Below are 66528 nucleotides of genomic sequence, written 5' to 3'. Positions count from 1 at the left end.
CTGGGATCCTGGGAGCCTGGGAGGCTGGGGGCCTGGGGTCCGCAGCACCCTAGCCCGCGCCTGGGAGCCTGGGATCCTGGGGTCCGCAGCACCCTAGCAACGCCTGGCAGAATTGGAGCCTGGGAGCCTGGGAGGCTGGGGGCCTGGGGCCCTCAGCGCCAGAGCCCGCGCTCGGGAGCCTGGGGTCCGCAGCACACGAGCCCGCGCCTGGGAGCCTGGGAGCCTGGGAGTCTGGGGGCCTGGGGTCCGCAGCACCCTAGCAGCGCCTGGGAGCCTGGGAGTCTGGGGTACGCAGCACCATAGAACGCGCCTGGGAGCCTGGGAGCCTGGGAGGCTGGGGGCCTGGGGTCCGCAGCACCCTAGCAGCGCCTGGGAGCCTGGGAGCCTGGGAGCCTGGGAGTCTGGGGTCCGCAGCACCATAGACCGCGCCTGGGAGCCTGGGAGCCTGGGAGGCTGGGGGCTTGGGGTCCGCAGCACCCTAGCCCGCGCCTGGGAGCCTGGGAACCTGGGGTCCGCAGCACCCAACAGCGCCTGGGAGCCTGGGAGCCTGGGAGCTTGGGAGCCTCGGGTCCGCAGGACCTGAGCCCGCGCCTAGGAGCCTGGGATCCTGGGGGCCTGGGGCCCTCATTTCCCGAGCCCGCGCTTGGGAGCCTGGGGTCCGCAGCACCCGAGCCCGCGCCTGGGAGCCTGGGAGCCTGGGAGCCTGGGAGTCTGGGGTCCGCAGCACCATAGACCGCGCCTGGGAGCCTGGGAGCCTGGGAGGCTGGGGGCCTGGGGTCCGCAGCACCCTAGCCCGCGCCTGGGAGCCTGGGAGCCTGGGGTCCACAGCACCCTAGCAGCGCCTGGGAGACTGGGAGCCTGGGAGCTTGGGAGCCTGGGGTCCGCAGGACCTGAGCCCGCGCATGGGAGCCTGGGAGCCTTGGAGCCTGGGAGCCTGGGGCACTCAGCTCCCGAGCCCGCGCTTGGGAGCCTGGGGTCCGCAGCACACGAGCCCGAGCCTGGGAGCCTCGGAGCCTGGGGACATGGGGTCCGCAGCACCCTATCCCGCGCCTGGGAGCCTGGGAGCCTGGGAAGCTGCGGGCCTGGGGCCCTCAGCTCCCGAGCCCGCGCTTGGGAGCCTGGGGTCCGCAGCACACGAGCCCGCGCCTGGGAGCCTGGGAGCCTGGGAGTCTGGGGTCCGCAGCACCATAGACCGCGCCTGGGATCCTGGGAGCCTGGGAGGCTGGGGGCCTGGGGTCCGCAGCACCCTAGCCCGCGCCTGGGAGCCTGGGAGCCTGGGGTCCGCAGCACCCTAGCAGCGCCTGGGAGAATGGGAGCCTGGGAGCCTGGGAGGCTGGGGGCCTGGGGCCCTCAGCGCCCGAGCCCGCGCTTGGGAGCCTGGGGTCCGCACCACACGAGCCCGCGCCTGGGAGCCTGGGAGCCTGGGAGACTGGGGGCCTGGGGTCCGCAGCACCCTAGCAGCGCCTGGGAGCCTGTGAGCCTGGGAGCCTGGGAGCATGGGGTCCGCAGCACCATAGACCGCGCCTGGGAGCCTGGGAGCCTGGGAGGCTGGGGGCCTGGGGTCCGCAGCACCCTAGCCCGCGCCTGGGAGCCTGGGAGCCTGGGGTCCGCAGCACCCTAACAGCGCCTGGGAGCCTGGGAGCCTGAGAGTCTGGGGGCCTGGGGCCATCAGTTCCCGAGCCCGCGCTTGGGAGCCTGGGGTCCGCTGCACACGAGCCCGCGCCTGGGAGCCTGGGAGCCTGGGAGGCTGGGGGCCTGGGGTCCGCAGCACCCTAGCCCGCGCCTGGGAGCCTGGCAGCCTGGGATCCTGGGGCCGCAGCTCCGGAACCCGCGCCTGGTTGCCTTTGAACCTGGGGGAGGCAGCTCCCGGGCCTCACTCGAAGCCAGAGAGATGCAGCTCACAAGCCAGCGCCTGGGAGCCTCGGGTCCGCAGCACTCAAGCCCGCGCCTAGGAGCCAGGGAGCCTGGGTTCTGGGGTCCGCAGCACCCTAGCCCGCGCCTGGGAGCCTGGGAGCCTGGGGTCCGCAGCACCCTAGCAGCGCCTGGGAGCCTGGGAGCCTGGGAGCTTGGGAGCCTGGGGTCCGCAGGACCTGAGCCCGCGCCTGGGAGCCTGGGAGCCTGGGAGCCTGGGGCCCTCAGCTCCCGAGCCCGCGCTTGGGAGCCTGGGGTCCGCAGTACACGAGCCCGCGCCTGGGAGCCTGGGAGCCTGGGAGTCTGGGGTCCGCAGCACCCGAGCCCGCGCCTGGGAGCCTGGGGTCCGCAGCACACGAGCCCGCGCCTGGGAGCCTGGGAGCCTGGGAGCCTGGGGGCCTGGGGTCCGCAGCACCCTATCCCGCGCCTGGGAGCCTGGGAGCCTGGGAGTCTGGGGTCCGCAGCACAATAGACCGTGCCTGGGAGCCTGGGAGCTTGGGAGGCTGGGAGCCTGGGGTCCGCAGCACCCTAGCCCGCGCCTGGGAGCCTGGGAGCCTGGGGTCCGCAGCACCCTAGCAGCGCCTGGGAGCCTGGGAGCATGGGAGCTTGGGAGCCTGGGGTCCGCAGGACCTGAGCCCGCGCCTAGGAGCCTGGGAGCCTGGAAGCCTGGGGCTCTCAGCTCCCGAGCCCGCGCTTGGGAGCCTGGGGTCCGCAGCACACGAGCCCGCGCCTGGGAGCCTGGTAGCCTGGGAGCCTGGGAGCCTGGGAGCCTGGGAGCCTGGGGTCCGCAGCACTCTAGCAGCGCCTGGGAGCCTGGGAGCCTGGGAGCCTGGGAGTCTGGGGCCCGCAGCACAATAGACCGCGCCTGGGAGCCTGGGAGGCTGGGGGCCTGGGGTCCGCAGCACCCTAGCCCGCGCCTGGGAGTCTGGGAGCCTGGGGTCCGCAGCACCCTAGCAGCGCCTGCGAGCCTGGGAGCCTGGGAGCTTGGGAGCCTGGGGTCCGCAGGACCTGAGCCCGCGCCTAGGAGCCTGGGAGCCTGGGAGCCTGGGGCCCTCAGCTCCCGAGCCTGCGCTTGGGAGCCTGGGGTCCGCAGCACACGAGCCCGCGCCTGGGAGCCTGGGAGCCTGGGAGCCTGGGAGGCTGGGAGCCTGGGGTCCGCAGCACACAAGCCCGCGCCTGGGAGCCTGGGAGCCTGGGGCCCTCAGCTCCCGAGCCCGCGCCTGGGAGCCTGGGAGCCTGGGAGCCTGGGAGCCTGGGGTCCGCAGCACCCGAGCCCGCGCCTGGGAGCCTGGGAGCCTGGGAGCCTGGGAGTCTGGGGTCCGCAGCACCATAGACCGCGCCTGGGAGCCTGGGAGCCTGGGAGGCTGGGGGCCTGGGGTCCGCAGCACCCTAGCCCGCGCCTGGGAGCCTGGGAGCCTGGGAGCTTGGGAGCCTGGGGTCCGCAGGACCTGAGCTCGCGCATGGGAGCCTGGGAGCCTTGGAGCCTGGGAGCCTGGGGCACTCAGCTCCCGAGCCCGCGCTTGGGAGCCTGGGGTCCGCAGCACACTAGCCCGCGCCTGGGAGCCTGGGAGCCTGGGGCCCTCAGCTCCCGAGCCCGCGCCTGGGAGCCTGGGAGCCTGGGAGCCTGGGAGCCTGGGGTCCGCAGCACCCGAGCCCGCGCCTGGGAGCCTGGGAGCCTGGGAGCCTGGGAGTCTGGGGTCCGCAGCACCATAGACCGCGGCTGGGAGCCTGGGAGCCTGGGAGGCTGGGGGCATGGGGTCCGCAGCACCCTAGCCCGCGCCTGGGAGCCTGGGAGCCTGGGGTACGCAGCACCCTAGCAGCGCCTGGGAGCCTGGGAGACTGGGAGTCTGGGGTCCGCAGCACAATAGACCGCGCCTGGGAGCCTGGGAGCCTGGGAGGCTGGGGGCCTTGGGTCCGCAGCACCCTAGTCCGCGCCTGGGAGCCTGGGAGCCTGGGGTCCGCAGCACTCTAGCAGCGCCTGGGAGCCTGGGAGCCAGGGAGCTTGGGAGCCTGGGGTCCGCAGGACCTGAGCCCGCGCCTGGGAGCCTGGGAGCCTGGGTGCTTGGGAGCCTGGGGCCCTCAGCTCCCGATCCCGCGCTTGGGAGCCTGGGGTCCACAGCACACGAGCCCGCGCCTGGGAGCCTGGGAGCCTGGGAGCCTGGGTTCTGGGGTCCGCAGCACCCTAGACCACGCCTGGGAGCCTGGGAGTTTGGGAGGCTGGGGCCCTGGGGTACGCAGCACCCTAGCACGCGCCTGGGAGCCTGGGAGCCTGGGGTACGCAGCACCCTAGCCCGCGCCTGGAGCCTGGGAGCCTGGGAGCCTGGGGTCCGCAGCACCTGAGCCGGCGCCTGGGAGCCTGGGAGCCTGGGAGCCTGGGGTCTGCACCACCTTACACCGCGCCTAGGAGCCTGGGAGCCTGGGAGCCTGGGGCCCTCAGCTCCCGAGCCCGCGCCTGGGAGCCTGGGAGCCTGGGAGCCTGGGGGCCTGGGGTCCGCAGCACCGTATCCCGCGCCTGGGAGCCTGGGAGGCTGGGGGCCTGGGGCCCTCAGATCACGAGCCAGCGCCTGGGAGCCTGGGAGACTGGGAGCCTGGGAGCCTGGGAGCTTGGGAGCCTGCGGTCCGCAGGACCTGAGCCCGCGCCTGGGAGCCTGGGAGCCTGGGAGCTTGGGAGCCTGGGGCCCTCAGCTCACGAGCCCGCGCTTGGGAGCCTGGGGTCCGCAGCACACGAGCCCGCGCCTGGGAGCCTGGGAGCCTGGGAGCCTGGGAGGCTGGGGGCCTGGGATCCGCAGCACCCTAGCCCGCGCCTGGGAGCCTGGGAGCCTGGGGTACGCAGCACCCTAGTCCGCGCCTGGGAGCCTGGGAGACTGGGAGCCTGGGGTCCGCAGCACCTGAGCCGGCGCCTGGGAGCCTGGGAGCCTGGGAGCCTGGGGTCCGCACCACCCTACCCCGCGCCTAGGAGCCAGGGAGCCTGGGAGCCTGGGGCCCTCAGCTCCCGAGCCCGCGCCTGGGAGCCTGGGAGCCTGGGGTCCGCAGCACCCTAGCAGCGCCTGGGAGCCTGGAAGCCTGGGAGCTTGGGAGCCTGCGGTCCGCAGGACCTGAGCCCGCGCCTGGGAGCCTGGGAGCCTGGGAGCCTGGGGCCCTCAGCTCCCGAGCCCGCGCTTGGGAGCCTGGGGTCCGCAGCACACGATCCCGCGCCTTGGAGCCTGGGAGCCTGGGAGCCTGGGAGGCTGGGGGCCTCGGATCCGCAGCACCCTAGCAGGCGCCTGCGAGCCTGGGAGCCTGTGGCCCTCAGCTCCCGAGCCCGCGCCTTGGAGCCTGGGAGCCTGGGAGCCTGGGAGCCTGGGGTCCGCAGTACCCGAGCCCGCGCCTGGGAGCCTGGGAGCCTGGGAGCCTGGGAGTCTGGGGTCCGCAGCACCATAGACCGCGCCTGGGAGCCTGGGAGCCTGGGAGCCTGGGGCCCTCAGCTCCCGAGCCCGCGCTTGGGAGCCTGGGGTCCGCAGCACCCTATCCCGCGCCTGGGAGCCTGGGAGCCTGGGAGGCTGTGGGCCTGGGGCCCTCAGCTCCCGAGCCCGCGCTTGGGAGCCTGGGGTCCGCAGCACACGAGCCCGCGCCTGGGAGCCTGGGAGCCTGGGAGCCTGGGGCCCTCAGCTCCCGAGCCCGCGCTTGGGAGCCTGGGGTCCGCAGCACCGTATCCCGCGCCTGGGAGCCTGGGAGCCTGGGAGGCTGTGGGCCTGGGGCCCTCAGCTCCCGAGCCCGCGCTTGGGAGCCTGGGGTCCGCAGCACCATAGACCGCGCCTGGGATCCTGGGAGCCTGGGAGGCTGGGGGCCTGGGGTCCGCAGCACCCTAGCCCGCGCCTGGGAGCCTGGGATCCTGGGGTCCGCAGCACCCTAGCAACGCCTGGCAGAATTGGAGCCTGGGAGCCTGGGAGGCTGGGGGCCTGGGGCCCTCAGCGCCAGAGCCCGCGCTCGGGAGCCTGGGGTCCGCAGCACACGAGCCCGCGCCTGGGAGCCTGGGAGCCTGGGAGTCTGGGGGCCTGGGGTCCGCAGCACCCTAGCAGCGCCTGGGAGCCTGGGAGTCTGGGGTACGCAGCACCATAGAACGCGCCTGGGAGCCTGGGAGCCTGGGAGGCTGGGGGCCTGGGGTCCGCAGCACCCTAGCAGCGCCTGGGAGCCTGGGAGCCTGGGAGCCTGGGAGTCTGGGGTCCGCAGCACCATAGACCGCGCCTGGGAGCCTGGGAGCCTGGGAGGCTGGGGGCTTGGGGTCCGCAGCACCCTAGCCCGCGCCTGGGAGCCTGGGAACCTGGGGTCCGCAGCACCCAACAGCGCCTGGGAGCCTGGGAGCCTGGGAGCTTGGGAGCCTCGGGTCCGCAGGACCTGAGCCCGCGCCTAGGAGCCTGGGATCCTGGGGGCCTGGGGCCCTCATTTCCCGAGCCCGCGCTTGGGAGCCTGGGGTCCGCAGCACACGACCCCGCACCTGGGAGCCTGGGAACCTGGGGACCTGGGGTCCGCAGCACCCTATCCCGCGGCTGGGAGCCTGGAAGCCTGGGAGGCTGGGGGCCTGGGCCCCTCAGCTCCCGAGCCCGCGCTTGGGAGCCTGGGGTCCGCTGCACACGAGCCCGCGCCTGGGAGCCTGGGAGCCTGTGAGGCTGGGGGCCTGGGGTCCGCAGCACCCTAGCCCGCGCCTGGGAGCCTGGGAGCCTGGGGCCCTCAGCTCCCGAGCCCGCGCCTGGGAGCCTGGGTGCCTGGTAGCCTGGGAGCCTGGGGTCCGCATCACCCGAGCCCGCGCCTGGGAGCCTGGGAGCCTGGGATCCGCAGGACCTGAGCCCGCGCCTGGTTGCCTTTGAACCTGGGGGAAGCAGCTCCCGGGCCTGCACTCGAAGCCAGGGAGATGCAGCTTACGAGCCCGTGCCTGGGATCCTGGGGTCCCCAGCACCCAAGCCCGCGCCTAAGAACCTGGGAGCTTGGGAGCCTGGGGTCTGGGGTCCGCAGCACCCTAGACCACGCCTGTGAGCCTGGGAGCCTGGGAGCCTGGGAGCCTAGGGTCCGCAGCACCTGAGCCGGCGCCTGGGAGCCTGGGAGCCTGGGAGCCTGGGGTCCGCACCACCCTACCCCGCGCCTAGGAGCCTGGGAGCCTGGGAGCCTGGGGCCCTCAGCTCCCGAGCTTGCGCCTGGGAGCCTGGGAGCCTGGGAGCCTGGGAGCCTGGTGGCCTGGGGTCCGCAGCACCCTATCCCGCGCCTGGGAGCCTGGGAGCCTGGGAGGCTGGGGGCCTGGGATGCTGGGGGCCTGGGAGGCTGGGGGCCTGGGGTCCGCAGCACCCTAGCAGCGCCTGGGAGCCTGGGAGCCTGGGAGTCTGGGGTCCGCAGCACCATAGACCGCGCCTCGGAGCCTGGGAGCCTGGGAGGCTGGGGGCCTGGGAGGCTGGGGGCCTGGGAGGCTGGGGGCCTGGGGTCCGCAGCACCCTAGCAGCGCCTGGGAGCCTGGGAGCCTGGGAGTCTGGGGTCCGCAGCACCCTAGCCCGCGCCTGGGAGCCTGGGAGCCTGGGAGGCTGGGGGCATGGGGTCCGCAGCACCCTAGCCCGCGCCTGGGAGCCTGGGAGCATGGGGAACGCAGCACCCTAGCAGCGCCTGGGAGCCTGGGAGCCTGGGAGTCTGGGGTCCGCAGCACAATAGACCGCGCCTGGGAGCCTGGGAGCCTGGGAGGCTGGGGGCCTTGGGTCCGCAGCACCCTAGCCCGCGCCTGGGAGCCTGGGAGCCTGGGGTCCGCAGCACCCTAGCAGCGCCTGGGAACCTGGGAGCCTGGGAGCTTGGGAGCCTGGGGTCCGTAGGACCTGAGCCCGCGCCTGGGAGTCTGGGAGCCTGGGTGCTTGGGAGCCTGGGGCCCTCAGCTCCCGAGCCCGCGCTTGGGAGCCTGGGGTCCGCAGAACACGAGCCCGCGCCTGGGAGCCTGGGAGCCTGGGGACCTGGGGTCCGCAGCACCCTATCCCGCGCCTGGGAGCCTGGGAGCCTGGGAGGCTGGGGGCCTGGGGCCCTCAGCTCCCGAGCCCGCGCTTGGGAGCCTGGGGTCCGCAGCACACGAGCACGCGCCTGGGAGCCTGGGAGCCTGGGAGTCTGGGGTCCGCAGCACCATAGACCGCGCCTGGGAGCCTGGGAGCCTGGGAGGCTTGGGGCCTGGGGTCCGCAGCACCATAGCCTGCGCCTGGGAGCCTGGGAGCCTGGGGTCCGCAGCACCCTAGCAGCGCCTGGGAGCTTGGGAGCCTGGGAGCCTGGGAGGCTGGGGGCCTGGGGCCCTCAGCTCCCGAGCCCGCGCTTGGGAGCCTGGGGTCCGCAGCACACGAGCCCCCGCCTGGGATCCTGGGAGCCTGGGAGTCTGGGGTCCGCAGCACCATAGACGGCGCCTGGGAGCCTGGGAGCCTGGGAGGCTGGGGGCCTGGGGCCCTCATCTCCCGAGCCCGCGCTTGGGAGCCTGGGGTCCGCAGCACACGAGCCCGCACCTGGGAGCCTGGGAGCCTGGGTACCTGGGGTCCGCAGCACCCTATCCCGCGGCTGGGAGCCTGGGAGCCTGGGAGGCTGGGGGCCTGGGCCCCTCAGCTCCCGAGCCCGCGCTTGGGAGCCTGGGGTCCGCAGCACACGAGCCCGCGCCTGGGAGCCTTGGAGCCTGGGAGTCTGGGGTCCGCATCACCATAGACCGCGCCTGGGAGCCTGGGAGCCTGGGAGGCTTGGGGCCTGGGGTCCGCAGCACCCTAGCCCGCGCCTGGGAGCCTGGGAGCCTGGGGTCCACAGCACCCTAGCAGCGCCTGGGAGCTTGGGAGCCTGGGAGCCTGGGAGGCTGGGGGCCTGGGTCCCTCAGCTCCTGAGCCCGCGCTTGGGAGCCTGGGGTCCGCAGCACACGAGCCCGCGCCTGGGAGCCTGGGAGCCTGGGAGCCTGGGAGGCTGGGGGCCTGGGATCCGCAGCACCCTAGCCCGCGCCTGGGAGCCTGGGAGCCTGGGGTACGCAGCAGCCTAGCCCGCGCCTGGGAGCCTGGGAGACTGGGAGCCTGGGGTCCGCAGCACCTGAGCCGGCGCCTGGGAGCCTGGGAGCCTGGGAGCTTGTGGTCCGCACCACCCTACCACGCGCCTAGGAGCCTGGGAGCCTGGGAGCCTGGGGCCCTCAGCTCCCGAGCCCGCGCCTGGGAGCCTGGGAGCCTGGGGTCCGCAGCACCCTAGCAGCGCCTGGGAGCCTGGAAGCCTGGGAGCTTGGGAGCCTGCGGTCCGCAGGACCTGAGCCCGCGCCTGGGAGCCTGGGAGCCTGGGAGCCTGGGGCCCTCAGCTCCCGAGCACGCGCTTGGGAGCCTGGGGTCCGCAGCACACGATCCCGCGCCTTGGAGCCTGGGAGCCTGGGAGCCTGGGAGGCTGGGGGCCTGGGATCCGCAGCACCCTAGCCAGCGCCTGCGAGCCTGGGAGCCTGGGGCCCTCAGCTCCCGAGCCCGCGCCTTGGAGCCTGGGACCTGGGAGCCTGGGAGCCTGGCGTCCGCAGTACCCTAGCCCGCGCCTGGGAGCCTGGGAGCCTGGGAGCCTGGGAGTCTGGGGTCCGCAGCACCATAGACCGCGCCTGGGAGCCTGGGAGCCTGGGAGGATGGGGACCTGGGGTCCGCAGCACACTAGCCCGCGCCTGGGAGCCTGGGAGCCTGGGGTCCGCAGCACCCTAGCAGCGCCTGGGAGCCTGGGAGCCTGGGAGCTTGGGAGCCTGGGGTCCGCAGGACCTGAGCCCGCGCATGGGAGCCTGGGAGCCTGGGAGCCTGGGAGCCTGGGGCCCTCAGCTCCCGAGCCCGCGCTTGGGAGCCTGGGGTCCGCAGCACACGAGCCCGAGCCTGGGAGCCTCGGAGCCTGGGGACCTGGGGTCCGCAGCACCCTATCCCGCGCCTGGGAGCCTGGGAGCCTGGGAGGCTGTGGGCCTGGGGCCCTCAGCTCCCGAGCCCGCGCTTGGGAGCCTGGGGTCCGCAGCACACGAGCCCGCGCCTGGGAGCCTGGGAGCCTGGGAGTCTGGGGTCCGCAGCACCATAGACCGCGCCTGGGATCCTGGGAGCCTGGGAGGCTGGGGGCCTGGGGTCCGCAGCACCCTAGCCCGCGCCTGGGAGCCTGGGATCCTGGGGTCCGCAGAACCCTAGCAACGCCTGGGAGAATTGGAGCCTGGGAGCCTGGGAGGCAGGGGGCCTGGGGCCCTCAGCGCCCGAGCCCGCGCTCGGGAGCCTGGGGTCCGCAGCACACGAGCCCGCGCCTGGGAGCCTGGGAGCCTGGGAGTCTGGGGGCCTGGGGTCCGCAGCACCCTAGCAGCGCCTGGGAGCCTGGGAGTCTGGGGTACGCAGCACCATAGAACGCGCCTGGGAGCCTGGGAGCCTGGGACGCTGGGGGCCTGGGGTCCGCAGCACCCTAGCAGCGCCTGGGAGCCTGGGAGCCTGGGAGCCTGGGAGTCTGGGGTCCGCAGCACCATAGACCGCGCCTGGGAGCCTGGGAGCCTGGGAGGCTGGGGGCCTGGGGTCCGCAGCACCCTAGCCCGCGCCTGGGAGCCTGGGAGCCTGGGGTCCGAAGCACCCTAGCAGCGCCTGGGAGCTTGGGAGCCTGGGAGCTTGGGAGCCTGGGGTCCGCAGGACCTGAGCCCGCGCCTAGGAGCCTGGGATCCTGGGGGCCTGGGGCCCTCATTTCCCGAGCCCGCGCTTGGGAGCCTGGGGTCCGCAGCACACGACCCCGCACCTGGGAGCCTGGGAACCTGGGGACCTGGGGTCCGCAGCACCCTATCCCGCGGCTGGGAGCCTGGAAGCCTGGGAGGCTGGGGGCCTGGGCCCCTCAGCTACCGAGCCCGCGCTTGGTAGCCTGGGGTCCGCTGCACACGAGCCCGCGCCTGGGAGCCTGGGAGCCTGTGAGGCTGGGGCCTGGGGTCCGCAGCACCCTAGCCCGCGCCTGGGAGCCTGGGAGCCTGGGGCCCTCAGCTCCCGAGCCCGCGCCTGGGAGCCTGGGTGCCTGGTAGCCTGGGAGCCTGGGGTCCGCATCACCCGAGCCCGCGCCTGGGAGCCTGGGAGCCTGGGGTCCGCAGGACCTGAGCCCGCGCCAGGTTGCCTTTGAACCTGGGGGAAGCAGCTCCCGGGCCTGCACTCGAAGCCAGGGAGATGCAGCTTACGAGCCCGCGCCTGGGATCCTGGGGTCCCCAGCACCCAAGCCCGCGCCTAAGACCTGGGAGCTTGGGAGCCTGGGGTCTGGGGTCCGCAGCACCCTAGACCACGCCTGTGAGCCTGGGAGCTTGGGAGCCTGGGAGCCTAGGGTCCGCAGCACCTGAGCCGGCGCCTGGGAGCCTGGGAGCCTGGGAGCCTGGGGTCCGCACCACTCTACCCCGCGCCTAGGAGCCTGGGAGCCTGGGAGCCTGGGGCCCTCAGCTCCCGAGCTCGCGCCTGGGAGCCTGGGAGCCTGGGAGCCTGGGAGCCTGGTGGCCTGGGGTCCGCAGCACCCTATCCCGCGCCTGGGAGCCTGGGAGCCTGGGAGGCTGGGGGCCTGGGATGCTCGGGGCCTGGGAGGCTGGGGGCCTGGGGTCCGCAGCACCCTAGCAGCGCCTGGGAGCCTGGGAGCCTGGGAGTCTGGGGTCCGCAGCACCATAGTCCGCGCCTGGGAGCCTGGGAGCCTGGGAGGCTGGGGGCCTGGGAGGCTGGGGGCCTGGGAGGCTGGGGGCCTGGGGTCCGCAGCACCCTAGCAGCGCCTGGGAGCCTGGGAGCCTGGGAATCTGGGGTCCGCAGCACCCTAGCCCGCGCCTGGGAGCCTGGGAGCCTGGGAGGCTGGGGGCATGGGGTCCGCAGCACCCTAGCCCGCGCCTGGCAGCCTGGGAGCATGGGGAACGCAGCACCCTAGCAGCGCCTGGGAGCCTGGGAGCCTGGGAGTCTGGGGTCCGCAGCACAATAGACCGCGCCTGGGAGCCTGGGAGCCTGGGAGGCTGGGGGCCTTGGGTCCGCAGCACCCTAGCCCGCGCCTGGGAGCCTGGGAGCCTGGGGTCCGCAGCACCCTAGCAGCGCCTGGGAAACTGGGAGCCTGGGAGCTTGGGAGCCTGGGGTCCGCAGGACCTGAACCCGCGCCTGGGAGCCTGGGAGCCTGGGTGCTTGGGAGCCTGGGGCCCTCAGCTCCCGAGCCCGCGCTTGGGAGCCTGGGGTCCGCAGCACACGAGCACGCGCCTGGGAGCCTGGGAGCCTGGGGACCTGGGGTCCGCAGCACCCTATCCCGCGCCTGGGAGCCTGGGAGCCTGGGAGGCTGGGGGCCTGGGGCCCTCAGCTCCCGAGCCCGCGCTTGGGAGCCTGGGGTCCGCAGCACACGAGCCCGCGCCTGGGAGCCTGGGAGCCTGGGAGTCTGGGGTCCGCAGCACCATAGACCGCGCCTGGGAGCCTGGGAGCCTGGGAGGCTTGGGGCCTGGGGTCCGCAGCACCCTAGCCCGCGCCTGGGAGCCTGGGAGCCTGGGGTCCGCAGCACCCTAGCAGCGCCTGGGAGCTTGGGAGCCTGGGAGCCTGGGAGGCTGGGGGCCTGGGGCCCTCAGCTCCCGAGCCCGCGCTTGGGAGCCTGGGGTCCGCAGCACACGAGCCCCCGCCTGGGATCCTGGGAGCCTGGGAGTCTGGGGTCCGCAGCACCATAGACCGCGCCTGGGAGCCTGGGAGGCTGGGGGCCTGGGGCCCTCATCTCCCGAGCCCGCGCTTGGGAGCCTGGGGTCCGCAGCACACGAGCCCGCACCTGGGAGCCTGGGAGCCTGGGGACCTGGGGTCCGCAGCACCCTATCCCGCGGCTGGGAGCCTGGGAGCCTGGGAGGCTGGGGGCCTGGGCCCCTCAGCTCCCGAGCCCGCGCTTGGGAGCCTGGGGTCCGCAGCACACGAGCCTGCGCCTGGGAGCCTTGGAGACTGGGAGTCTGGGGTCCGCATCACCATAGACCGCGCCTGGGAGCCTGGGAGCCTGGGAGGCTTGGGGCCTGGGGTCCACAGCACCCTAACCCGCGCCTGGGAACCTGGGAGCCTGGGGTCCGCAGCACCCTAGCAGCGCCTGGGAGCCTGCGGTCCGCAGGACCTGAGCCCGCGCCTGGGAGCCTGGGAGCCTGGGAGCCTGGGGCCCTCAGCTCCCGAGCCCGCGCTTGGGAGCCTGGGGTCCGCAGTACACGAGCCCGCGCCTGGGAGCCTGGGAGCCTGGGAGTCTGGGGTCCGCAGCACCCGAGCCCGCGCCTGGGAGCCTGGGGTCCGCAGCACACGAGCCCGCGCCTGGGAGCCTGGGAGCCTAGGAGCCTGGGAGGCTGGGGGCCTGGGGTCCGCAGCACCCGAGCCCGCGCGTGGGAGCCTGAGAGCCTGGGAGCCTGGGGCCCTCAGCTCCCGAGCCCGCGCCTGGGAGCCTGGGAGCCTGGGAGCCTGGGGGCCTGGGGTCCGCAGCACCCTATCCCGCGCCTGGGAGCCTGGGAGCCTGGGAGTCTGGGGTCCGCAGCACAATAGACCGTGCCTGGGAGCCTGGGAGCTTGGGAGGCTGGGAGCCTGGGGTCCGCAGCACCCTAGCCCGCGCCTGGGAGCCTGGGAGCCTGGGGTCCGCAGCACCCTAGCAGCGCCTGGGAGCCTGGGAGCATGGGAGCTTGGGAGCCTGGGGTCCGCAGGACCTGAGCCCGCGCCTAGGAGCCTGGGAGCCTGGAAGCCTGGGGCTCTCAGCTCCCGAGCCCGCGCTTGGGAGCCTGGGGTCCGCAGCACACGAGCCCGCGCCTGGGAGCCTGGTAGCCTGGGAGCCTGGGAGCCTGGGAGCCTGGGAGCCTGGGGTCCGCAGCACTCTAGCAGCGCCTGGGAGCCTGGGAGCCTGGGAGCCTGGGAGTCTGGGGCCCGCAGCACAATAGACCGCGCCTGGGAGCCTGGGAGGCTGGGGGCCTGGGGTCCGCAGCACCCTAGCCCGCGCCTGGGAGTCTGGGAGCCTGGGGTCCGCAGCACCCTAGCAGCGCCTGCGAGCCTGGGAGCCTGGGAGCTTGGGAGCCTGGGGTCCGCAGGACCTGAGCCCGCGCCTAGGAGCCTGGGAGCCTGGGAGCCTGGGGCCCTCAGCTCCCGAGCCTGCGCTTGGGAGCCTGGGGTCCGCAGCACACGAGCCCGCGCCTGGGAGCCTGGGAGCCTGGGAGCCTGGGAGGCTGGGAGCCTGGGGTCCGCAGCACACAAGCCCGCGCCTGGGAGCCTGGGAGCCTGGGGCCCTCAGCTCCCGAGCCCGCGCCTGGGAGCCTGGGAGCCTGGGAGCCTGGGAGCCTGGGGTCCGCAGCACCCGAGCCCGCGCCTGGGAGCCTGGGAGCCTGGGAGCCTGGGAGTCTGGGGTCCGCAGCACCATAGACCGCGCCTGGGAGCCTGGGAGCCTGGGAGGCTGGGGGCCTGGGGTCCGCAGCACCCTAGCCCGCGCCTGGGAGCCTGGGAGCCTGGGAGCTTGGGAGCCTGGGGTCCGCAGGACCTGAGCTCGCGCATGGGAGCCTGGGAGCCTTGGAGCCTGGGAGCCTGGGGCACTCAGCTCCCGAGCCCGCGCTTGGGAGCCTGGGGTCCGCAGCACACTAGCCCGCGCCTGGGAGCCTGGGAGCCTGGGGCCCTCAGCTCCCGAGCCCGCGCCTGGGAGCCTGGGAGCCTGGGAGCCTGGGAGCCTGGGGTCCGCAGCACCCGAGCCCGCGCCTGGGAGCCTGGGAGCCTGGGAGCCTGGGAGTCTGGGGTCCGCAGCACCATAGACCGCGGCTGGGAGCCTGGGAGCCTGGGAGGCTGGGGGCATGGGGTCCGCAGCACCCTAGCCCGCGCCTGGGAGCCTGGGAGCCTGGGGTACGCAGCACCCTAGCAGCGCCTGGGAGCCTGGGAGACTGGGAGTCTGGGGTCCGCAGCACAATAGACCGCGCCTGGGAGCCTGGGAGCCTGGGAGGCTGGGGGCCTTGGGTCCGCAGCACCCTAGTCCGCGCCTGGGAGCCTGGGAGCCTGGGGTCCGCAGCACTCTAGCAGCGCCTGGGAGCCTGGGAGCCAGGGAGCTTGGGAGCCTGGGGTCCGCAGGACCTGAGCCCGCGCCTGGGAGCCTGGGAGCCTGGGTGCTTGGGAGCCTGGGGCCCTCAGCTCCCGATCCCGCGCTTGGGAGCCTGGGGTCCACAGCACACGAGCCCGCGCCTGGGAGCCTGGGAGCCTGGGAGCCTGGGTTCTGGGGTCCGCAGCACCCTAGACCACGCCTGGGAGCCTGGGAGTTTGGGAGGCTGGGGCCCTGGGGTACGCAGCACCCTAGCACGCGCCTGGGAGCCTGGGAGCCTGGGGTACGCAGCACCCTAGCCCGCGCCTGGAGCCTGGGAGCCTGGGAGCCTGGGGTCCGCAGCACCTGAGCCGGCGCCTGGGAGCCTGGGAGCCTGGGAGCCTGGGGTCTGCACCACCTTACACCGCGCCTAGGAGCCTGGGAGCCTGGGAGCCTGGGGCCCTCAGCTCCCGAGCCCGCGCCTGGGAGCCTGGGAGCCTGGGAGCCTGGGGGCCTGGGGTCCGCAGCACCGTATCCCGCGCCTGGGAGCCTGGGAGGCTGGGGGCCTGGGGCCCTCAGATCACGAGCCAGCGCCTGGGAGCCTGGGAGACTGGGAGCCTGGGAGCCTGGGAGCTTGGGAGCCTGCGGTCCGCAGGACCTGAGCCCGCGCCTGGGAGCCTGGGAGCCTGGGAGCTTGGGAGCCTGGGGCCCTCAGCTCACGAGCCCGCGCTTGGGAGCCTGGGGTCCGCAGCACACGAGCCCGCGCCTGGGAGCCTGGGAGCCTGGGAGCCTGGGAGGCTGGGGGCCTGGGATCCGCAGCACCCTAGCCCGCGCCTGGGAGCCTGGGAGCCTGGGGTACGCAGCACCCTAGTCCGCGCCTGGGAGCCTGGGAGACTGGGAGCCTGGGGTCCGCAGCACCTGAGCCGGCGCCTGGGAGCCTGGGAGCCTGGGAGCCTGGGGTCCGCACCACCCTACCCCGCGCCTAGGAGCCAGGGAGCCTGGGAGCCTGGGGCCCTCAGCTCCCGAGCCCGCGCCTGGGAGCCTGGGAGCCTGGGGTCCGCAGCACCCTAGCAGCGCCTGGGAGCCTGGAAGCCTGGGAGCTTGGGAGCCTGCGGTCCGCAGGACCTGAGCCCGCGCCTGGGAGCCTGGGAGCCTGGGAGCCTGGGGCCCTCAGCTCCCGAGCCCGCGCTTGGGAGCCTGGGGTCCGCAGCACACGATCCCGCGCCTTGGAGCCTGGGAGCCTGGGAGCCTGGGAGGCTGGGGGCCTCGGATCCGCAGCACCCTAGCAGGCGCCTGCGAGCCTGGGAGCCTGTGGCCCTCAGCTCCCGAGCCCGCGCCTTGGAGCCTGGGAGCCTGGGAGCCTGGGAGCCTGGGGTCCGCAGTACCCGAGCCCGCGCCTGGGAGCCTGGGAGCCTGGGAGCCTGGGAGTCTGGGGTCCGCAGCACCATAGACCGCGCCTGGGAGCCTGGGAGCCTGGGAGCCTGGGGCCCTCAGCTCCCGAGCCCGCGCTTGGGAGCCTGGGGTCCGCAGCACCCTATCCCGCGCCTGGGAGCCTGGGAGCCTGGGAGGCTGTGGGCCTGGGGCCCTCAGCTCCCGAGCCCGCGCTTGGGAGCCTGGGGTCCGCAGCACACGAGCCCGCGCCTGGGAGCCTGGGAGCCTGGGAGCCTGGGGCCCTCAGCTCCCGAGCCCGCGCTTGGGAGCCTGGGGTCCGCAGCACCGTATCCCGCGCCTGGGAGCCTGGGAGCCTGGGAGGCTGTGGGCCTGGGGCCCTCAGCTCCCGAGCCCGCGCTTGGGAGCCTGGGGTCCGCAGCACCATAGACCGCGCCTGGGATCCTGGGAGCCTGGGAGGCTGGGGGCCTGGGGTCCGCAGCACCCTAGCCCGCGCCTGGGAGCCTGGGATCCTGGGGTCCGCAGCACCCTAGCAACGCCTGGCAGAATTGGAGCCTGGGAGCCTGGGAGGCTGGGGGCCTGGGGCCCTCAGCGCCAGAGCCCGCGCTCGGGAGCCTGGGGTCCGCAGCACACGAGCCCGCGCCTGGGAGCCTGGGAGCCTGGGAGTCTGGGGGCCTGGGGTCCGCAGCACCCTAGCAGCGCCTGGGAGCCTGGGAGTCTGGGGTACGCAGCACCATAGAACGCGCCTGGGAGCCTGGGAGCCTGGGAGGCTGGGGGCCTGGGGTCCGCAGCACCCTAGCAGCGCCTGGGAGCCTGGGAGCCTGGGAGCCTGGGAGTCTGGGGTCCGCAGCACCATAGACCGCGCCTGGGAGCCTGGGAGCCTGGGAGGCTGGGGGCTTGGGGTCCGCAGCACCCTAGCCCGCGCCTGGGAGCCTGGGAACCTGGGGTCCGCAGCACCCAACAGCGCCTGGGAGCCTGGGAGCCTGGGAGCTTGGGAGCCTCGGGTCCGCAGGACCTGAGCCCGCGCCTAGGAGCCTGGGATCCTGGGGGCCTGGGGCCCTCATTTCCCGAGCCCGCGCTTGGGAGCCTGGGGTCCGCAGCACACGACCCCGCACCTGGGAGCCTGGGAACCTGGGGACCTGGGGTCCGCAGCACCCTATCCCGCGGCTGGGAGCCTGGAAGCCTGGGAGGCTGGGGGCCTGGGCCCCTCAGCTCCCGAGCCCGCGCTTGGGAGCCTGGGGTCCGCTGCACACGAGCCCGCGCCTGGGAGCCTGGGAGCCTGTGAGGCTGGGGGCCTGGGGTCCGCAGCACCCTAGCCCGCGCCTGGGAGCCTGGGAGCCTGGGGCCCTCAGCTCCCGAGCCCGCGCCTGGGAGCCTGGGTGCCTGGTAGCCTGGGAGCCTGGGGTCCGCATCACCCGAGCCCGCGCCTGGGAGCCTGGGAGCCTGGGATCCGCAGGACCTGAGCCCGCGCCTGGTTGCCTTTGAACCTGGGGGAAGCAGCTCCCGGGCCTGCACTCGAAGCCAGGGAGATGCAGCTTACGAGCCCGTGCCTGGGATCCTGGGGTCCCCAGCACCCAAGCCCGCGCCTAAGAACCTGGGAGCTTGGGAGCCTGGGGTCTGGGGTCCGCAGCACCCTAGACCACGCCTGTGAGCCTGGGAGCCTGGGAGCCTGGGAGCCTAGGGTCCGCAGCACCTGAGCCGGCGCCTGGGAGCCTGGGAGCCTGGGAGCCTGGGGTCCGCACCACCCTACCCCGCGCCTAGGAGCCTGGGAGCCTGGGAGCCTGGGGCCCTCAGCTCCCGAGCTTGCGCCTGGGAGCCTGGGAGCCTGGGAGCCTGGGAGCCTGGTGGCCTGGGGTCCGCAGCACCCTATCCCGCGCCTGGGAGCCTGGGAGCCTGGGAGGCTGGGGGCCTGGGATGCTGGGGGCCTGGGAGGCTGGGGGCCTGGGGTCCGCAGCACCCTAGCAGCGCCTGGGAGCCTGGGAGCCTGGGAGTCTGGGGTCCGCAGCACCATAGACCGCGCCTCGGAGCCTGGGAGCCTGGGAGGCTGGGGGCCTGGGAGGCTGGGGGCCTGGGAGGCTGGGGGCCTGGGGTCCGCAGCACCCTAGCAGCGCCTGGGAGCCTGGGAGCCTGGGAGTCTGGGGTCCGCAGCACCCTAGCCCGCGCCTGGGAGCCTGGGAGCCTGGGAGGCTGGGGGCATGGGGTCCGCAGCACCCTAGCCCGCGCCTGGGAGCCTGGGAGCATGGGGAACGCAGCACCCTAGCAGCGCCTGGGAGCCTGGGAGCCTGGGAGTCTGGGGTCCGCAGCACAATAGACCGCGCCTGGGAGCCTGGGAGCCTGGGAGGCTGGGGGCCTTGGGTCCGCAGCACCCTAGCCCGCGCCTGGGAGCCTGGGAGCCTGGGGTCCGCAGCACCCTAGCAGCGCCTGGGAACCTGGGAGCCTGGGAGCTTGGGAGCCTGGGGTCCGTAGGACCTGAGCCCGCGCCTGGGAGTCTGGGAGCCTGGGTGCTTGGGAGCCTGGGGCCCTCAGCTCCCGAGCCCGCGCTTGGGAGCCTGGGGTCCGCAGAACACGAGCCCGCGCCTGGGAGCCTGGGAGCCTGGGGACCTGGGGTCCGCAGCACCCTATCCCGCGCCTGGGAGCCTGGGAGCCTGGGAGGCTGGGGGCCTGGGGCCCTCAGCTCCCGAGCCCGCGCTTGGGAGCCTGGGGTCCGCAGCACACGAGCACGCGCCTGGGAGCCTGGGAGCCTGGGAGTCTGGGGTCCGCAGCACCATAGACCGCGCCTGGGAGCCTGGGAGCCTGGGAGGCTTGGGGCCTGGGGTCCGCAGCACCATAGCCTGCGCCTGGGAGCCTGGGAGCCTGGGGTCCGCAGCACCCTAGCAGCGCCTGGGAGCTTGGGAGCCTGGGAGCCTGGGAGGCTGGGGGCCTGGGGCCCTCAGCTCCCGAGCCCGCGCTTGGGAGCCTGGGGTCCGCAGCACACGAGCCCCCGCCTGGGATCCTGGGAGCCTGGGAGTCTGGGGTCCGCAGCACCATAGACGGCGCCTGGGAGCCTGGGAGCCTGGGAGGCTGGGGGCCTGGGGCCCTCATCTCCCGAGCCCGCGCTTGGGAGCCTGGGGTCCGCAGCACACGAGCCCGCACCTGGGAGCCTGGGAGCCTGGGTACCTGGGGTCCGCAGCACCCTATCCCGCGGCTGGGAGCCTGGGAGCCTGGGAGGCTGGGGGCCTGGGCCCCTCAGCTCCCGAGCCCGCGCTTGGGAGCCTGGGGTCCGCAGCACACGAGCCCGCGCCTGGGAGCCTTGGAGCCTGGGAGTCTGGGGTCCGCATCACCATAGACCGCGCCTGGGAGCCTGGGAGCCTGGGAGGCTTGGGGCCTGGGGTCCGCAGCACCCTAGCCCGCGCCTGGGAGCCTGGGAGCCTGGGGTCCACAGCACCCTAGCAGCGCCTGGGAGCTTGGGAGCCTGGGAGCCTGGGAGGCTGGGGGCCTGGGTCCCTCAGCTCCTGAGCCCGCGCTTGGGAGCCTGGGGTCCGCAGCACACGAGCCCGCGCCTGGGAGCCTGGGAGCCTGGGAGCCTGGGAGGCTGGGGGCCTGGGATCCGCAGCACCCTAGCCCGCGCCTGGGAGCCTGGGAGCCTGGGGTACGCAGCAGCCTAGCCCGCGCCTGGGAGCCTGGGAGACTGGGAGCCTGGGGTCCGCAGCACCTGAGCCGGCGCCTGGGAGCCTGGGAGCCTGGGAGCTTGTGGTCCGCACCACCCTACCACGCGCCTAGGAGCCTGGGAGCCTGGGAGCCTGGGGCCCTCAGCTCCCGAGCCCGCGCCTGGGAGCCTGGGAGCCTGGGGTCCGCAGCACCCTAGCAGCGCCTGGGAGCCTGGAAGCCTGGGAGCTTGGGAGCCTGCGGTCCGCAGGACCTGAGCCCGCGCCTGGGAGCCTGGGAGCCTGGGAGCCTGGGGCCCTCAGCTCCCGAGCACGCGCTTGGGAGCCTGGGGTCCGCAGCACACGATCCCGCGCCTTGGAGCCTGGGAGCCTGGGAGCCTGGGAGGCTGGGGGCCTGGGATCCGCAGCACCCTAGCCAGCGCCTGCGAGCCTGGGAGCCTGGGGCCCTCAGCTCCCGAGCCCGCGCCTTGGAGCCTGGGACCTGGGAGCCTGGGAGCCTGGCGTCCGCAGTACCCTAGCCCGCGCCTGGGAGCCTGGGAGCCTGGGAGCCTGGGAGTCTGGGGTCCGCAGCACCATAGACCGCGCCTGGGAGCCTGGGAGCCTGGGAGGATGGGGACCTGGGGTCCGCAGCACACTAGCCCGCGCCTGGGAGCCTGGGAGCCTGGGGTCCGCAGCACCCTAGCAGCGCCTGGGAGCCTGGGAGCCTGGGAGCTTGGGAGCCTGGGGTCCGCAGGACCTGAGCCCGCGCATGGGAGCCTGGGAGCCTGGGAGCCTGGGAGCCTGGGGCCCTCAGCTCCCGAGCCCGCGCTTGGGAGCCTGGGGTCCGCAGCACACGAGCCCGAGCCTGGGAGCCTCGGAGCCTGGGGACCTGGGGTCCGCAGCACCCTATCCCGCGCCTGGGAGCCTGGGAGCCTGGGAGGCTGTGGGCCTGGGGCCCTCAGCTCCCGAGCCCGCGCTTGGGAGCCTGGGGTCCGCAGCACACGAGCCCGCGCCTGGGAGCCTGGGAGCCTGGGAGTCTGGGGTCCGCAGCACCATAGACCGCGCCTGGGATCCTGGGAGCCTGGGAGGCTGGGGGCCTGGGGTCCGCAGCACCCTAGCCCGCGCCTGGGAGCCTGGGATCCTGGGGTCCGCAGAACCCTAGCAACGCCTGGGAGAATTGGAGCCTGGGAGCCTGGGAGGCAGGGGGCCTGGGGCCCTCAGCGCCCGAGCCCGCGCTCGGGAGCCTGGGGTCCGCAGCACACGAGCCCGCGCCTGGGAGCCTGGGAGCCTGGGAGTCTGGGGGCCTGGGGTCCGCAGCACCCTAGCAGCGCCTGGGAGCCTGGGAGTCTGGGGTACGCAGCACCATAGAACGCGCCTGGGAGCCTGGGAGCCTGGGACGCTGGGGGCCTGGGGTCCGCAGCACCCTAGCAGCGCCTGGGAGCCTGGGAGCCTGGGAGCCTGGGAGTCTGGGGTCCGCAGCACCATAGACCGCGCCTGGGAGCCTGGGAGCCTGGGAGGCTGGGGGCCTGGGGTCCGCAGCACCCTAGCCCGCGCCTGGGAGCCTGGGAGCCTGGGGTCCGAAGCACCCTAGCAGCGCCTGGGAGCTTGGGAGCCTGGGAGCTTGGGAGCCTGGGGTCCGCAGGACCTGAGCCCGCGCCTAGGAGCCTGGGATCCTGGGGGCCTGGGGCCCTCATTTCCCGAGCCCGCGCTTGGGAGCCTGGGGTCCGCAGCACACGACCCCGCACCTGGGAGCCTGGGAACCTGGGGACCTGGGGTCCGCAGCACCCTATCCCGCGGCTGGGAGCCTGGAAGCCTGGGAGGCTGGGGGCCTGGGCCCCTCAGCTACCGAGCCCGCGCTTGGTAGCCTGGGGTCCGCTGCACACGAGCCCGCGCCTGGGAGCCTGGGAGCCTGTGAGGCTGGGGCCTGGGGTCCGCAGCACCCTAGCCCGCGCCTGGGAGCCTGGGAGCCTGGGGCCCTCAGCTCCCGAGCCCGCGCCTGGGAGCCTGGGTGCCTGGTAGCCTGGGAGCCTGGGGTCCGCATCACCCGAGCCCGCGCCTGGGAGCCTGGGAGCCTGGGGTCCGCAGGACCTGAGCCCGCGCCAGGTTGCCTTTGAACCTGGGGGAAGCAGCTCCCGGGCCTGCACTCGAAGCCAGGGAGATGCAGCTTACGAGCCCGCGCCTGGGATCCTGGGGTCCCCAGCACCCAAGCCCGCGCCTAAGACCTGGGAGCTTGGGAGCCTGGGGTCTGGGGTCCGCAGCACCCTAGACCACGCCTGTGAGCCTGGGAGCTTGGGAGCCTGGGAGCCTAGGGTCCGCAGCACCTGAGCCGGCGCCTGGGAGCCTGGGAGCCTGGGAGCCTGGGGTCCGCACCACTCTACCCCGCGCCTAGGAGCCTGGGAGCCTGGGAGCCTGGGGCCCTCAGCTCCCGAGCTCGCGCCTGGGAGCCTGGGAGCCTGGGAGCCTGGGAGCCTGGTGGCCTGGGGTCCGCAGCACCCTATCCCGCGCCTGGGAGCCTGGGAGCCTGGGAGGCTGGGGGCCTGGGATGCTCGGGGCCTGGGAGGCTGGGGGCCTGGGGTCCGCAGCACCCTAGCAGCGCCTGGGAGCCTGGGAGCCTGGGAGTCTGGGGTCCGCAGCACCATAGTCCGCGCCTGGGAGCCTGGGAGCCTGGGAGGCTGGGGGCCTGGGAGGCTGGGGGCCTGGGAGGCTGGGGGCCTGGGGTCCGCAGCACCCTAGCAGCGCCTGGGAGCCTGGGAGCCTGGGAATCTGGGGTCCGCAGCACCCTAGCCCGCGCCTGGGAGCCTGGGAGCCTGGGAGGCTGGGGGCATGGGGTCCGCAGCACCCTAGCCCGCGCCTGGCAGCCTGGGAGCATGGGGAACGCAGCACCCTAGCAGCGCCTGGGAGCCTGGGAGCCTGGGAGTCTGGGGTCCGCAGCACAATAGACCGCGCCTGGGAGCCTGGGAGCCTGGGAGGCTGGGGGCCTTGGGTCCGCAGCACCCTAGCCCGCGCCTGGGAGCCTGGGAGCCTGGGGTCCGCAGCACCCTAGCAGCGCCTGGGAAACTGGGAGCCTGGGAGCTTGGGAGCCTGGGGTCCGCAGGACCTGAACCCGCGCCTGGGAGCCTGGGAGCCTGGGTGCTTGGGAGCCTGGGGCCCTCAGCTCCCGAGCCCGCGCTTGGGAGCCTGGGGTCCGCAGCACACGAGCACGCGCCTGGGAGCCTGGGAGCCTGGGGACCTGGGGTCCGCAGCACCCTATCCCGCGCCTGGGAGCCTGGGAGCCTGGGAGGCTGGGGGCCTGGGGCCCTCAGCTCCCGAGCCCGCGCTTGGGAGCCTGGGGTCCGCAGCACACGAGCCCGCGCCTGGGAGCCTGGGAGCCTGGGAGTCTGGGGTCCGCAGCACCATAGACCGCGCCTGGGAGCCTGGGAGCCTGGGAGGCTTGGGGCCTGGGGTCCGCAGCACCCTAGCCCGCGCCTGGGAGCCTGGGAGCCTGGGGTCCGCAGCACCCTAGCAGCGCCTGGGAGCTTGGGAGCCTGGGAGCCTGGGAGGCTGGGGGCCTGGGGCCCTCAGCTCCCGAGCCCGCGCTTGGGAGCCTGGGGTCCGCAGCACACGAGCCCCCGCCTGGGATCCTGGGAGCCTGGGAGTCTGGGGTCCGCAGCACCATAGACCGCGCCTGGGAGCCTGGGAGGCTGGGGGCCTGGGGCCCTCATCTCCCGAGCCCGCGCTTGGGAGCCTGGGGTCCGCAGCACACGAGCCCGCACCTGGGAGCCTGGGAGCCTGGGGACCTGGGGTCCGCAGCACCCTATCCCGCGGCTGGGAGCCTGGGAGCCTGGGAGGCTGGGGGCCTGGGCCCCTCAGCTCCCGAGCCCGCGCTTGGGAGCCTGGGGTCCGCAGCACACGAGCCTGCGCCTGGGAGCCTTGGAGACTGGGAGTCTGGGGTCCGCATCACCATAGACCGCGCCTGGGAGCCTGGGAGCCTGGGAGGCTTGGGGCCTGGGGTCCACAGCACCCTAACCCGCGCCTGGGAACCTGGGAGCCTGGGGTCCGCAGCACCCTAGCAGCGCCTGGGAGCCTGCGGTCCGCAGGACCTGAGCCCGCGCCTGGGAGCCTGGGAGCCTGGGAGCCTGGGAGCCTGGGGCCCTCAGCTCCCGAGCCCGCGCTTGGGAGCCTGGGGTCCGTAGCACACGAGCCCGCGCCTGGGAGCCTGGGAGCCTGGGAGCCTGGGAGGCTGGGGGCCTGGGATCCGCAGCACCCTAGCCAGCGCCTGCGAGCCTGGGAGCCTGGGGCCCTCAGCTCCCGAGCCCGCGCCTTGGAGCCTGGGGTCCCCAGCACCCAAGCCCGCGCCTAGGAGCCTGGGAGCCTGGGAGCCTGGGGTCTGGGGTCCGCAGCACCCTAGACCACGCCTGTGAGCCTGGGAGCCTGGGAGCCTGGGGTCCGCAGCACCTGAGCCGGCGCCTGGGAGCCTGGGAGCCTGGGAGCTTGGGATCCGCACCACCCTACCCCGCGCCTAGGAGCCTGGGAGCCTGGGATCCTGGGGCCCTCAGCTCCCGAGCCCGCGCCTGGGAGCCTGGGAGCCTGGGAGCCTGGGGACCTGGGGTCCGCAGCACCCTATCCCGCGCCTGGGAGCCTGGGGGCCTCGGTTTCTGGGGGCCTGGGGCCCTCAGCTCCCGAGCCCGCGCTTGGGAGCCTGGGGTCCGCAGCACACGAGCCCGCGCCTGGGAGCCTGGGAGCCTGGGAGGCTGGGGGCCTGGGGTCCGCAGCACCCTAGCCCGCGCCAGGGAGCCTGGGAGCCTGGGATCCTGGGGCCGCAGCTCCGGAACCCGCGCCTGGTTGCCTTTGAACCTGGGGGAGGCAGCTCCCGGGCCTGCACTCGAAGCCAGGGAGATGCAGCTCACGAGCCAGCGCCTGGGAGCCTGCGGTGCGCAGCACACGAGCCCGCGCCTGGGAGCCTGTGAAGCCCAGCCCCCGATCCCGCGCCTGGTAGCCTGTGAGCCTTGGGTTCCCAGCTCACGTGCACGCGCCTGGGAGCCTGGGGTGCGCAGCACACGAGCACGCGCCTGGGAGCCTGTGAGCCTGCGGGCACAATCTCCCGAGAACGCACCTGTTAGCCTATGAGCCTTGGGGTCCCAGCTCACGTGCACGCGCCTGGGAGCCTGGGGTGCGCAGCACACGAGCACGCGCCTGGGAGCCTGTGAGCCGGCGGGCACAATCTCCCGAGAACGCACCTGTTAGCCTATGAGCCTTGGGGTCCCAGCTCACGAGCACGCGCTTGGGAGCCTAGGGCACGCATCTCCCGAGCAAACGCACGGGAGGCCGGATACTGGTTTTGAGCAGCTTTCGATCTTCGCCTGGGAGCCTGGGAGCCTGGGATCCTCAGCACACGAGCCCGCGCCTGGGAGCCTGGGAGCCTGGGAGCCTGGGTTCTGGGGTCCGCAGCACCCTAGACCACGTCTGGGAGCCTGGGAGTTTGGGAGGCTGGGGGCCTGGGGTCCGCAGCACCCTAGCCCGCGCCTGGGAGCCTGGGAGCCTGGGGTACGCAGCACCCTAGCCCGCGCCTGGGAGCCTGGGAGCCTGGGAGCCTGGGGTCCGCAGCACCTGAGCCGGCGCCTGGGAGCCTGGGAGCCTGGGAGCCTGGGGTCCGCACCACCCTACCCCGCGCCTGGGAGCCTGGGAGCCTGGGGCCCTCAGCTCCAGAGCCCGCGCCTGGGAGCATGGGAGCCTGGGAGCCTGGGGGCCTGGGGTCCGCAGCACCGTATCACGCGCCTGGGAGCCTGGGAGGATGAGGGCCTGGGGCCCTCAGATCCCGAGCCCGCGCCTGGGAGCCTGGGAGCCTGGGGGCCTGGGGTCCGCAGCACCCTATCCCGCGTCTGGGAGTCTGGGAGCCTGTGAGGCTGGGGGCCTGGGGCCCTAAGCTCCCGAGCCCGCGCCTGGGAACCTGGGAGCCTGGGGGCCTGGGGTCCGCAGCACCCTATCCCGCGCCTGGGAGCCTGGGAGCCTGGGAGCCTGGGAGTCTGGGGTCCGCAGCACAATAGACCGCGCCTGGGAGCCTGGGAGCCTGGGAGGCTGGGGGCCTGGCGTCCGCAGCACCCTAGCCCGCGCCTGGGAGCCTGGGAGCCTGGGGTCCGCAGCACCCTAGCAGCGCCTGGGAGCCTGGGAGCCTGGGAGCTTGGGAGCCTGGGGTCCGCAGGACCTGAGCCCGCGCCTGGGCGCCTGGGAGCCTGGGAGCCTGGGGCCCTCAGCTCCCGAGCCCGCGCTTGGGAGCCTGGGGTCCGCAGCACACGAGCCCGCGCCTGGGAGCCTGGGAGACTGGGAGTCTGGGGTCCGCAGCTCCCGAGCCCGTGCCTGGGAGCATGGGAGCCTGGGAGCATGGGGTCCGCAGCACCCTAGACCACGCCTGGGTGCATGGGAGCTTGGGAGGCTGGGGCCTGGGGTCCGCAGCACCCGAGCCCGCGCATGGGAGCCTGGGACCCTGGAGCCTGGGGTCCGCAGCACCTGAGCCCGCGCCTGGGAGCCTGGGAGCCTGGGAGCCTGGAGTCCGCACCACCCTACGCCGCGCCTAGGAGCCTGGGAGCCTAGGGCCCTCAGTTCCCGAGCCCGCGCCTGGGAACCTGGGAGCCTGGGAGCCTGGGGGCCTGGGTTCCGCAGCACCCTAGCAGCGTCTGGGAGCCTGAGAGCCTGGGAGCCTGGGAGTCTGGGGTCCGCAGCACCATAGAACGCGCCTGGGAGCCTGGGAGCCTGGGAGGCTGGGGGCTTGGGGTCCGCAGCACCCTAGCAGCGCCTGGGAGCCTGGGAGCCTGGGAGCCTGGGAGTCTGGGGTCCGCAGCACCATAGACCGCGCCTGGGAGCCTGGGAGCCTGGGAGGCTGGGGGCCTGGGGTCCGCAGCACCCTAGCCCGCGCCTGGGAACCTGGGAGCCTGGGGTCCGCAGCACCCTAACAGCGCCTGGGAGCCTGGGAGCCTGGAAGGCTGGGGGCCTGGGGCCATCAGCTCCCGAGCCCGCGCTTGGGAGCCTGGGGTCCGCTGCACACGAGCCCGCGCCTGGGAGCCTGGGAGTCTGGGAGCCTGGGAGTCTGTGGTCCGCAGCACCATAGACCGCGCCTGGGAGCCTGGGAGCCTGGGAGGCTGGGGGCATGGGGTCCACAGCACCCTAACCCGCGCCTGGGAACCTGGGAGCCTGGGGTCCGCAGCACCCTAGCAGCGCCTGGGAGCCTAGGAGCCTGGGAGCTTGGGAGCCTGCGGTCCGCAGGACCTGAGCCCGCGCCTGGGAGCCTGGGAGCCTGGGAGCCTGGGAGCTTGGGGCCCTCAGTTCCCGAGCCCGCGCCTGGGAGCCTGGGAGCCTGGGAGCCTGGGGTCCGCAGCACCCTAGCCCGAGCCTGGGAGCCTGGGAGCCTGGGAGCCTGGGAGCCTGGGGTCCGCAGCACCTGAGCCGGCGCCTGGGAGCCTGGGAGCCTGGGAGCCTGGGGCCCTCAGTTCCCGAGCCCGCGCATGGGAGCCTGGGAGCCTGGGAGCCTGGGAGCCTGGGGTACGCAGCACCCTAGCCCGAGCCTGGGAGCCTGGGAGCCTGGGAGCCTGGGGTCCGCAGCACCTGAGCCGGCGCCTGGGAGCCTGGGAGCCTGGCAACCTGGGGTCCGCACCACCCTACCCCGCGCCTAGGAGCCTGGGAGCCTGGGGCCCTCAGCTCCCGAGCCCGCGCCTGGAGCATGGGAGCCTGGGGGCCTGGGGTCCGCAGCACCGTATCACGCGCCTGGGAGCCTGGGAGGATGGGGGCCTGGGGCCCTCAGATCCCGAGCCCGCGGCTGGGAGCCTGGGAGCCTGGGAGCCTGGGGGCCTGGGGCCGCAGCAACCTATCCCGCGCCTGGGAGCCTGGGAGCCTGGGAGGCTGGGGGCCTGGGGCCCTCAGCTCCCGAGCCCGCGCCTGGGAACCTGGGAGCCTGGGAGCCTGGGGGCCTGGGGTCCGCAGCACCCTATCCCGCGCCTGGGAGCCTGGGAGCCGGGGAGCCTGGGAGTCTGGGGTCCGCAGCACAATAGACCGCGCCTGGGAGCCTGGGAGCCTGGGAGGCTGGGGGCCTGGCGTCCGCAGAACCCTAGCCCGCGCCTGGGAGCCTGGGAGCCTGGGGTCCGCAGCACCCTAGCAACGCCTGGGAGCCTGGGAGCCTGGGAGCTTGGGAGCCTGGGGTCCCCAGGACCTGAGCCCGCGCCTGGGAGCCTGGGAGCCTGGGAGCCTGGGGTCCGCAGCACCCTAGCCCGAGCCTGGGAGCCTGGGAGCCTGGGAGCCTGGGGTCCGCAGCACCTGAGCCGGCGCCTGGGAGCCTGGGAGCCTGGGAGCCTGGGAGCCTGGGGTACGCAGCACCCTAGCCCGAGCCTGGGAGCCTGGGAGCCTGGGAGCCTGGGGTCCGCAGCACCTGAGCCGACGCCTGGGAGCCTGGGAGCCTGGCAACCTGGGGTCCGCACCACCCTACCCCGCGCCTAGGAGCCTGGGAGCCTGGGAGCCTGGGGCCCTCAGCTCCCGAGCCCGCGCCTGGAGCATGGGAGCCTGGGGGCCTGGGGTCCGCAGCACCGTATCACGCGCCTGGGAGCCTGGGAGGATGGGGGCCTGGGGCCCTCAGATCCCGAGCCCGCGGCTGGGAGCCTGGGAGCCTGGGAGCCTGGGGGCCTGGGGTCCGCAGCACCCTATCCCGCGCCTGGGAGCCTGGAAGCCTGGGAGGCTGGGGGCCTGGGGCCCTCAGCTCCCGAGCCCGCGCCTGGGAACCTGGGAGCCTGGGAGCCTGGGGGCCTGGGGTCCGCAGCACCCTATCCCGCGCCTGGGAGCCTGGGAGCCTGGGAGCCTGGGAGTCTGGGGTCCGCAGCACAATAGACCGCGCCTGGGAGCCTGGGAGCCTGGGAGGCTGGGGGCCTGGCGTCCGCAGAACCCTAGCCCGCGCCTGGGAGCCTGGGAGCCTGGGGTCCGCAGCACCCTAGCAGCGCCTGGGAGCCTGGGAGCCTGGGAGCTTGGGAGCCTGGGGTCCCCAGGACCTGAGCCCGCGCCTGGGCGCCTGGGAGCCTGGGAGCCTGGGGCCCTCAGCTCCCGAGCCCGCGCTTGGGAGCCTGGGGTCCGCAGCACACGAGCCCGCGCCTGGGAGCCTGGGAGCCTGGGAGCCTGGGGCCCTCAGCTCCCGAGTCCGCGCCTGCGAGCCTGGGAGCCTGGGAGCCTGGGGGCCTGGGGTCCGCAGCACCCTAGCCCGTGCCTGGGAGCCTGGGAGCCTGGGAGACTGGTGTCCGCAGCACCCTAGCAGCGCCTGGGAGCCTGGGAGCCTGGGAGCTTGGGAGCCTGGGGTCCGCAGGACCTGAGCCCGCGCCTGGGAACCTGGGAGCCTGGGATCCTGGGGCCGCAGCTCCGGAACCCGCGCCTGGTTGCCTTTGAACCTAGGGGAGGCAGCTCCCGGGCCTGCACTCGAAGCCAGGGAAATGCAGCTCACGAGCCAGCGCATGGGAGCCTGGGGTTCGCAGCACAGGAGCCCGCGCCTGGGAGCCTGTGAAGCCCAGCTCCCAATCCCGCGCCGGGTAGCCTGTGAGCCTTGGGGTCCCAGCTCACGTGCACGCGCCTGGGAGCCTGGGGTGCGCAGCACACGAGCACGCGCCTGGGAGCCTGTGAGCCTGCGGGCACAATCTCCCGAGAACGCACCTGTTAGCCTATGAGCCTTGGGGTCCCAGCTCACGAGCACGCGCTAGGGAGCCTGGGGCACGCATCTCCCGACCAAACGCACGGGAGGCCGGATACTGGATTTCAGCAGCTTTCGATCTTCGCCTGGGATCCTGGGATCCTGGGAGCCTGGGAGCATGGGGTCGGCAGCACCCTAGCAGCGGCTGGGAGCCTGGGAGCCTGGGTTCTGGGGTCCGCAGCACCCTAGACCACGCCTGGGTGCATGGGAGCTTGGGAGGCTGGGGCCTGGGGTCCACAGCACCCGAGCCCGCGCATGGGAGCCTGGGACCCTGGAGCCTGGGGTCCGCAGCACCTGAGCCCGCGCCTGGGAGCCTGGGAGCCTGGGGTCCGCACCACCCTACCCCGCGCCTAGGAGCCTGGGAGCCTGGGGCCCTCAGCTCCCGAGCCCGCGCCTGGGAGCCTGGGAGCCTGGGAGCCTGGGGGCCTGGGGCCCCCAGCCTCCGAGCCCGCGCTTGGGAGCTTGGGGTCCGCAGCACCCTAGCAGCGCCTGGGAGCCTGGGAGCCTGGGAGCTTGGGAGCCTGGTGTCCGCAGCACCCGAGCCCGCGCCTGGGAGCCTGGGAGCCTGGGAGGCTGGGAGCCTGGGGGCCTGGGGCCCCCAGCTCCCGAGCCCGCGCTTGGGAGCCTGGGGTCCTCAGCACACGAGCCCGCGCCTGGGAGCCTGGGTGTCTGGGAGCCTGGGAGTCTGTGGTCCGCAGAACCATAGACCGCGCCTGGGAGCCTGGGAGCCTGGGAGGCTGGGGGCCTGGGGTCCACAGCACCCTAACCCGCGCCTGGGAACCTGGGAGCCTGGGGTCCGCAGCACCCTAGCAGCGCCTGGGAGCCTGCGGTCCGCAGGACCTGAGCCCGCGCCTGGGAGCCTGGGAGCCTGGGAGCCTGGGAGCCTGGGGCCCTCAGCTCCCGAGCCCGCGCTTGGGAGCCTGGGGTCCGTAGCACACGAGCCCGCGCCTGGGAGCCTGGGAGCCTGGGAGCCTGGGAGGCTGGGGGCCTGGGATCCGCAGCACCCTAGCCAGCGCCTGCGAGCCTGGGAGCCTGGGGCCCTCAGCTCCCGAGCCCGCGCCTTGGAGCCTGGGAGCCTGGGAGCCTGGGGTCCGCAGCACACAAGCCCGCGCCTGGGAGCCTGGGAGCTTGGGAGCCTGGGAATCTGGGGTCCGCAGCACCATAGACCGCGCCTGGGAGCCTGGGAGCCTGGGAGGCTGGGGGCCTGGGGTCCAAGGCACCCTTGCCCATGCCTGGGAGCCTGGGAGCCTGGGGTCCGCAGCACCCTAGCAGCGCCTGGGAGCCTGGGAGCCTGGGAGCTTGGGAGCCTGGGGTTCGCAGGACCTGAGCCCGCGCATTGGAGCCTGGGAGCCTGGGAGCCTAGGGCCCTCAGCTCCCGAGCCGGCGCTTGGGAGCCTGGGGTCCGCAGCACACGAGCCCGAGCCTGGGAGCCTGGGAGCCTGGGGACCTGGGGTCCGCAGCACCCTATCCCGCGCCTGGGAGCCTGGGAGCCTGGGAGGCTGGGGGCCTGGGGCCCTCAGCTCCCGAGGCCGCGCTTGGGAGCCTGGGGTCCGCAGCACACGAGCCCGCGCCTGGGAGCCTGGGAGCCTGGGAGTCTGGGGTCCGCAGCACCATAGAGCGCGCCTGGGATCCTGGGAGCCTGGGAGGATGGGGGCCTGGGGTCCGCAGCACCCTAGCCCGCGCCTGGGAGCCTGGGAGCCTGGGGTCCGCAGCACCCTAGCAGCGCCTGGGAGAATGGGAGCCTGGGAGCCTGGGAGGCTGGGGGCCTGGGGCCCTCAGCGCCCGAGACCGCGCTTGGGAGCCTGGGGTCCGCAGCACACGAGCCCGCGCCTGGGAGCCTGGGAGCCTGGGAGGCTGGGGGCCTGGGGTCCGCAGCACCCTAGCAGCGCCTGGGAGCCTGGGAGCCTGGGAGCCTGGGAGTCTGGGGTCCGCAGCACCATAGACCGCGCCTGGGAGCCTGGGAGCCTGGGAGGCTGGGGGCCTGGGGTCCGCAGCACCCTAGCCCGCGCCTGGGAGCCTGGGAGCCTGGGTTCCGCAGCACCCTAGCAGCGCCTGGGAGCCTGGGAGCCTGGGAGGATGGGGGCCTGGGGCCATCAGCTCCCGAGCCCGCGCTTGGGAGCCTGGGGTCCGCTGCACACGAGCCCAGGCCTGGGAGCCTGGGAGCCTGGGAGGCTGGGGGCCTGGGGTACGCAGCACCCTAGCCCGCGCCTGGGAGCCTGGGAGCCTAGGGCCCTCAGTTCCCGAGCCCGAGCCTGGGAGCCTGGGAGCCTGGGAGCCTGGGAGCCTGGGGTCCGCAGCACCCGAGCCCGCGCCTGGGAGCCTGGGAGCCTGGGGTCCGCAGGACCTGAGCCCGCGCCTGGTTGCCTTTGAACCTGGGGGAAGCAGCTCCCGGGCCTGCACTCGAAGCCAGGGAGATGCAGCTCACGAGCCCGCGCCTGGGAGCCTGGGGTCCCCAGCAGCCAAGCCCGCGCCTAGGAGCCTGGGAGCCTGGGAGCCTGGGGTCTGGGGTCCGCAGCACCCTAGACCACGCCTGTGAGCCTGGGAGCCTGGGAGCCTGGGAGCCTGGGGTCCGCAGCACCTGAGCCGGCGCCTGGGAGCCTGGGAGCCTGGGAGCTTGGGATCCGCACCACCCTACCCCGCGCCTAGGAGCCTGGGAGCCTGGGAGCCTGGGGCCCTCAGCTCCCGAGCCCGCGCCTGGGAGCCTGGGAGCCTGGGAGCCTGGTGGCCTGGGGTCCGCAGCACCCTATCCCGCGCCTGGGAGCCTGGGAGCCTGTGAGGCTGGGGGCCTGGGGCCCTCAGCTCCCGAGCCCGCGCTCGGGAGCCTGGGGTCCGCAGCACACGAGCCCGCGCCTGGGAGCCTGGGAGCCTGGGAGGCTGGGGGCCTGGGGTACGCAGCACCCTAGCCTGCGCCTGGGAGCCTGGGAGCCTGGGATCCTGGGGCCGCAGCTCCGGAACCCGCGCCTGGTTGCATTTGAACCTGGGGGAGGCAGCTCCCGGGCCTGCACTCGAAGCCAGAGAGATGCAGCTCACAAGCCAGCGCCTGGGAGCCTCGGGTCCGCAGCACTCAAGCCCGCGCCTAGGAGCCTGGGAGCCTGGGTGCCTGGGTTCTGGGGTCCGCAGCACCCTAGCCCGCGCCTGGGAGCCTGGGAGCCTGGGGTCCGCAGCACCCTAGCAGCGCCTGGGAGCCTGGGAGCCTGTGAGCTTGGGAGCCTGGGGTCCGCAGGACCTGAGCCGCGCCTGGGAGCCTGGGAACCTGGGAGCCTGGGGCCCTCAGCTCCCGAGCCCGCGCTTGGGAGCCTGGGGTCCGCAGCACACGAGCCCACGCCTGGGAGCCTGGGAGCCTAGGAGCCTGGGAGGCTGGGGTCCTGGGGTCCGCACCACCCGAGCGCACGCCTGGGAGCCTGGGAGCCTGGGAGCCTGGGGCCCTCAGCTCCCGAGCCCGCGCCTGGGAGCCTGGGAGCCTGGGAGCCTGGGGGCCTGGGGTCCGCAGCACCCTATCCCGCGCCTGGGAGCCTGGGAGCCTGGGAGTCTGGGGTCCGCAGCACAATAGACCGCGCCTGGGAGCCTGGGAGGCTGGGGGCCTGGGGTCCGCAGCACCCTAGCCCGCGCCTGGGAGCCTGGGAGCCTGGGGTCCGCAGCACCCTAGCAGCGCCTGGGAGCCTGGGAGCCTGGGAGCTTGGGAGCCTGGGGTCCGCAGGACCTGAGCCCGCGCCTAGGAGCCTGGGAGCCTGGGAGCCTGGGGCCCTCAGCACCCGAGCCCGCGCTTGGGAGCCTGGGGTCCGCAGCACACGAGCCCGCGCCTGGGAGCCTGGGAGCCTGGGAGCCTGGGAGGCTGGGGGCTTGGGGTCCGCAGCACCCTAGCCCGTGCCTGGGAGCCTGGGAGCCTGGGAGGCTGGGGGCATGGGGTCCGCAGCACCCTAGCCCGCGCCTGGGAGCCTGGGAGCCTGGGGTACGCAGCACACTAGCAGCGCCTGGGAGCCTGGAGTCTGGGAGTCTGGGGTCTGCAGCACAATAGACCGCGCCTGGGAGCCTGGGAACCTGGGAGGCTGGGGGCCTTGGGTCCGCAGCACCCTAGCCCGCGCCTGGGAGCCTGGGAGCCTGGGGTCCGCAGCACCCTAGCAGCGCCTGGGAACCTGGGAGCCTGGGAGCTTGGGAGCCTGGGGTCCGCAGGACCTGAGCCCGCGCCTGGGAGCCTGGGAGCCTGGGTGCTTCGGAGCCTGGGGCCCTCAGCTCCCGAGCCCGCGCTTGGGAGCCTGGGGTCCGCAGCACACGAGCCCGCGCCTGGGAGCCTGGGAGCCTGGGGACCTGGGGTCCGCAGCACCCTATCCCGCGCCTGGGAGCCTGGGAGCCTCGGAGGCTGGGGGCCTGGGGCCCTCAGCTCCCGAGCCCGCGCTTGGGAGCCTGGGGTCCGCAGCACACGAGCCCGCGCCTGGGAGCCTGGGAGCCTGGGAGGCTGGGGGACTGGGGTCCGCAGCACCCTAGCCCGCGCCAGGGAGCCTGGGCGCCTGGGATCCTGGGGCCGCAGCTCCGGAACGCGAGCCTGGTTGCCTTTGAACCTGGGGGAGGCAGCTCCCGGTCCTGCACTCGAAGCCAGGGAGATGCAGCTCACGAGCCAGCGCCTGGGAGCCTGGGGTGCGCAGCACACGAGCCCGCGCCTGGGAGCCTGTGAAGCCCAGCCCCCGATCCCGCGCCTGGTAGCCTGTGAGCCATGGGTTCCCAGCTCACGTGCACGCGCCTGGGAGCCTGGGGTGCGCAGCACACGAGCACGCGCCTGGGAGCCTGTGAGCCTGCGGGCACAATCTCCCGAGAACGCACCTGTTAGCCTATGAGCCTTGGGGTCCCAGCTCACGAGCACGCGCTAGGGAGCCTGGGGCACGCATCTCCCGAGCAAACGCACGGGAGGCCGGATACTGGTTTTGAGCAGCTTTCGATCTTCGCCTGGGAGCCTGGGAGCCTGGGATCCTCAGGACACGAGCCCGCGCCTGGGAGCCTGGGAGCCTGGAAGCCTGGGTTCTGGGGTCCGCAGCACCCTAGACCACGCATGGGAGCCTGGGAGTTTGGGAGGGTGGGGGCCTGGGGTCCGCAGCACCCTAGCCCGCGCCTGGGAGCCTGGGAGCCTGGGGTACGCAGCACCCTAGCCCGCGCCTGGGAGCCTGGGAGCCTGGGAGCCTGGGGTCCGCAGCACCTGAGCCGGCGCCTGGGAGCCTGGGAGCCTGGGAGCCTGGGGTCCGCACCACCCTACCCCGCGCCTAGGAGCCTGGGAGCCTGGGAGCCTGGGGCCCTCAGCTCCCGAGCCCGCGCCTGGGAGCATGGGAGCCTGGGAGCCTGGGGGCCTGGGGTCCGCAGCACCGTATCCCGCGCCTGGGAGCCTGGGAGGATGGGGGCCTGGGGCCCTCAGATCCCGAGCCCGCGCCTGGGAGCCTGGGAGCCTGGGAGCCTGGGGGCCTGGGGTCCGCAGCACAATAGACCGCGCCTGGGAGCCTGAGAGCCTGGGAGCCTGGGAGCCTGGGAGTCTGGGGTCCGCAGCACAATAGACCGCGCCTGGGAGCCTGGGAGCCTGGGAGGCTGGTGGCCGGGGGTCCGCAGCACCCTAGCCTGCGCCTGGGAGCCTGGGAGCCTAGGGTCCGCAGCACCCTAGCAGCGCCTGGGAGCCTGGAAGCCTGGGAGCTTGGGAGCATGCGGTCCGCAGGACCTGAGCCCGCGCCTGGGAGCCTGGGAGCCTGGGAGCCTGGGGCCCTCAGCTCCCGAGCCCGCGCTTGGGAGCCTGGGGTCCGCAGCACACGATCCCGCGCCTGGGAGCCTGGGAACCTGGGAGCCTGGGAGGCTGGGGGCCTGGGATCCGCAGGACCCTAGCCAGCGCCTGCGAGCCTGGGAGCCTGGGGCCCTCAGCTCCCGAGCCCGCGCCTTGGAGCCTGGGAGCCTGGGAGCCTGGGAGCCTGGGGTCCGCAGTACCCGAGCCCGCGCCTGGGAGCCTGGGAGCCTGGGAGCCTGGGAGTCTGTGGTCCGCAGCACCATAGACCGCGCCTGTGAGCCTGGGAGCCTGGGAGGCTGGGGGCCTGGGGTCCGCAGCACCCTAGCCCGCGCCTGGGAGCCTGGGAGCCTGGGGTCCGCAGCACCCTAGCAGCGCCTGGGAGCCTGGGAGCCTGGGAGCTTGGGAGCCTGGGGTCCGCAGGACCTGAGCCCGCGCATGGGAGCCTGGGAGCCTGGGAGCCTGGGAGCCTGGGGCCCTCAGCTCCCGAGCCCGCGCTTGGGAGCCTGGGGTACGCAGCACACGAGCCCGAGCCTGGGAGCCTCGGAGCCTGGGGACCTGGGGTCCGCAGCACCCTATCCCGCGCCTGGGAGCCTGGGAGCCTGGGGCCCTCAGCTCCCGAGACCGCGCCTGGGAGCCTGGGAGCCTGGGAGCCTGGGGGCCTGGGGTCTGCAGCACCCTATCCCGCGCCTGGGAGCCTGGGAGCCTGGGAGTCTGGGGTCCGCAGCACAATAGACCGCGCCTGGGAGCCTGTGAGCCTGGGAGGCTGGGGGCCTGGGGTCCGCAGCACCCTAGCCCGCGCCTGGGAGCCTGGGAGCCTGGGGTCCGCAGCAACCTAGCAGCGCATGGGAGCCTGGGAGCCTGGGAGCTTGGGAGCCTGGGGTCCGCAGGACCTGAGCCCGCGCCTAGGAGCCTGGGAGCCTGGGAGCCTGGGGCCCTCAGCTCCCGAGCCCGCGCTTGGGAGCCTGGGGTCCGCAGCACACGAGCCCGCGCCTGGGAGCCTGGGAGCCTGGGAGCCTGGGAGGCTGGGGGCCTGGGGTCCGCAGCACCCTAGCCCGCGCCTGGAGCCTGGGAGCTTGGGGCCCTCATCTCCCGAGCCCGCGCCTGGGAGCCTGGGAGCCTGGGAGCCTGGGAGCCTGGGGTCCGCAGCACCCGAGCCCGCGCCTGGGAGCCTGGGAGCCTGGGAGCCTGGGAGCCTGGGGTCCGCAGCACCATAGACCGCGCCTGGGAGCCTGTGAGCCTGGGAGGCTGGGGGCATGGGGTCCGCAGCACCCTAGCCCGCGCCTGGGAGCCTGGGAGCCTGGGGTACGCAGCACCCTAGCAGCGCCTGGGAGCCTGGGAGCCTGGGAGCCTGGGAGTCTGGGGTCCGTAGCACAATAGACCGCGCCTGGGAGCCTGGGAGCATGGGAGGCTGGGGGCCTGGGATCCGCAGCACCCTAGCCCGCGCCTGGGAGCCTGGGAGCCTGGGGACCTGGGGTCCGCAGCACCATATCCCGCGCCTGGGAGCCTGGGAGCCTGGGAGTCTGGGGCCTGGGGCCCTCAGCTCCCGAGCCCGCGCTTGGGAGCCTGGGGTCCGCAGCACACGAGCCCCCGCCTGGGATACTGGGAGACTGGGAGTCTGGGGTCCGCAGCACCCTAGCCCGCGCCTGGGAGCCTGGGAGCCTGGGGTCCGCAGCACCCTAGCAGCGCCTGGGAGCCTGGGAGCCTGGGAGCCTGGGAGGCTGGGGGCCTGGGGCCCTCAGGTCCCGAGCCCGCGCTTGGGAGCCTGGGGTCCGCAGCACACGAGCCCGCGCCTGGGAGCCTGGGAGCCTGGGAGGCTGGGGGCCTGGGGTCCGCAGCACCCTAGCCCGCGCCTGGGAGCCTGGGAGCCTGGGGCCCTCAGCTCCCGAGCCCGCGCCTGGGAGCATGGGAGCCTGGGAGCCTGGGGTCCGCAGCACCCTAGCAGCGCCTGGGAGCCTGGGAGCCTGGGAGGCTGGGGGCCTGGGGCCCTCAGCTCCCGAGCCCGCGCTTGGGAGCCTGGGGTCCGCAGCACACGAGCCCCCGCCTGGGATACTGGGAGACTGGGAGTCTGGGGTCCGCAGCACCATAGACCGCGCCTGGGAGCCTGGGAGCCTGGGAGGCTGGGGGCCTGGGGCCCTCATCTCCCGAGCCCGCGCTTGGGAGCCTGGGGTCCGCAGCACACGAGCCCGCACCTGGGAGCCTGGGAGCCTGGGGACCTGGGGTCAGCAGCACCCTATCCCGCGCCTGGGAGCTTGGGAGCCTGGGAGGCTGGGGGATGTGCCCCTCAGCTCCCGAGCCCGCGCTTGGGAGCCTGGGGTCCGCAGCACACGAGCCCGCGCCTGGGAGCCTGGGAGGCTTGGGGCCTGGGGTCCGCAGCACCCTAGCCCGCGCCTGGGAGCCTGGGAGCCTGGGGTCCGCAGCACCCTAGCAGCGCCTGGGAGCTTGGGAGCCTGGGAGCCTGGGAGGCTGGGGGCCTAGGGCCCTCAGCTCCTGAGCCCGCGCTTGGGAGCCTGGGGTCCGCAGCACACGAGCCCGAGCCTGGGAGCCTGGGAGCCTGGGGCCCTCAGCCCCCGAGCCCGCGCCTGGGAGCCTGGGAGCCTGGGAGCCTGGGGTCCGCAGCACCCTAGCCCGCGCCTGGGAGCCTGGGAGCCTGGGGCCCTCAGCTCCCGAGCCCGCGCCTGGGAGCCTGGGATCCTGGGAGCCTGGGAGGCTGGGGGCCAGGGGTCCGCAGCACCCTAGCCCGCGCCTGGGAGCCTGGGAGCCTGGGGCCCTCAGCTCCCGAGCCCGCGCCTGGGAGCCTGGGAGCCTGGGAGCCTGGGGCCGCAGTACCCGAGCCCGCGCCTGGGAGCCTGGGAGCCTGGGAGTCTGGGGTCCGCAGCACCATAGACCGCGCCTGGGAGCCTGGGAGCCTGGGAGGCTGGGGGCATGGGGTCCGCAGCACCCTAGCCCGCGCCTGGGAGCCTGGGAGCCTGGGGTACGCAGCACCCTAGCAGCGCCTGGGAGCCTGGGAGCCTGGGAGTCTGGGGTCCGCAGCACAATAGACCGCGCCTGGGAGCCTGGGAGCCTGGGAGGCTGGGGGCCTTGGGTCCGCAGCACCCTAGCTCGCGCCTGGGAGCCTGGGAGCCTGGGGTCCGCAGCACCCTAGCAGCGCCTGGGAACCTGGGAGCCTGTGAGCTTGGGAGCCTGGGGTCCGCAGGACCTGAGCCCGCGCCTGGGATCCTGGGAGCCTGGGTGCTTGGGAGCCTGGGGCCCTCAGCTCCCGAGCCCGCGCTTAGGAGCCTGGGGTACGCAGCACATGAGCCCGCGCCTGGGAGCCTGGGAGCCTGGGGATCTGGGGTCCGCAGCACCCTATCCCGCGCCTGGGAGCCTGGGAGGCTGGGGGCCTGTGGCCCTCAGCTCCCGAGCCCGCGCTTGGGAGCCTGGGGTCCGCAGCACACGAGCCCGCGCCTGGGAGCCTGGGAGCCTGGGAGGCTGGGGGCCTGGGGTCCGCAACACCCTAGCCCGCGCCAGGGAGCCTGGAACCTGGATTCCTGGGGCCGCAGCTCCGGAACCCGCGCCTGGTTGCCTTTGAACCTGGGGGAGGCAGCTCCCGGGCCTGCACTCGAAGCCAGGGAGATGCAGCTCACGAGCCAGCGCCTGGGAGCCTGGGGTGCGCAGCACACGAGCCCGCGCCTGGGAGCCTGTGAAGCCCAGCCCCCGATCCCGCGCCTGGTAGCCTGTGAGCCTTGGGATCCCAGCTCACGTGCACGCGCCTGGGAGCCTGGGGTGCGCAGCACACGAGCACGCGCCTGGGAGCCTGTGAGCCTGCGGGCACAATCTCCCGAGAACGCACCTGTTAGCCTATAAGCCTTAGGGTCCCAGCTCACGAGCACGCGCTTGGGAGCCTGGGGCACGCATCTCCCGAGCAAACGCACGGGAGGCCGGATACTGGTTTTGAGCAGCTTTCGATCTTCGCCTGGGAGCCTGGGAGCCTGGTAGCCTGGGATCCTCAGCACACGAGCCCGCGCCTGGGAGCCTGGGAGCCTGGGAGCTTGGGGTCGGCAGCACCCTAGCAGCGCCTGGGAGCCTGGGAGCCTGGGAGCCTGGGTTCTGGGGTCCACAGCACCATAGACCGCGCCTGGGAGCCTGTGAGCCTGGGTGGCTGGGGGCATGGGGTCCGCAGCACCCTAGCCCGCGCCTGGGAGCCTGGGAGCCTGGGGTACGCAGCACCCTAGCAGCGCCTGGCAGCCTGGGAGCCTGGGAACCTGGGAGTCTGGGGTCCGCAGCACAATAGACCGCGCCTGGGAGCCTGTGAGCCTGGGAGGCTGGGGGCCTGGGGTCCGCAGCACCCTAGCCCGCGCCTGGGAGACTGGGAGCCTGGGGTCTGCAGCACCCTAGCAGCGCCTGGGAGCCTGGGAGCCTGGGAGCTTGGGAGCCTGGGGTCCGCAGGACCTGAGCCCGCGCCTAGGAGCCTGGGAGCCTGGGAGCCTGGGGCCCTCAGCTCCCGAGCCCGCGCTTGGGAGCTTGGGGTCCGCAGCACACGAGCCCGCGCCTGGGAGCCTGGGAGCCTGGGAGGCTGGGGGCCTGGGGTCCGCAGCACCCTAGCCCGCGCCTGGAGCCTGGGAGCCTGGGGCCCTCAGCTCCCGAGCCCGCGCCTGGGAGCCTGGGAGCCTGGGGTCCGCAGCACCCGAGCCCGCGCCTGGGAGCCTGGGAGCCTGGGAGCCTGGGAGTCTGGGGTCCGCAGCACCATAGACCGCGCCTGGGAGCCTGTGAGCCTGGGAGGCTGGGGGCATGGGGTCCGCAGCACCCTAGCCCGCGCCTGGGAGCCTGGGAGCCTGGGGTACGCAGCACCCTAGCAGCGCCTTGGAGCCTGGGAGCCTGGGAGCCTGGGGTCCGCAGCACAGTAGACCGCGCCTGGGAGCCTGGGAGCATGGGAGGCTGGGGGCCTGGGTTCCGCAGCACACTAGCCCGCGTCTGGGAGCCTGGGAGCCTGGGGACCTGGGGTCCGCTGCACCATATCCCGCGCCTGGGAGCCTGGGAGCCTGGGGTCCGCAGCACCATAGACCGCGGCTGGGATCCTGGGAGCCTGGAAGGCTGGGGGCCTGGGGCCCTCAGGTCCCGAGCCCGCGCTTGGGAGCCTGGGGTCCGCAGCACACGAGCCCGCGCCTGGGAGCCTGGGAGCCTGGGAGGCTGGGGGCCTGGGGTCCGCAGCACCCTAGCCCGCGCTTGGGAGCCTGGGGTCCGCAGCACACGAGCCCGCGCCTGGGAGCTTGGGAGCCTGGGAGGCTGGGGGCCTGGGCCCCTCAGCTCCCGAGCCCGCGCTTGGGAGCCTGGGGTCCGCAGCACACGAGTCCGCGCCTGGGAGCCTGGGAGGCTTGGGGCCTGCGGTCCGCAGCACCCTAGCCCGCGCCTGGGAGCCTGGAAGCCTGGGGTCCGCAGCACCCTAGCAGCGCCTGGGAGCTTGGGAGCCTGGGAGCCTGGGAGGCTGGGGGCCTGGGGCCCTCAGCTCCTGAGCCCGCGCTTGGGAGCCTGGGGTCCGCAGCACACGAGCCCGAGCCTGGGAGCCTGGGAGCCTGGGAGCCTGGGAGGCTGGGGGCCTGGGGTCCGCAGCACCCTAGCCCGCGCCTGGGAGCCTGGGAGCCTGGGGCCCTCAGCCCCCGAGCCCGCGCCTGGGAGCCTGGGAGCCTGGGAGCCTGGGGTCCGCAGCACCCGAGCACGCGCCTGGGAGCCTGGGAGCCTGGGAGGCTGGGGGCCTGGGGTCCGCAGCACCCTAGCCCGCGCCGGGGAGCCTGGGAGCCTGGGTTCCGCAGCACCCTAGCAGCGCCTGGGAGAATTGGAGCCTGGGAGCCTGGGAGGCTGGGGGCCTGGGGCCCTCAGCGCACGAGCCCGCGCTTGGGAGCCTGGGGTCCGCAGCACACGAGCCCGCGCCTGGGAGCCTGGGAGCCTGGGAGTCTGGGGGCCTGGGGTCCGCAGCACCCTAGCAGCGCCTGGGAGCCTGGGAGCCTGGGAGCCTGGGGTCCGCAGCACCATAGAACGCGCCTGGGAGCCTGGGAGCCTGGGAGGCTGGGGGCCTGGGGTCCGCAGCACCCTAGCAGCGCCTGGGAGCCTGGGAGCCTGGGAGCCTGGGAGTCTGGGGTCCGCAGCACCATAGACCGCACCTGGGAGCCTGGGAGCCTGGGAGTCTGGGGGCCTGTGGTCCGCAGCACCCTAGCCCGCGCCTGGGAGCCTGGAACCTGGGATCCGGGGGCCGCAGCTCCGGAACCCGCACCTGGTTGCCTTTGAACCTGGGGGAGGCAGCTCCCGGGCCTGCACTCGAAGCCAGGGAGATGCAGCTCACGAGCCAGCGCCTGGGAGCCTGGGGTGCGCAGCACACGAGCCCGCGCCTGGGAGCCTGTGAAGCCCAGCCCCCGATCCCGCGCCTGGTAGCCTGTGAGCCTTGGGATCCCAGCTCACGTGCACGCGCCTGGGAGCCTGTGAGCCTGCGGGCACAATCTCCCGAGAACACACCTGTTAGCCTATAAGCCTTAGGGTCCCAGCTCACGAGCACGCGCTTGGGAGCCTGGGGCACGCATCTCCCGAGCAAACGCACGGGAGGCCGGATACTCGTTTTGAGCAGCTTTCGATCTTCGCCTGGGAGCCTGGGAGCCTGGTAGCCTGGGATCCTCAGCACACGAGCCCGCGCCTGGGAGCCTGGGAGCTTGGGGTCGGCAGCACCCTAGCAGCGCCTGGGAGCCTGGGAGCCTGGGTTCTGGGGTCCGCAGCACCCTAGACCACGCCTGGGAGCCTGGGAGTTTGGGAGGCTGGGGGCCTGGGGTCCGCAGCACCCTAGCCCGCGCCTGGGAGCCTGGGAGCCTGGGGTACGCAGCACGCTAGCCCGCGCCTGGGAGCCTGGGAGCCTGGGGTCCGCACCACTCTACCCCGCGCCTAGGAGCCTGGGAGCCTGGGAGCCTGGGGCCCTCAGCTGCCGAGCCCGCGCCTGGGAGCCTGGGAGCCTGGGAGCCTGGGGGCCTGGGGTCCGCAGCACCGTATCCCGCGCCTGGGAGCCTGGGAGGATGGGGGCCTGGGGCCCTCAGATCCCGAGCCCGCGCCTGGGAGCCTGGGAGCCTGGGGGCCTGGGGGCCTGGGGTCCGCAGCACCCTATCCCGCGCCTGGGAGCCTGGGAGCCTGGGAGCCTGGGAGTCTGGGGTCCGCAGCACAATAGACCGCGCCTGGGAGCCTGGGAGCCTGGGCGCCAGGGAGGCTGGTGGCCTGGGGTCCGCAGCACTCGTGCCCGCGCCTGGGAGCCTGGGAGCCTGGGGTCCGCAGCACCCTAGCAGCGCCTGGGAGCCTGGAAGCCTGGGAGCTTGGGAGCCTGGGAGCCTGGGAGCCTGGGGCCCTCAGCTCCCGAGCCCGCGCATGGGAGCCTGGGGTCCGCAGCACACGAGCCCGCGCCTGGGAGCCTGGGAGCCTGGGAGCCTGGGGCCCTCAGCTCCCGAGCCCGCGCTTGGGAGCCTGGGGTCCGCAGCACACGAGCCCGCGCCTGGGAGCCTCGGAGCCTGGGAGCCTGGGATGCTGCGGGCCTGGGATCCGCAGCACCTTAGCCAGCGCCTGCGAGCCTGGGAGCCTGGGGCCCTCAGCTCCCGAGCCCGCGCCTTGGAGCCTGGGAGCCTGGGAGCCTTGGAGCCTGGGGTCCGCAGCACCCGAGCCCGCGCCTGGGAGCCTGGGAGCCTGGGAGCCTGGAAGTCTGGGGTCCGCAGCACCATAGACCGCACCTGGGAGCCTGGGAGCCTGGGAGGCTGGTGGCCTGGGGTCCGCAGCACCCTAGCCCGCGCCTGGGAGCCTGGGAGCCTGGGGTCCACAGCACCCTAGCAGCGCCTGGGAGCCTGGGAGCCTGGGAGCTTGGGAGCCTGGGGTCCGCAGGAGCTGAGCCCGCGCATGGGAGCCTGGGAGCCTTGGAGCCTGGGAGCCTGGGGCCCTCAGCTCCCGAGCCCGCGCTTGGGAGCCTGGGGTCCGCAGCACACGAGCCAGAGCCTGGGAGCCTCGGAGCCTGGGGACTTGGGGTTCGCAGCACCCTATCCCGCGCCTGGGAGCCTGGGAGCCTGGGAAGCTGCGGGCCTGGGGCCCTCAGCTCCCGAGCCCGCGCTTGGGAGCCTGGGGTCCGCAGCACACGAGCCCGCGCCTGGGAGCCTGGGAGCCTGGGAGTCTGGGGTCCGCAGCACCATAGACCGCGCCTGGGATCCTGGGAGCCTGGGAGGCTGGGGACCTGGGGTCCGCAGCACCCTAGCCCGCGCCTGGGAGCCTGGGAGCCTGGGGTCCGCAGCACCCTAGCAGCGCCTGGGAGAATGGGAGCCTGGGAGCCTGGGAGGCTGGGGGCCTGGGGCCCTCAGCGACCGAGCCCGCGCTTGGGAGCCTGGGGTCCGCAGCACACGAGCCCGCGCCTGGGAGCCTGGGAGCCTGGGAGGCTGGGGGCCTGGGGTCCGCAGCACCCTAGCAGCGCCTGGGAGCCTGGGAGCCTGGGAGCCTGGGAGCCTGGGGTCAGCAGCACCATAGACCGCGCCTGGGAGCCTGGTAGCCTGGGAGGCTGGGGGCCTGGGGTCCGCAGCACCCTAGCCCGCGCCTGGGAGCCTGGGAGCCTGGGGTCCGCAGCACCCTAACAGCGCCTGGGAGCCTGGGAGCCTGGGAGTCTGGGGGCCTGGGGCCATCAGCTCCCGAGCCCGCGCTTGGGAGCCTGGGGTCCGCTGCACACGAGCCCGCGCCTGGGAGCCTTGGAGCCTGGAGGCTGGGGGCCTGGGGTCCGCAGCACCCTAGCCCGCGCCTGGGAGCCTGGCAGCCTGGGATCCTGGGGCCGCAGCTCCGGAACCCGCGCCTGGTTGCCTTTGAACCTGGGGGAGGCAGCTCCCGGGCCTGCACTCGAAGCCAGAGAGATGCAGCTTACAAGCCAGCGCCTGGGAGCCTCGGGTCCGCAGCACTCAAGCCCGCGCCTAGGAGCCTGGGAGCCTGTGAGCCTGGGTTCTGGGGTCCGCAGCACCCTAGCCCGCCCCTGGGAGCCTGGGAGCCTGGGGTCCGCAGCACCCTAGCAGCGCCTGGGAGCCTGGGAGCCTGGGAGCTTGGGAGCCTGGGGTCCGCAGGACCTGAGCCCGCGCCTGGGAGCCTTGGAGCCTGGGAGCCTGGGGCCCTCAGCTCCCGAGCCCGCGCTTGGGAGCCTGGGGTCCGCAGTACAGGAGCCCGCGCCTGGGAGCCTGGGAGCCTGGGAGTCTGGGGTCCGCAGCACCCGAGCCCGCGCCTGAGAGCCTGGGGTCCGCAGCACACGAGCCCGCGCCTGGGAGCCTGGGAGCCTAGGAGCCTGGGAGGCTGGGGGCCTGGGGTCCGCAGCACCCGAGCCCGCGCCTGGGAGCCTGGGAGCCTGGGAGCATGGGGCCCTCAGCTCCCGAGCCCGCGCCTGGGAGCCTGGGAGCCTGGGGGCCTGGGGTCCGCAGCTCCCTATCCCGCGCCTGGGAGCCTGGGAGCCTGGGAGCCTGGGGTCCGCAGCACAATAGACCGCGCCTGGGAGCCTGGGAGCCTGGGAGGCTGGGGGCCTGGGGTCCGCAGCACCCTAGCCCGCGCCTGGGAGCCTGGGAGCCTGGGGTCCGCAGCACCCTAGCAGCGCCTGGGAGCCTGGGAGCATGGGAGCTTGGGAGCCTGGGGTCCGCAGCACACGAGCCCGCGCCTGGGAGCCTGGGAGCCTGGGAGGCTGGGGGCCTGGGGTCCGCAACACCCTAGCCCGCGCCAGGGAGCCTGGAACCTGGGATCCTGGGGCCGCAGCTCCGGAACCCGCGCCTGGTTGCCTTTGAACCTGGGGGAGGCAGCTCCCGGGCCTGCACTCGAAGCCAGGGAGATGCAGCTCACGAGCCAGCGCCTGGGAGCCTGGGGTGCGCAGCACACGAGCCCGCACCTGGGAGCCTGTGAAGCCCAGCCCCCGATCCCGCGCTTGGTAGCCTGTGAGCCTTGGGATCCCAGCTCACGTGCACGCGCCTGGGAGCCTGGGGTGCGCAGCACACGAGCACGCGCCTGGGAGCCTGTGAGCCTGCGGGCACAATCTCCCGAGAACGCACCTGTTAGCCTATAAGCCTTAGGGTCCCAGCTCACGAGCACGCGCTTGGGAGCCTGGGGCACGCATCTCCCGAGCAAACGCACGGGAGGCCGGATACTGGTTTTGAGCAGCTTTCGATCTTCGCCTGGGAGCCTGGGAGCCTGGTAGCCTGGGATCCTCAGCACACGAGCCCGCGCCTGGGAGCCTGGGAGCCTGGGAGCTTGGGGTCGGCAGCACCCTAGCAGCGCCTGGGAGCCTGGGAGCCTGGGTTCTGGGGTCCGCAGCACCCTAGACCACGCCTGGGAGCCTGGGAGCCTGGGAGTTTGGGAGGCTGGGGGCCTGGGGTCCGCAGCACACTAGCCCGCGCCTGGGAGCCTGGGAGCATGGGGTACGCAGCACCCTAGCCCGCGCCTGGGAGCCTGGGAGCCTGGGGTCCGCACCACTCTACCCCGCGCCTAGGAGCCTGGGAGCCTGGGAGCCTGGGGCCCTCAGCTGCCGAGCCCGCGCCTGGGAGCCTGGGAGCCTGCGAGCCTGGGGGCCTGGGGTCCGCAGCACCGTATCCCGCGCCTGGGAGCCTGGGAGGATGGGGGCCTGGGGCCCTCAGATCCCGAGCCCGCGCCTGGGAGCCTGGGAGCCTGGGAGCCTGGGGGCCTGGGGTCCGCAGCACCCAATCCCGCGCCTGGGAGCCTGGGAGCCTGGGAGCCTGGGAGTCTGGGGTCCGCAGCACAATAGACCGCGCCTGGGAGCCTGGGAGCCTGGGCGCCAGGGAGGCTGGTGGCCTGGGGTCCGCAGCACCCTAGCCCGCGCCTGGGAGCCTGGGGTCCGCAGCACCCTAGCAGCGCCTGGGAGCCTGGAAGCCTGGGAGCTTGGGAGCCTGGGAGCCTGGGAGCCTGGGGCCCTCAGCTCCCGAGCCCGCGCATGGGAGCCTGGGGTCCGCAGCACACGAGCCCGCGCCTGGGAGCCTGGGAGCCTGGGAACCTGGGAGCCTGGGGCCCTCAGCTCCCGAGCCCGCGCTTGGGAGCCTGGGGTCCGCAGCACACGAGCCCGCGCCTGGGAGCCTGGGAGCCTGGGAGTCTGGGGTACGCAGCACCATAGACCGCGCCTGGGATCCTGGGAGCCTGGGAGGCTGGGGGCCTGGGGTCCGCAGCACCCTAGCCCGCGCCTGGGAGCCTGGGAGCATGGGGTCCGCAGCACCCTAGCAGCGCCTGGGAGAATGGGAGCCTGGGAGCATGGGAGGCTGGGGGCCTGGGGCCCTCAGCGCCCGAGCCCGCGCTTGGGAGCCTGGGGTCCGCAGCACACGAGCCCGCGCCTGGGAGCCTGGGAGGCTGGGGGCTTGGGGTCCGCAGCACCCTAGCAGCGCCTGGGAGCCTGGGAGCCTGGGAGCCTGGGGTCCGCAGCACCATAGACCGCGCCTGGGAGCCTGGGAGCCTGGGAGGCTGGGAGCCTGGGGTCCGCAGCACCCTAGCCCGCGCCTGGGAGCCTGGGAGCCTGGGAGCTTGTGAGCCTGGGGTCCGCAGGACCTGAGCCCGCGCCTAGGAGCCTGGGAGCCTGGGAGCCTGGGGCCCTCAGCTCCCGAGCCCGCGCTTGGGAGCCTGGGGTCCGCAGCACACGAGCCCGCGCCTGGGAGCCTGGGAGCCTGGGAGCCTGGGAGGCTGGGGGCCTGGGGTCCGCAGCACCCTAGCCCGCGCCTGGAGCCTGGGAGCCTGGGGCCCTCAGCTCCCGAGCCCGCGCCTGGGAGCCTGGGAGCCTGGGAGCCTGGGGTCCGCAGCACCCGAGCCCGCGCCTGGGAGCCTGGGAGCCTGGGAGCCTGGGAGTCTGGGGTCCGCAGCACCATAGACCGCGCCTGGGAGCCTGTGAGCCTGGGAGGCTGGGGGCATGGGGTCCGCAGCACCCTAGCCCGCGCCTGGGAGCCTGGGAGCCTGGGGTACGCAGCACCCTAGCAGCGCCTGGCAGCCTGGGAGCCTGGGAACCTGGGAGTCTGGGGTCCGCAGCACAATAGACCGCGCCTGGGAGCCTGTGAGCCTGGGAGGCTGGGGGCCTGGGGTCCGCAGCACCCTAGCCCGCGCCTGGGAGCCTGGGAGCCTGGGGTCCGCAGCACCCTAGCAGCGCCTGGGAGCCTGGGAGCCTGGGAGCTTGGGAGCCTGGGGTCCGCAGGACCTGAGCACGCGCCTAGGAGCCTGGGAGCCTGGGAGCCTGGGGCCCTCAGCTCCCGAGCCCGCGCTTGGGAGCTTGGGGTCCGCAGCACACGAGCCCGCGCCTGGGAGCCTGGGAGCCTGGGAGCCTGGGAGGCTGGGGGCCTGGGGTCCGCAGCACCCTAGCCCGCGCCTGGAGCCTGGGAGCCTGGGATCCTGGGTCCGCAGCTCCGGAACCCGCGCCTGGTTGCCTTTGAACCTGGGGGAGGGAGCTCCCGGGCCTGCACTCGAAGCCAGAGAGATGCAGCTTACAAGCCAGCGCCTGGGAGCCTCGGGTCCGCAGCACTCAAGCCCGCGCCTAGGAGCCTGGGAGCCTGGGAGCCTGGGTTCTGGGGTCCGCAGCACCCTAGCCCGCCCCTGGGAGCCTGGGAGCCTGGGGTCCGCAGCACCCTAGCAGCGCCTGGGAGCCTGGGAGCCTGGGAGCTTGGGAGCCTGGGGTCCGCAGGACCTGAGCCCGCGCCTGGGAGCCTTGGAGCCTGGGAGCCTGGGGCCCTCAGCTCCCGAGCCCGCGCTTGGGAGCCTGGGGTCCGCAGTACAGGAGCCCGCGCCTGGGAGCCTGGGAGCCTGGGAGTCTGGGGTCCGCAGCACCCGAGCCCGCGCCTGAGAGCCTGGGGTCCGCAGCACACGAGCCCGCGCCTGGGAGCCTGGGAGCCTAGGAGCCTGGGAGGCTGGGGGCCTGGGGTCCGCAGCACCCGAGCCCGCGCCTGGGAGCCTGGGAGCCTGGGAGCATGGGGCCCTCAGCTCCCGAGCCCGCGCCTGGGAGCCTGGGAGCCTGGGGGCCTGGGGTCCGCAGCTCCCTATCCCGCGCCTGGGAGCCTGGGAGCCTGGGAGCCTGGGGTCCGCAGCACAATAGACCGCGCCTGGGAGCCTGGGAGCCTGGGAGGCTGGGGGCCTGGGGTCCGCAGCACCCTAGCCCGCGCCTGGGAGCCTGGGAGCCTGGGGTCCGCAGCACCCTAGCAGCGCCTGGGAGCCTGGGAGCATGGGAGCTTGGGAGCCTGGGGTCCGCAGCACACGAGCCCGCGCCTGGGAGCCTGGGAGCCTGGGAGGCTGGGGGCCTGGGGTCCGCAACACCCTAGCCCGCGCCAGGGAGCCTGGAACCTGGGATCCTGGGGCCGCAGCTCCGGAACCCGCGCCTGGTTGCCTTTGAACCTGGGGGAGGCAGCTCCCGGGCCTGCACTCGAAGCCAGGGAGATGCAGCTCACGAGCCAGCGCCTGGGAGCCTGGGGTGCGCAGCACACGAGCCCGCGCCTGGGAGCCTGTGAAGCCCAGCCCCCGATCCCGCGCCTGGTAGCCTGTGAGCCTTGGGATCCCAGCTCACGTGCACGCGCCTGGGAGCCTGGGGTGCGCAGCACACGAGCACGCGCCTGGGAGCCTGTGAGCCTGCGGGCACAATCTCCCGAGAACGCACCTGTTAGCCTATAAGCCTTAGGGTCCCAGCTCACGAGCACGCGCTTGGGAGCCTGGGGCACGCATCTCCCGAGCAAACGCACGGGAGGCCGGATACTGGTTTTGAGCAGCTTTCGATCTTCGCCTGGGAGCCTGGGAGCATGGTAGCCTGGGATCCTCAGCACACGAGCCCGCGCCTGGGAGCCTGGGAGCCTGGGAGCTTGGGGTCGGCAGCACCCTAGCAGCGCCTGGGAGCCTGGGAGCCTGGGTTCTGGGGTCCGCAGCACCCTAGACCACGCCTGGGAGCCTGGGAGCCTGGGAGTTTGGGAGGCTGGGGGCCTGGGGTCCGCAGCACACTAGCCCGCGCCTGGGAGCCTGGGAGCATGGGGTACGCAGCACCCTAGCCCGCGCCTGGGAGCCTGGGAGCCTGGGGTCCGCACCACTCTACCCCGCGCCTAGGAGCCTGGGAGCCTGGGAGCCTGGGGCCCTCAGCTGCCGAGCCCGCGCCTGGGAGCCTGGGAGCCTGCGAGCCTGGGGGCCTGGGGTCCGCAGCAACGTATCCCGCGCCTGGGAGCCTGGGAGGATGGGGGCCTGGGGCCCTCAGATCCCGAGCCCGCGCCTGGGAGCCTGGGAGCCTGGGAGCCTGGGGGCCTGGGGTCCGCAGCACCCAATCCCGCGCCTGGGAGCCTGGGAGCCTGGGAGCCTGGGAGTCTGGGGTCCGCAGCACAATAGACCGCGCCTGGGAGCCTGGGAGCCTGGGCGCCAGGGAGGCTGGTGGCCTGGGGTCCGCAGCACCCTAGCCCGCGCCTGGGAGCCTGGGGTCCGCAGCACCCTAGCAGCGCCTGGGAGCCTGGAAGCCTGGGAGCTTGGGAGCCTGGGAGCCTGGGAGCCTGGGGCCCTCAGCTCCCGAGCCCGCGCATGGGAGCCTGGGGTCCGCAGCACACGAGCCCGCGCCTGGGAGCCTGGGAGCCTGGGAACCTGGGAGCCTGGGGCCCTCAGCTCCCGAGCCCGCGCTTGGGAGCCTGGGGTCCGCAGCACACGAGCCCGCGCCTGGGAGCCTGGGAGCCTGGGAGTCTGGGGTACGCAGCACCATAGACCGCGCCTGGGATCCTGGGAGCCTGGGAGGCTGGGGGCCTGGGGTCCGCAGCACCCTAGCCCGCGCCTGGGAGCCTGGGAGCATGGGGTCCGCAGCACCCTAGCAGCGCCTGGGAGAATGGGAGCCTGGGAGCATGGGAGGCTGGGGGCCTGGGGCCCTCAGCGCCCGAGCCCGCGCTTGGGAGCCTGGGGTCCGCAGCACACGAGCCCGCGCCTGGGAGCCTGGGAGGCTGGGGGCTTGGGGTCCGCAGCACCCTAGCAGCGCCTGGGAGCCTGGGAGCCTGGGAGCCTGGGGTCCGCAGCACCATAGACCGCGCCTGGGAGCCTGGGAGCCTGGGAGGCTGGGAGCCTGGGGTCCGCAGCACCCTAGCCCGCGCCTGGGAGCCTGGGAGCCTGGGAGCTTGTGAGCCTGGGGTCCGCAGGACCTGAGCCCGCGCCTAGGAGCCTGGGAGCCTGGGAGCCTGGGGCCCTCAGCTCCCGAGCACGCGCTTGGGAGCCTGGGGTCCGCAGCACACGAGCCCGCGCCTGGGAGCCTGGGAGCCTGGGAGGCTGGGGGCCTGGGGTCCGCAGCACCCTAGCCCGCGCCTGGAGCCTGGGAGCCTGGGGCCCTCAGCTCCCGAGCCCGCGCCTGGGAGCCTGGGAGCCTGGGAGCCTGGGGTCCGCAGCACCCGAGCCCGCGCCTGGGAGCCTGGGAGCCTGGGAGCCTGGGAGTCTGGGGTCCGCAGCACCATAGACCGCGCCTGGGAGCCTGTGAGCCTGGGAGGCTGGGGGCATGGGGTCCGCAGCACCCTAGCCCGCGCCTGGGAGCCTGGGAGCCTGGGGTACGCAGCACCCTAGCAGCGCCTGGCAGCCTGGGAGCCTGGGAACCTGGGAGTCTGGGGTCCGCAGCACAATAGACCGCGCCTGGGAGCCTGTGAGCCTGGGAGGCTGGGGGCCTGGGGTCCGCAGCACCCTAGCCCGCGCCTGGGAGCCTGGGAGCCTGGGGTCCGCAGCACCCTAGCAGCGCCTGGGAGCCTGGGAGCCTGGGAGCTTGGGAGCCTGGGGTCCGCAGGACCTGAGCCCGCGCCTAGGAGCCTGGGAGCCTGGGAGCCTGGGGCCCTCAGCTCCCGAGCCCGCGCTTGGGAGCTTGGGGTCCGCAGCACACGAGCCCGCGCCTGGGAGCCTGGGAGCCTGGGAGCCTGGGAGGCTGGGGGCCTGGGGTCCGCAGCACCCTAGCCCGCGCCTGGAGCCTGGGAGCCTGGGGCCCTCAGCTCCCGAGCCCGCGCCTGGGAGCCTGGGAGACTGGGAGCCTGGGAGCCTGGGGTCCGCAGCACCGGAGCCCGCGCCTGGGAACCTGGGAGCCTGGGAGCCTGGGAGTCTGGGGTCCGCAGCACCATAGACCGCGCCTGGGAGCCTGTGAGCCTGGGAGGCTGGGGGCATGGGGTCCGCAGCACCCTAGCCCGCGCCTGGGAGCCTGGGAGCCTGGGGTACGCAGCACCCTAGCAGCGCCTGGGAGCCTGGGAGCCTGGGAGCCTGGGAGTCTGGGGTCCGCAGCACAGTAGACCGCGCCTGGGAGCCTGGGAGCATGGGAGGCTGGGGGCCTGGGTTCCGCAGCACCCTAGCCTGCGTCTGGGAGCCTGGGAGCCTGGGGACCTGGGGTCCGCAGCACCATATCCCGCGCATGGGAGCCTGGGAGCCTGGGAGTCTGGGGCCTGGGGCCCTCAGCTCCCGAGCCCGCGCTTGGGAGCCTGGGGTCCGCAGCACACGAGCCCGCGCCTGGGAGCCTGGGAGCCTGGGAGTCTGGGGTCCGCAGCACCATAGACCGCGGCTGGGATACTGGGAGCCTGGAAGGCTGGGGGCGTGGGGTCCGCAGCACCCTAGCCCGCGCCTGGGAGCCTGGGAGCCTGGGGTCCGCAGCACCCTAGCAGCGCCTGGGAGCCTGGGAGCCTGGGAGACTGGGAGGCTGGGGGCCGGGGGCCCTCAGGTCCCGAGCCCGCGCTTGGGAGCCTGGGGTCCGCAGCACACGAGCCCGCGCCTGGGAGCCTGGGAGCCTGGGAGCCTGCGGTCCGCAGGACCTGAGCCCGCGCCTGGGAGCCTGGCAGCCTGGGAGCCTGGGAGCCTGGGGCCCTCAGCTCCCGAGCCCGCGCTTGGGAGCCTGGGGTCCGTAGCACACGAGCCCGCGCCTGGGAGCCTGGGAGCCTGGGAGCCTGGGAGGCTGGGGGCCTGGGATCCGCAGCACCGTAGCCAGCGCCTGCGAGCCTGGGAGCCTGGGGCCCTCAGCTCCCGAGCCCGCGCCTTGGAGCCTGGGAGCCTGGGAGCCTGGGGTCCGCAGCACCCGAGCCCGCGCCTGGGAGCCTGGGAGCCTGGGAGTCTGGGGTCCGCAGCACCATAGACCGCGCCTGGGAGCCTGGGAGCCTGGGAGGCTGGGGGCCTGGGCTCCGCAGCACCCTAGCCCGCGCCTGGGAGCCTGGGAGCCTGGGGTCCGCAGCACCCTAGCAGCGCCTGGGAGCCTGGGAGCCTGGGAGCTTGGGAGCCTGGGGTCCGCCGGACCTGAGCCCGCGCATGGGAGCCTGGGAGCCTGGGAGCCTGGGAGCCTGGGGCCCTCAGCTCCCGAGCCCGCGCTTGGGAGCCTGGGGTCCGCAGCACACGAGCCCGAGCCTGGGAGCCTGGGAGCCTGGGGACCTGGGGTCCGCAGCACCCGAGCCCGCGCCTGGGAGCCTGGGAGCCTGGGGTCCGCAGGACCTGAGCCCGCGCCTGGTTGCCTTTGAACCTGGGGGAAGCTGCTCCCGGGCCTGCACTCGAAGCCAGGGAGATGCAGCTCACGAGCCCTCGCCTGGGAGCCTGGGAGCCTGGGAGGCTGGGGACCTGGGGCCCTCAGCTCCCGAGGCCGCGCTTGGGAGCCTGGCCTCCGCAGCACACGAGCCCGCGCCTGGGAGCCTGGGAGCCTGGGAGTCTGGGGTCCGCAGCACCATAGACCGCGCCTGGGATCCTGGGAGCCTGGGAGGCTGGGGGCCTGGGGTCCGCAGCACCCTAGCCCGCGCCTGGGAGCCTGGGAGCCTGGGGTCTGCATCACCCTAGCAACGCCTGGGAGAATGGGAGCCTGGGAGCCTGGGAGGCTGGGGGCCTGGGGCCCTCAGCGCCCGAGACCGCGCTTGGAAGCATGGGGTCCGCAGCACACGAGCCCGCGCCTGGGAGCCTGGGAGCCTGGGAGGCTGGGGGCCTGGGGTCCGCAGCACCCTAGCAGCGCCTGGGAGCCTGGGAGCCTGGGAGCCTGGGAGTCTGGGGTCCGCAGCACCATAGACCGCGCCTGGGAGCCTGGGAGCCTGGGAGGCTGGGGGCCTGTGGTCCGCAGCACCCTAGCCCGCGCCTGGGAGCCTGGGAGCCTGGGGTCCGCAGCACCCGAGCAGCGCCTGGGAGCCTGGGAGCCTGGGAGGCTGGGGGCCTGGGGCCATCAGCTCCCGAGCCCGCGCTTGGGAGCCTGGGGTCCGCTGCACACGAGCCCGCACCTGGGAGCCTGGGAGCCTGGGAGGCTGGGGGCCTGGGGTCCGCAGCACCCTAGCCCGCGCCTGGGAGCCTGGGAGCCTGGGGCCCTCAGTTCCCGAGCCCGCGCCTGGGAGCCTGGGTGCCTGGGAGCCTGGGGTCCGCATCACCCGAGCCCGCGCCTGAGAGCCTGGGAGCCTGGGGTCTGCAGGACCTGAGCCCGCGCCTGGTTGCCTTTGAACCTGGGGGAAGCAGCTCCCGGGCCTGCACTCGAAGCCAGGGAGATGCAGCTTACGAGCCCGCGCCTGGGAACCTGGGGTCCCCAGCACCCAAGCCCGCGCCTAGGAACCTGGGAGCTTGGGAGCCTGGGGTCTGGGGTCCGCAGCACCCTAGACCACGCCTGTGAGCCTGGGAGCCTGGGAGCCTGGGAGCCTGGGGTCCGCAGCACCTGAGCCGGCGCCTGGGAGCCTGGGAGCCTGGGAGCCTGGGGTCCGCACCACCCTACCCCGCGCCTAGGAGCCTGGGAGCCTGGGAGCCTGGGGCCCTCAGCTCCCGAGCTCGCGCCTTGTAGCCTGGGAGCCTGGGAGCCTGGTGGCCTGGGGTCCGCAGCACCCTATCCCGCGCCTGGGAGCCTGGGAGCCTGGGAGGCTGGGGGCATGGGGTCCGCAGCACCCTAGCCCGCGCCTGGAGCCTGGGAGCCTGGGGCCCTCAGCTCCCGAGCCCGCGCCTGGGAGACTGGGAGCCTGGGAGCCTGGGAGCCTGGGGTCCGCAGCACCCGAGCCCGCGCCTGGGAGCCTGGGAGCCTGGGAGCCTGGGAGTCTGGGGACCGCAGCACCATAGACCGCGCCTGGGAGCCTGTGAGCCTGGGAGGCTGGGGGCACGGGGTCCGCAGCACCCTAGCCCGCGCCTGGGAGCCTGGGAGCCTGGGGTACGCAGCACCCTAGCAGCGCCTGGCAGCCTGGGAGCCTGGGAACCTGGGAGTCTGGGGTCCGCAGCACAATAGACCGCGCCTGGGAGCCTGTGAGCCTGGGAGGCTGGGGGCCTGGGGTCCGCAGCACCCTAGCCCGCGCCTGGGAGCCTGGGAGCCTGGGGTCCGCAGCACCCTAGCAGCGCCTGGGAGCCTGGGAGCCTGGGAGCTTGGGAGCCTGGGGTCCGCAGGACCTGAGCCCGCGCCTAGGAGCCTGGGAGCCTGGGAGCCTGGGGCCCTCAGTTCCCGAGCCCGCGCCTGGGAGTCTGGGTGCCTGGGAGCCTGGGGTCCGCATCTCCCGAGCCCGCGCCTGGGAGCCTGGGAGCCTGGGGTCTGCAGGACCTGAGCCCGCGCCTGGTTGCCTTTGAACCTGGGGGAAGCAGCTCCCGGGCCTGCACTCGAAGCCAGGGAGATGCAGCTTACGAGCCCGCGCCTGGGAACCTGGGGTCCCCAGCACCCAAGCCCGCGCCTAGGAACCTGGGAGCTTGGGAGCCTGGGGTCTGGGGTCCGCAGCACCCTAGACCACGCCTGTGAGCCTGGGAGACTGGGAGCCTGGGGTCCGCAGCACCTGAGCCGGCGCCTGGGAGCCTGGGAGCCTGGGATCCTGGGGCCGCAGCTCCGGAACCCGCGCATGGTTGCCTTTGAACCTGGGGGGGGCAGCTCCCGGGCCTGCACTCGAAGCCAGAGAGATGCAGCTCACAAGCCAGCGCCTGGGAGCCTCGGGTCCGCAGCACTCAAGCCCGCGCCTAGGAGCCTGGGAGCCTGGGAGCCTAGGTTCTGGGGTCCGCAGAACCCTAGCCCGCGCCTGGGAGCCTGGGAGCCTGGGGTCCGCAGCACCCTAGCAGCGCCTGGGAGCCTGGGAGCCTGGGAGCTTGGGAGCCTGTGGTCCGCAGGACCTGAGCCCGCGCCTGGGAGACTGGGAGCCTGGGAGCCTGGGGCCCTCAGCTCCCGAGCCCGCGCTTGGGAGCCTGGGGTCCGCAGCACACGAGCCCGCGCCTGGGAGCCTGGGAGCCTGGGAGTCGGGGGTCCGCAGCACCCGAGCCCGCGCCTGGGAGCTTGGGGTCCGCAGCACACGAGCCCGCGTCTGGGAGCCTGGGAGCCTAGGAGCCTGGGAGGCTGGGGGCCAGGGGTCCGCAGCACCCGAGCCCGCGCCTGGGAGCCTGGGAGCATGGGAGCCTGGGGCCCACAGCTCACGAGCCCGCGCCTGGGAGCCTGGGAGCATGGGAACCTGGGGGCCTGTGGTCCGCAGCACCCTATCCCGCGCCTGGGAGCATGGGAGCCTGGGAGTCTGGGGTCCGCAGCACAATAGACCGCGCCTGGGAGCCTGGGAGCCTGGGAGGCTGGGGGCCTGGGGTCCGAGCACCCTAGCCCGCGCCTGGGAGCCTGGGAGCCTGGGGTCCGCAGCACCCTAGCAGTGCCTGGGAGCCTGGGAGCATGGGAGCTTGGGAGCCTGGGGTCCGCAGGACCTGTGCCCGCGCCTAGGATCCTGGGAGCCTGGGAGCCTGGGGCCCTCAGCTCCCGAGCCCGCGCTTGGGAGCCTGGGGTCCGCAGCACACGAGCCCGCGCCTGGGAGCCTGGGAGCCTGGGAGCATGGGAGCCTGGGGTCCGCAGCACCCTAGCAGCGCCTGGGAGCCTGGGAGCCTGGGAGTCTGGGGTCCGCAGCACAATAGACCACGCCTGGGAGCCTGGGAGCCTGGGGTCCGCAGCACCCTAGCAGCGCCTGGGAGCCTGGGAGCCTGGGAGCTTGGGAGCCTGGGGTCCGCAGGACCTGAGCCCGCGCCTAGGAGCCTGGGAGCCTGGGAGCCTGGGGCCCTCAGCTCCCGAGCCCGCGCTTGGGAGCCTGGGGTCCGCAGCACACGAGCCCGCGCCTGGGAGCCTGGGAGCCTGGGAGTCTGGGGTCCGCAGCACAATAGACCACGCCTGGGAGCCTGGGAGCCTGGGAGCCTGGGGGCCTGGGGCCCTCAGCTCCCGAGCCCGCGCTTGGGAGCCTGGGGTCCGCAGCACACGAGTCCGAGCCTGGGAGCCTGGGAGCCTGGGGACCTGGGGTTCGCAGCACCCTATCCCGCGCCTGGGAGCCTGGGAGTCTGGGAGTCTGGGGGCCTGGGGCCCTCAGCTCCCGAGCCCGCGCTTGGGATCCTGGGGTCCGCAGCACACGAGCACGCGCCTGGGAGCCTGTGAGCCTGCGGGCACAATCTCCCGAGAACGCACCTGTTAGCCTATGAGCCTTGGGGTCCCAGCTCACGAGCACGCGCTAGGGAGCCTGGGGCACGCATCTCCCGAGCAAACGCACGGGAGGCCGGATACTGGTTTTCAGCAGCTTTCGATCTTCGCCTGGGAGCCTGGGATCCTGGGAGCCTGGGAGTATGGGATCGGCAGCACCCTAGCAGCGCCTGGGACCCTGGAGCCTGGGGTCCGCAGCACCTGAGCCCGCGCCTGGGAGCCTGTGAGCCTGGGGTCCGCACCACACTACCCCGCGCCTAGGAGCCTGGGAGCCTGGGGCCCTCAGCTCCCGAGCCCGCGCCTGGGAGCCTGGGAGCCTGGGAGCTTGGGAGCCTGGTGTCCGCAGCACCCGAGCCCGCGCCTGGGAGCCTGGGAGGCTGGGAGCCTGGGGGCCTGGGGCCCCCAGCTCCCGAGCCCGCGCTTGGGAGCCTGGGGTCCGCAGCACACGAGCCCGCGCCTGGGATCCTGGGAGTCTGGGAGCCTGGGAGTCTGTGGTCCGCAGCACCATAGACCGCGCCTGGGAGCCTGGGAGCCTGGGAGGCTGGGGGCCTGGGGTCCACAGCACCCTAACCCGCGCCTGAGAACCTGGGAGCCTGGGGTCCGCAGCACCCTAGCAGCGCCTGGGAGCCTGGGAGCCTGGGAGCCTGCGGTCCGCAGGACCTGAGCCCGCGCCTGGGAGCCTGGGAGCCTGGGAGCCTGGGAGCCTGGGGCCCTCAGCTCCCGAGCCCACGCTTGGGATCCTGGGGTCCGTAGCACACGAGCCCGCGCCTGGGAGCCTGGGAGCCTGGGAGCCTGGGAGGCTGGGGGCCTGGGATCCGCAGCACCGTAGCCAGCGCCTGCGAGCCTGGGAGCCTGGGGCCCTCAGCTCCCGAGCCCGCGCCTTGGAGCCTGGGAGCCTGGGAGCCTGGGGTCCGCAGCACCCGAGCCCGCGCCTGGGAGCCTGGGAGCCTGGGAGTCTGGGGTCCGCAGCACCATAGACCGCGCCTGGGAGCCTGGGAGCCTGGGAGGCTGGGGGCCTGGGCTCCGCAGCACCCTAGCCCGCGCCTGGGAGCCTGGGAGCCTGGGGTCCGCAGCACCCTAGCAGCGCCTGGGAGCCTGGGAGCCTGGGAGCTTGGGAGCCTGGGGTCCGCAGGAACTGAGCCCGCGCATGGGAGCCTGGGAGCCTGGGAGCCTGGGAGCCTGGGGCCCTCAGCTCCCGAGCCCGCGCTTGGGAGCCTGGGGTCCGCAGCACACGAGCCCGAGCCTGGGAGCCTGGGAGCCTGGGGACCTGGGGTCCGCAGCACCCGAGCCCGCGCCTGGGAGCCTGGGAGCCTGGGGTCCGCAGGACCTGAGCCCGCGCCTGGTTGCCTTTGAACATGGGGGAAGCTGCTCCCGGGCCTGCACTCGAAGCCAGGGAGATGCAGCTCACGAGCCCTCGCCTGGGAGCCTGGGAGCCTGGGAGGCTGGGGACCTGGGGCCCTCAGCTCCCGAGGCCGCGCTTGGGAGCCTGGCCTCCGCAGCACACGAGCCCGCGCCTGGGAGCCTGGGAGCCTGGGAGTCTGGGGTCCGCAGCACCATAGACCGCGCCTGGGATCCTGGGAGCCTGGGAGGCTGGGGGCCTGGGGTCCGCAGCACCCTAGCCCGCGCCTGGGAGCCTGGGAGCCTGGGGTCTGCATCACCCTAGCAACGCCTGGGAGAATGGGAGCCTGGGAGCCTGGGAGGCTGGGGGCCTGGGGCCCTCAGCGCCCGAGACCGCGCTTGGAAGCATGGGGTCCGCAGCACACGAGCCCGCGCCTGGGAGCCTGGGAGCCTGGGAGGCTGGGGGCCTGGGGTCCGCAGCACCCTAGCAGCGCCTGGGAGCCTGGGAGCCTGGGAGCCTGGGAGTCTGGGGTCCGCAGCACCATAGACCGCGCCTGGGAGCCTGGGAGCCTGGGAGGCTGGGGGCCTGGGGTCCGCAGCACCCTAGCCCGCGCCTGGGAGCCTGGGAGCCTGGGGTCCGCAGCACCCTAGCAGCGCCTGGGAGCCTGGGAGCCTGGGGGCCTGGGGCCATCAGCTCCCGAGCCCGCGCTTGGGAGCCTGGGGTCCGCTGCACACGAGCCCGCGCCTGGGAGCCTGGGAGCCTGGGAGGCTGGGGGCATGGGGTACGCAGCACCATAGCCCGCGCCTGTGAGCCTGGGAGCCTAGGGCCCTCAGTTCCCGAGCCCGCGCCTGGGAGCCTGGGAGCCTGGGAGCCTGGGAGCCTGGGGTCCGCAACACAATAGACCGCGCCTGGGAGCCTGGGAGCCTAGGGCCCTCAGTTCCCGAGCCCGCGCCTGGGAGCCTGGGAGCCTGGGAGCCTGGGAGTCTGGGGTCCGCAGCACAATAGACCGCGCCTGGGAGCCTGGGAGCCTGGGCGCCAGGGAGGCTGGTGGCCTGGGGTCCGCAGCACTCGTGCCCGCGCCTGGGAGCCTGGGAGCCTGGGGTCCGCAGCACCCTAGCAGCGCCTGGGAGCCTGGAAGCCTGGGAGCTTGGGACCTGGGAGCCTGGGAGCCTGGGGCCCTCAGCTCCCGAGCCCGCGCATGGGAGCCTGGGGTCCGCAGCACACGAGCCCGCGCCTGGGAGCCTGGGAGCCTGGGAGCCTGGGGCCCTCAGCTCCCGAGCCCGCGCTTGGGAGCCTGGGGTCCGCAGCACACGAGCCCGCGCCTGGGAGCCTGGGAGCCTGGGAGCCTGGGAGGCTGCGGGCCTGGGATCCGCAGCACCTTAGCCAGCGCCTGCGAGCCTGGGAGCCTGGGGCCCTCAGCTCCCGAGCCCGCGCCTTGGAGCCTGGGAGCCTTGGAGCCTGGGGTCCGCAGCACCCGAGCCCGCGCCTGGGAGCCTGGGAGCCTGGGAGCCTGGAAGTCTGGGGTCCGCAGCACCATAGACCGCACCTGGAGCCTGGGAGCCTGGGAGGCTGGGGGCCTGGGGTCCGCAGCACCCTAGCCCGCGCCTGGGAGCCTGGGAGCCTGGGGTCCACAGCACCCTAGCAGCGCCTGGGAGCCTGGGAGCCTGGGAGCTTGGGAGCCTGGGGTCCGCAGGACCTGAGCCCGCGCATGGGAGCCTGGGAGCCTTGGAGCCTGGGAGCCTGGGGCCCTCAGCTCCCGAGCGCGCGCTTGGGAGCCTGGGGTCCGCAGCACACGAGCCAGAGCCTGGGAGCCTCGGAGCCTGGGGACTTCGGGTCCGCAGCACCCTATCCCGCGCCTGGGAGCCTGGGAGCCTGGGAAGCTGCGGGCCTGGGGCCCTCAGCTCCCGAGCCCGCGCTTGGGAGCCTGGGGTCCGCAGCACACGAGCCCGCGCCTGGGAGCCTGGGAGCCTGGGAGTCTGGGGTCCGCAGCACCATAGACCGCGCCTGGGATCCTGGGAGCCTGGGAGGCTGGGGGCCTGGGGTCCGCAGCACCCTAGCCCGCGCCTGGGAGCCTGGGAGCCTGGGGTCCGCAGCACCCTAGCAGCGCCTGGGAGAATGGGAGCCTGGGAGCCTGGGAGGCTGGGGGCCTGGGGCCCTCAGCGCCCGAGCCCGCGCTTGGGAGCCTGGGGTCCGCAGCACACGAGCCCGCGCCTGGGAGCCTGGGAGCCTGGGAGGCTGGGGGCCTGGGGTCCGCAGCACCCTAGCAGCGCCTGGGAGCCTGGGAGCCTGGGAGCCTGAGAGCCTGGGGTCCGCAGCACCATAGACCGCGCCTGGGAGCCTGTTAGCCTGGGAGGCTGGGGGCCTGGGGTCCGCAGCACCCTAGCCCGCGCCTGGGAGCCTGGGAGCCTGGGGTCCGCAGCACCCTAACAGCGCCTGGGAGCCTGGGAGCCTGGGAGTCTGGGGGCCTGGGGCCATCAGCTCCCGAGCCCGCGCTTGGGAGCCTGGGGTCCGCTGCACACGAGCCCGCGCCTGGGAGCCTTGGAGCCTGGAGGCTGGGGGCCTGGGGTCCGCAGCACCCTAGCCCGCGCCTGGGAGCCTGGCAGCCTGGGATCCTGGGGCCGCAGCTCCGGAACCCGCGCCTGGTTGCCTTTGAACCTGGGGGAGGCAGCTCCCGGGCCTGCACTCGAAGCCAGAGAGATGCAGCTCACAAGCCAGCGCCTGGGAGCCTCGGGTCCGCAGCACTCAAGCCCGCGCCTAGGAGCCTGGGAGCCTGGGAGCCTGGGTTCTGGGGTCCGCAGCACCCTAGCCCGGCCCTGGGAGCCTGGGATCCTGGGGTCCGCAGCACCCTAGCAGCGCCTGGGAGCCTGGGAGCCTGGGAGCTTGGGAGCCTGGGGTCCGCAGGACCTGAGCCCGCGCATGGGAGCCTTGGAGCCTGGGAGCCTGGGGCCCTCAGCTCCCGAGCCCGCGCTTGGGAGCCTGGGGTCCGCAGTACACGAGCCCGCGCCTGGGAGCCTGGGAGCCTGGGAGTCTGGGGTCCGCAGCACCCGAGCCCGCGCCTGAGAGCCTGGGGTCCGCAGCACACGAGCCCGCGCCTGGGAGCCTGGGAGCCTAGGAGCCTGGGAGGCTGGGGGCCTGGGGTCCGCAGCACCCGAGCCCGCGCCTGGGAGCCTGGGAGCCTGGGAGCCTGGGGTCCGCTGCACACGAGCCCGCGCCTGGGAGCCTGGGAGCCTGGGAGCCTGGGGGCCTGGGGTCCGCAGCTCCCTATCCCGCGCCTGGGAGCCTGGGAGCCTGGGAGCCTGGGGTCCGCAGCACAATAGACCGCGCCTGGGAGCCTGGGAGCCTGGGAGGCTGGGGGCCTGGGGTCCGCAGCACCCTAGCCCGCGCCTGGGAGCCTGGGAGCCTGGGGTCCGCAGCACCCTAGCAGCGCCTGGGAGCCTGGGAGCATGGGAGCTTGGGAGCCTGGGGTCCGCAGCACACGAGCCCGCGCCTGGGAGCCTGGGAGCCTGGGAGGCTGGGGGCCTGGGGTCCGCAACACCCTAGCCCGCGCCAGGGAGCCTGAAACCTGGGATCCTGGGGCCGCAGCTCCGGAACCCGCGCCTGGTTGCCTTTGAACCCGGGGGAGGCAGCTCCCGGGCCTGCACTCGAAGCCAGGGAGATGCAGCTCACGAGCCAGCGCCTGGGAGCCTGGGGTGCGCAGCACACGAGCCCGCGCCTGGGAGCCTGTGAAGCCCAGCCCCCGATCCCGCGCCTGGTAGCCTGTGAGCCTTGGGATCCCAGCTCACGTGCACGCGCCTGGGAGCCTGGGGTGCGCAGCACACGAGCACGCGCCTGGGAGCCTGTGAGCCTGCGGGCACAATCTCCCGAGAACGCACCTGTTAGCCTATGAGCCTTAGGGTCCCAGCTCACGAGCACGCGCTTGGGAGCCTGGGGCACACATCTCCCGAGCAAATGCACGGGAGGCCGGATACTGGTTTTGAGCAGCTTTCGATCTTCGCCTGGGAGCCTGGGAGCCTGGTAGCCTGGGATCCTCAGCACACGAGCCCGCGCCTGGGAGCCTGGGAGCTTGGGGTCGGCAGCACCCTAGCAGCGCCTGGGAGCCTGGGAGCCTGGGTTCTGGGGTCCGCAGCACCCTAGACCACGCCTGGGAGCCTGGGAGTTTGGGAGGCTGGGGGCCTGGGGTCCGCAGCACACTAGCCCGCGCCTGGGAGCCTGGGAGCCTGGGGTACGCAGCACCCTAGCCCGCGCCTGGGAGCCTGGGAGCCTGGGGTCCGCACCACTCTACACCGCGCCTAGGAGCCTGGGAGCCTGGGAGCCTGGGGCCCTCAGCTGCCGAGCCCGCGCCTGGGAGCCTGGGAGCCTGGGAGCCTGGGGGCCTGGGGTCCGCAGCACCGTATCCCGCGCCTGGGAGCCTGGGAGGATGGGGGCCTGGGGCCCTCAGATCCCGAGCCCGCACCTGGGAGCCTGGGAGCCTGGGGGCCTGGGGTCCGCAGCACCCTATCCCGCGCCTGGGAGCCTGGGAGCCTGGGAGCCTGGGAGTCTGGGGTCCGCAGCACCATAGACCGCGCCTGGGAGCCTGGGATCCTGGGCGCCAGGGAGGCTGGTGGCCTGGGGTCCGCAGCACCCTAGCCCGCGCCTGGGAGCCTGGGAGCCTGGGGTCCGCAGCACCCTAGCAGCGCCTGGGAGCCTGGAAGCCTGGGAGCTTGGGAGCCTGGGAGCCTGGGAGCCTGGGGCCCTCAGCTCCCGAGCCCGCGCATGGGAGCCTGGGGTCCGCAGCACACGAGCCCGCGCCTGGGAGCCTGGGAGCCTGGGAACCTGGGAGCCTGGGGCCCTCAGCTCCCGAGCCCGCGCTTGGGAGCCTGGGGTCCGCAGCACACGAGCCCGCGCCTGGGAGCCTGGGAGCCTGGGAGTCTGGGGTCCGCAGCACCATAGACCGCGCCTGGGATCCTGGGAGCCTGGGAGGCTGGGGGCCTGGGGTCCGCAGCACCCTAGCCCGCGCCTGGGAGCCTGGGAGCATGGGGTCCGCAGCACCCTAGCAGCGCCTGGGAGAATGGGAGCCTGGGAGCATGGGAGGCTGGGGGCCTGGGGCCCTCAGCGCCCGAGCCCGCGCTTGGGAGCCTGGGGTCCGCAGCACACGAGCCCGCGCCTGGGAGCCTGGGAGGCTGGGGGCCTGGGGTCCGCAGCACCCTAGCAGCGCCTGGGAGCCTGGGAGCCTGGGAGCCTGGGAGCCTGGGGTCCGCAGCACCAGAGACCGCGCCTGGGAGCCTGGGAGCCTGGGAGGCTGGGGGCCTGGGGTACGCAGCACCCTAGCCCGCGCCTGGGAGCCTGGGAGCCTGGGAGCTTGGGAGCCTGGGGTCCGCAGGACCTGAGCCCGCGCCTAGGAGCCTGGGAGCCTGGGAGCCTGGGGCCCTCAGCTCCCGAGCCCGCGCTTGGGAGCCTGGGGTCCGCAGCACACGAGCCCGCGCCTGGGAGCCTGGGAGCCTGGGAGCCTGGGAGGCTGGGGGCCTGGGGTCCGCAGCACCCTAGCCCGCGCCTGGAGCCTGGGAGCCTGGGGCCCTCAGCTCCCGAGCCCGCGCCTGGGAGCCTGGGAGCCTGGGAACCTGGGGTCCGCAGCACCCGAGCCCGCGCCTGGGAGCCTGGGAGCCTGGGAGCCTGGGAGTCTGGGGTCCGCAGCACCATAGACCGCGCCTGGGAGCCTGGGAGCCTGGGAGGCTGGGGGCATGGGGTCCGCAGCACCCTAGCCCGCGCCTGGGAGCCTGGGAGCCTGGGGTACGCAGCACCCTAGCAGCGCCTGGGAGCCTGGGAGCCTGGGAACCTGGGAGTCTGGGGTCCGCAGCACAATAGACCGCGCCTGGGAGCCTGTGAGCCTGGGAGGCTGGGGGCCTGGGGTCCGCAGCACCCTAGCCCGCGCCTGGGAGCCTGGGAGCCTGGGGTCCGCAGCACCCTAGCAGCGCCTGGGAGCCTGGGAGCCTGGGAGCTTGGGAGCCTGGGGTCCGCAGGACCTGAGCCCGCGCCTAGGAGCCTGGGAGCCTGGGAGCCTGGGGCCCTCAGCTCCCGAGCCCGCGCTTGGGAGCTTGGGGTCTGCAGCACACGAGCCAGCGCCTGGGAGCCTGGGAGCCTGGGAGCCTGGGAGGCTGGGGGCCTGGGGTCCGCAGCACCATAGCCCGCGCCTGGAGCCTGGGAGCCTGGGGCCCTCAGCTCCCGAGCCCGCGCCTGGGAGCCTGGGAGCCTGGGAGCCTGGGAGCCTGGGGTCCGCAGCACCCGAGCCCGCGCCTGGGAGCCTGGGAGCCTGGGAGCCTGGGAGTCTGGGGTCCGCAGCACCATAGACCGCGCCTGGGAGCCTGTGAGCCTGGGAGGCTGGGGGCATGGGGTCCGCAGCACCCTAGCCCGCGCCTGGGAGCCTGGGAGCCTGGGGTACGCAGCACCCTAGCAGCGCCTGGGAGCCTGGGAGCCTGGGAGCCTGGGAGTCTGGGGTCCGCAGCACAGTAGACCGCGCCTGGGAGCCTGGGAGCATGGGAGGCTGGGGGCCTGGGTTCCGTAGCACCCTAGCCCGCCTCTGGGAGCCTGGGAGCATGGGGACCTGGGGTCCGCAGCACCATATCCCGCGCCTGGGAGCCTGGGAGCCTGGGAGTCTGGGGCCTGGGGCCCTCAGCTCCCGAGCCCGCGCTTGGGAGCCTGGGGTCCGCAGCACACGAGCCCGCGCCTGGGAGCCTGGGAGCCTGGGAGTCTGGGGTCCGCAGCACCATAGACCGCGGCTGGGATCCTGGGAGCCTGGAAGGCTGGGGGCCTGGGGTCCGCAGCACCCTAGCCCGCGCCTGGGAGCCTGCGAGCCTGGGGTCCGCAGCACCCTAGCAGCGCCTGGGAGCCTGGGAACCTGGCAGCCTGGGAGCCTGGGGGCCTGGGGCCCTCAGCTCCCGAGCCCGCGCTTGGGAGCCTGGGGTCCGCAGCACACGAGCCCGCGCCTGGGAGCCTGGGAGCCTGGGAGGCTGGGGGCCTGGGGTCCGCAGCACCCTAGCCCGCGCCTGGGAGCCTGGGAGCCTGGGGCCCTCAGCTCCCGAGCCCGCGCCTGGGAGCCTGGGAGCCTGGGAGCCTGGGGTCCGCAGCACCCTAGCAGCGCCTGTGAGCCTGGGAGCCTGGGAGCCTGGGAGGCTGGGGGCCTGGGGCCCTCAGCTCCCGAGCCCGCGCTTGGGAGCCTGGGGTCCGCAGCACACGAGCCCCCGCCTGGGATCCTTGGAGCCTGGGAGTCTGGGGTCCGCAGCACCATAGACCGCGCCTGGGAGCCTGGGAGCCTGGGAGGCTGGGGGCCTGGGGCCCTCATGTCCCGAGCCCGCGCTTGGGAGCCTGGGGTCCGCAGCACACGAGCCCGCACCTGGGAGCCTGGGAGCCTGGGGACCTGGGGTCCGCAGCACCCTATCCCGCGCCTGGGAGCTTGGGAGCCTGGGAGGCTGGGGGCCTGGGCCCCTCAGCTCCCGAGCCCGCGCTTGGGAGCCTGGGGTCCGCAGCACACGAGTTCGCGCCTGGGAGCCAGGGAGGCTTGGGGCCTGCTGTCCGCAGCACCCTAGCCCGCGCCTGGGAGCCTGGGAGCCTGGGGTCCGCAGCACCCTAGCAGCGCCTGGGAGCTTGGGAGCCTGGGAGCCTGGGAGGCTGGGGGCCTGGGGCCCTCAGCTCCTGAGCCCGCGCTTGGGAGCCTGGGGTCCGCAGCACACGAGCCCGAGCCTGGGAGCCTGGGAGCCTGGGAGGCTGGGGGCCTGGGGTCCGCAGCACCCTAGCCCGCGCCTGGGAGCCTGGGAGCCTGGGGCCCTCAGCCCCCGAGCCCGCACCTGGGAGCCTGGGAGACTGGGAGCCTGGGAGCCTGGGGTCCGCAGCACCCGAGCACGCGCCTGGGAGCCTGGGAGCCTGGGAGGCTGGGGGCCTGGGGTCCGCAGCACCCTAGCCCGCGCCGGGGAGCCTGGGAGCCTGGGTTCCGCAGCACCCTAGCAGCGCCTGGGAGAATTGGAGCCTGGGAGCCTGGGAGGCTGGGGGCCTGGGGCCCTCAGCGCCCGAGCCCGCGCTTGGGAGCCTGGGGTCCGCAGCACACGAGCCCGCGCCTGGGAGCCTGGGAGCCTGGGAGTCTGGGGGCCTGGGATCCGCAGCACCCTAGCAGCGCCTGGGAGCCTGGGAGCCTGGGAGCCTGGGGTCCGCAGCACCATAGAACGCGCCTGGGAGCCTGGGAGCCTGGGAGGCTGGGGGCCTGGGGTCCGCAGCACCCTAGCAGCGCCTGGGAGCCTGGGAGCCTGGGAGCCTGGGAGTCTGGGGTCCGCAGCACCATAGACCGCGCCTGGGAGCCTGGGAGCCTGGGAGGCTGGGGGCCTGTGGTCCGCAGCACCCTAGCCCGCGCCTGGGAGCCTGGGAGCCTGGGGTCCGCAGCACCCGAGCAGCGCCTGGGAGCCTGGGAGCCTGGGAGGCTGGGGGCCTGGGGCCATCAGCTCCCGAGCCCGCGCTTGGGAGCCTGGGGTCCGCTGCACACGAGCCCGC

The sequence above is a fragment of the Muntiacus reevesi genome, chromosome 14 (assembly GCF_963930625.1).
Source record: "Muntiacus reevesi chromosome 14, mMunRee1.1, whole genome shotgun sequence".
Classification (NCBI taxonomy): domain Eukaryota; kingdom Metazoa; phylum Chordata; class Mammalia; order Artiodactyla; family Cervidae; genus Muntiacus; species Muntiacus reevesi.
Note: the sequence above shows the minus strand (reverse complement) of the source record.